The following is a 70,340-nucleotide window of genomic DNA, read 5'->3' on the forward strand; positions in this document are numbered from 1 at the left end:
AATGGGGGTATACGGGCCTCATATGGTCCCAGTTCGGCCCATGTCTCCAAAGTCCCAAACTGAAGGCGACTCAGCAAGGCATGAACGTTTTAAGTTTCCATAAATTTAATTGTATTATCAACTATAATATGATCAAGGGTATCTTCATGACAATGTGACAAAAGCATCGCATTCAATGGATATTGCATTAGAAGCAGCCCTACTGTCCTGTCACATTTTTGGAATGCCTCATGTACTAAAGTGGCTGTCATCATTGTATTGTTCTCACTAAATGACACATATTTAACATGCCTACTCCATATGGAAGATTGTCCATTTCATCAAATAATTGTTATAGCGTTCAAGCATTACTGTAACATTTAAAGGTATTGCATACCAAAGTCAATGCTATCCTCTAGTGGCAGAGCGTGTGTAGGCCCACTCGACAACTGAATGGGAACAGACAGACATGATGTGTGTATGAAATATCACATTTTAAACTGTCTTGAACTGGGTATCATATCTTATGAGGATATTCTTTTGACTAAATAAATGTACATTCAAAATATGCATGATTGTTTGAAAACTATAGTTACAACAGTGTATTGTGGAGGTTTTAGGTGTGTAAAATGTCAGGCTATACTATTTGGTATAGACTGTGAGTAAATCAATTATTTTAAATTGCGGCACAATAATGCAAAATCTAAATTGCGCAATATAGACCTACTTGTTGGGTAATGATTTTGGTAAATCCTGCAACCTCCTTCGGCTGTCACCATCCCATAACAGTGCTATTAGGAATGAGCATCATCTTCCACTTGCAACTCAAACAAAAAAAGCAGTCCCTTAAATAGGCCTACCGAATAGTCTGAGTTGCCTAGCCACCACCGACCTCATCCGCACCCCTTTGGTGACGCGAATGCCTCTCCGCGGCTTCGCCACTCGCGGTCCATCCCGGCGGAGGGAAGTGTGCGTGTGCACGTGGTGGTGAGGTGCTGGTAACAGATGGTTGGTAAGAAACGCGCGGTTTGATCTGCCATAGAAGAGGCTTTAACAAGTGCGCGGGGGAACGGATTATCCCCCACGTGCGACGCATGCATTGCACGGGCCACTGCCCTTTGTCTGTGTACCAGTCAGAAGAAAAGTGATGGTTTGTCTCTACAACTCAATAACTCCCAAATTCATCTAGCCTGCCTTGACAATGACCATGGAGTAGGCCTATCATAAACCTTTGGATTTAATATAATGCCATAGGCCTATTGCAAACCCATAGGCTATGGATATCGATTGACTACGTTATTAATCAGTAATTAATTAGATTCCAATTCCCTCCTCATTCCATAACTGGACAATAGTGGCTTGATGACTCGGCCCTGGCCATTCAAAGTCGTTTTTGCTTATTAACAAAGGCCGCGAGGGATCCCACTTTGAGCCAATGAGCAGTTATTCTGACTGCAAAATAACAGTCTTATAAATATATTTCATATACTATTGCAAAAATAATCATTTGGTTGTGTGTTTTGAAGGCTTGGGTAACATTAGAATATGTTACCCAATAAAACAAATCAAAGATAATTTTCATTGGTTTATTTTAGTGTAGGATATCTGTGTTGCACATGAAATAGTTATTCTTGGAAAAGGTGATATTTTGAAATAGAGCTCATCTCTTCAATTTTTAGAGTTATTCGGCAAAGTTAAGCGCTTTGGAAACCTCAGAATCGACTCTTTCTGATGCTATATAGAAGTCAGAAGGTTTACCTGCATACAACTCTGTAGGAGCCTCAGAGGATTTGAAAAAGTCATTTTCTGGTGCTCTGTTTCCCTGCCTCTGTGTCAATTCCAACTGAACTGCATAAACTGCACTGTTTCTTCATATTCAATTTGACAATTGACAATATGTTTACCCATCAGACTATTGTCAATTTAATATTGTTTAGGCTAAATCTGTTATTGTATTTGTGAAATTATTTTCAATATAGTTTAGGTGTAGTTTAGATGGGCCATCATCACCTAAGCAGGCTGACTGCTGGTGAATGACTGGCGGTGAATGGCTGGCGGAATAAAGAAATGTCCTTTTAAAACTGGATATAACACAAATTCTGTTTCTGAAATCGAAATTCTAAACACAAATGTATGCGATAACAATACTTATTTAGGCATTAGTTTAAAAATGGAAGAAACATTTAAATGTAATTAATATGAAGTCAAAATGACTGCCTCAAGGCTAAGTGTTAAAGCCACTATTGTTATCTCTCATCATGTGTAGGACACATCATCTGACTGCTGTATTATAGATAATTCATATAACAAAGGTCGTCCATTTAGATTAAATTATAGGCTAAACTCTATACATGTGATTAGAACGTGGTAACTGTTAAAAAGCATTTCAAATGGCGCTCGGGACATTGATGGCCCCCTACTGCGGAGACCGGAGCGCGTGACCGCAATTAACAAAAGGAACAAAGACCGCCTGCGTTCGCAGAGATCCAAGGAATTCAACAGCAGGAGGTGACGTCAGAATCCCGTATTTTGCAGTTGATATGGAGTAGAACATTTAACCATGTTCCCGACTTTTGTTTTCGCATTTTCGGTGGCTTTCCCCCCCGCAAAATACTTTTGTTTTAACTTTGCGAGAGAGGCATTGAGCAGTGATGGCATGACAAATTCGTTTTGTTTTTCTTGAGATTGGAAGGCTCCTAGATCTCTCCTCGCAAACAACAGGGGAAGTGCCCCCTGTCCTTTGTCTGCTTCGGGTGTTTTTAAAGTATTCGACATGGACATTTACGGATACAATGGTGTTTTTCTGGTCAAAAGACCGTTTAATAATGCAGTTTTTGAGATTTCGAATATGTCAGACATTACGAAGGCGAACCCTCAGGGATGCGATAACGGGGCTTTGACAAACAGATTCGGAGTCTTGATTCAAGGGTTGCTGGCCATAGTTGCCTTCAGCACATTGATGGGTGAGTATCTTTCAGAAGAGAACGTAACAATGTTTCAAGGGCTGAGCAGTATAATTGTATAGGATAACTTATTGTTTCGAAATAGCAGATCATGTTTAAAATAAAATACGTAGAAATCACCTTTAAAGGGAAAATCAAGGGTCTACTCAGCCAAGCACTGCTCTGGTATCCACTGCAGAGCTCCTCTCCATCTGTGAGCACGTGGCAGTTTGTTTGTTTATGCTATTTGACGTTTCATTCCGATAGGCTGCTGTTGCACTTTATACGGCTGATAATAAATATATAATTATATTATAATGCCATTTAAATAGTATATTATAAGAATGTTTCCCCTATCCTTTTATGTGCTAAGTTTTAAATATTCAGCGCCACGCGTAGCCATATGTCATCCGTGGCCCATCAACACAAATGTAAACGATCTCGAATGTATCCTATAACTATTAGACTATTGTATATTTATAAACTTTCCCTAAACGATAAACTACTGGTTAACGATCTATAAACCCATTTAATTTATATTATTCTTATTATTGAAAATCCTCTTCAAGACCGGGGTGAACGTTTATGGTCTATGATGGCGCAAACTACTTTGAGAGGGTGGTCATAATATCCTACAGAATACATAAATGCCTTTTTGAATATAAGAGAAGAGGCTCTGTCTGTATCTCTATCTACAGTGAGAGGACATTTTGTAGTCATGTACTTTACAACAGTGATTTATGACAGAAAGGGGTCAGACTCTAAAGGTGAGTGGAGGATCAAATAGCTTTGACCTTCTCACAGTTACTTATTAGTAAGAATATCAATATTTAGCTGTGTGTGTGTGTGTGTGTGTACTGCCTCAGCCAGAGTACCCAAGTATGTTAATATACTGCTGAAAATCAAGGGTCTACTCAGCCAAGCGCTGCACTGGTATGCACGGCAGAGCTACCCTGTCCATCTCAATGCCTCTCCTCCTCCTGCCAAGATGCAGCCATCTTTGTTTAGAGTCCTCTTCCTCTTGGCTATTTTGGTGACTTCCTCCCATTGACAGACCACTGGCCCCACCTTTTGCGTGTCAGAGTTCTTAGATACAGTTGCTATCATTTTATGCCAGGCACCAATTCTGGCTTTGCATTCTAACCTTCAGATAGTTTTTGGGTGATAATGAGTCAAACTGCAGCCACAACATGATGATTGGTATGTGAACAGTCACACACTCAGACCTTGTGTTAGATGGGGAGAGAGGAACAGTGGGTTCCAGTTAGACACGTGGCCCTGAGCTACCAGTGTCCTGATGGGGATGGGTGGACTGAGGGAGCATGTGGTTCTGACTTGTTCCATTCTTTATCCATCCCTCCTGGACCCACAGAGGACATGTACACTCACAGAGATAGCCATAGAAGAGTGAAAAATTCCTGTCTCTCTCTGTCTCTCTGTCTCTCTGTCTCTCTGTCTATAGTGAAGAGGTTCCGTGAACCCGTAGGGATCAGAAGACCGTGGCGGATCTGGTGAGAGACCAGTGTTTTTTTTATCAGAGTCTGTATCAAACCCCAAGGGAAGAACAGGAGACTGTCGGTTGATCACATGGCTGAGGGTCAAAGATTCTATTAGATTTAGAGATGTTAATGTTTGTTGCTTGACTTATATATTTGGCTATTACAAGTCACCATGGTGATGACCATCCTACATTTCACCCCATCTCTACAGGTTTTACGACATGTCCAAGCAGGCCATTGGCGCTCTCTTCATCCACTTTGCCAATGTGTTCCTCTCCAACCTCACAAAAATGGACCCCTGTTCCCTGTGAGTCCATAGCTGTGATTGGACAGGTTTGCAGAAACCACCTTCCAATCTAAAGCCTCAACCAATCATTATGATAAATAAATAAGATGTTCTATTTTGACATGCAGCAGACAGGGGCAGTGAAATGTGTTGTTTTACATGGTTAACCATAGTAGTTTGGTAGCCCTAGTGCAAATTAGGTGATAAGTCCCTTGCACAAGGACACATTGACAGATTCTGCACCTTGTCTGCTTGTGTATTCCAACCACTGGCCTTTCAGTTACTGGCCCAACACTCTAACCGCTAGGCTACCTGCTGCCCACGTCAAATCACCGACTCACTTCCTGGTGGCTTTCCACAGGTATTTGATCAATTTCCTGCTCGATGCCACGCTAGGCATGCTGGTCATCTGGGCGGGGGTCAAGGTTGTCTCCAGGATCGTGGAGTACAAGCAGTTCACACTGCTCACCTTTGGAGAATACGGTGAGTCTCCTAGACATCTGTTTATGCTGTGTCAAATGTTTGGAGGTTGACCAAAGTTCAGACATCTACTGTTCTGTGTCGTTGGAGAGGGTTGTGCCAGTTAATTTTCAGAATATTTCAGGGAGGTTGACACTTCTTCCTTTCACCACTGGAGGCCGCTGTAGGCTCATGAGAATATTGCATGAAAAACAACCTCCGATGGGCGACGATGACTTGTGGGATTAAGTTCTAGCCAATTGCTGCACTCGCTCTGTCCATAAGTCTTAATGGGGGAAAAAAATAACCAAAATAAGATTTCAAATGTCAGTCTGTTAATCTACTGTATTCCACAAAGTCATATTCTACTGTATCTGCGCTTGGTTCTGTTTCATGTATTTTTCCCCATTGATTATTATGATCCACCGGATTGTAAATGCAGCTGTGCCATGACAACTGACCAAATGTTTTAATGGGCTTTAGTTTCCATCCAATCTGTATCACTCTCTGTGTGGGGACCTTTCCCCCAAAAGCCTGCTCCAAATACTGTCCCTCTGTCATAACTATTGGTCCTGAAAACTAAACAAATAGTAAAACTTTTAGCCGTTTGTGTAGAGTTAGTTGTCAATCCTCTCTGTCCCTCTTAAAGAGCTGAACAACAACATGCAGTTTCTCTCTTATACCTTTCTCTCCGCTGTTTCACTTCTCTCTATGTCTCTGTCTCTCGTCTGTCTCTCTCTTGTCTTTCTCTCTGCTGTGTTTCCAGGTGCAGAGTGTTCGTTAATGACAGAGACATGTCTGTGTACACTGAGATGACCGAGAGATGCAAATAGTATTTAGACGTGTTTAGACCAGCGCACTGAGTTTGTGGGTGCTTGTCTGTGTGTATGAATGCCTCTATGGGGTCAATGTGCAGTCTGCTGTCGTCCTCTCTATGGCTGATCTTCCATAGGTGACGATCTGAGTCCGTTGGTCAGTGCATGTGGTTTCAGTGTGGTCACTGTGTGGTCATTAAGTAATGGTCTGTTCTGTCTGACCAGGTGACCCTCCCCAGGCCGCAGCGTGGCTCGGTCAGTGTGGTGTCTACCTTCTCATCATGGTCCTGGAGAAGAGTGTAGTCAGCTTGGTGCTGCTCATTCCAGGATGGACCAATGTGAGTAGGCCTACAGTACCCACAACCACCTGCTCCAGGGACATGGGCTAACCCAGATCCTGAGAGACTCTACCCACGAGAGAGAGCGAGAGCGGAAGTGTCAATCATGTTCTTTCTTCTCGGTTGTGTGTTTGAAATCTCTGGTGACAATTTAAAGTCAACAGAAAGTCAAGGCTAAAAAAGAAAGGGAGGATGAAAGGTTTTGGAGAGAACAAAGAGAAAGCGTTGTCCTTTGAACAGAATGGGAACATTGACCTTCAGCCAAATTAATGTCATCTGGCCCCAGGGACTAGTGTCTTTAGACAATCTGTTTGGTTGGTTATTTGACTGAGGCTGTGGATCTCCTGCTCAAACCTTCTTTGTGTTTTAGGGTCGTTGTTGCTCTGTTCACTGCTCCTCTCTTGAAGAGGGTCATTTAGTTTTTTTCAGTACACATTGCTTTGGGACACTGTGGCTTTTTCTCAGGGAGAAGGGGGAGCAAACTGTCATTAACATACCGTAGCTCATTCCAGACAAACCGAATACTTTGAGATTTTTTCTCTCTCTCTGGTGAATACCACATAATCATCACATTAGCTCCAATCTTCAATCATGTTCCACAGCAGAGAGCCAAAGAGATACTCGCTCTATTATAGTGCAAAATATTGACGATCTAAATGTCATTGGATGACAGTCTTTTGTGTAACGCGCCTGTTATTCTGACCTGCCCAAATTGAAAGTGTGTGTTGTGACGTTGAGTTTCTCTGCACGCTACTGTTCCAGCTGCAGTCTGTGTTGCTGGACTACATCCCTGACCCTCAGGTGGACCTTGTGTTGGTCATGCTCATCGTGCCCGTCATTGTCAATGTGAGTCTCAACCAGCTTGCAATAACACTCTACATAATGTTGTATATATGTCAGAGGAGGCCGCTGAGGGGAGGATGGCTCATAATAATGGCTGGAATGGAAACCATGTGTTTGAGTCTGATACTGTCCTATTCATTCCATTCCAGCCATTACTATGAGCCGTCCTCCCCAATTAAGGTACCACCAACCTCCTGTGGTATATGTAAACTCAGCAAAAAAAGAAACGTCCTCTCACTGCCAACTGTGTTTATTTTCAGCAAACTTAACATGTGTAAATATTTGTATAAATGTAATTTTCAACAACTGAGACATAAACTGAACAAGTTCCACAGACATATGACCAACATAAATGGAATAATGTGTCCCTGAACAAAGGGGGGTCAAAATCAAAACTAACAGTCAGTATCTGGTGTGGCCACCAGCTGCATTAAGTACTGCAGTGCATCTCCTCCTCATGGACTGCACCAGATTTGCCAGTTCTTGCTGTGAGATGTTACCCCACTCTTCCACCAAGTCACCTGCATGTTCTCGGACATTTCTGGGGGCAATGGCCCTAGTCCTCACCCTCTGATCCAACAGGTTCCAGACATACTCAATGGGATTGAGATCCGGGCTCTTTGGTGGCCATGGCAGAACACTGACATTCCTGTCTTGCAGGAAATCATGCACAGAACGAGCAGTATGGCTGGTGGCATTGTCATGCTGGAGGGCCATGTCAGGATGAGCCTGCAGGAAGGGTACCACATGAGGTAGGAGGATGTCTTCCCTGTAACGCACAGCGTTGAGACTGCCTGCAATGACAACAAGCTCAGTCCGATGATGCTGTGACACACCGCCCCAGACCATGACAGACCCGCCACCTCCAAAGCGATCCCGCTCGAGAGTACAGGCCTCGGTGTAACTCTCATTACTTTAACGATAAACGCAAATACAACCATCACCCCTGGTGAGACAAAACCGCGACTCGTCAGTGAAGAGCACTTTTTGCCAGTCTTGTCTGGTCCAGCTGTTGCCGGTGATGTCTGGTGAGGACCTGCCTTACAACAGGCCTACAAGCCCTCAATCCAGCCTCTCTCAGCCTATTGCGGACAGTCTGAGCACTGATGGAGGGATTGTGCGTTCCTGGTGTAACTCGGGCAGTTGTTGTTGCCATCCTGTGCCTGTTCCGCAGGGGTGATGTTCGGATGTACCGACCCTGTGCAGGTGTTGTTACACGTGGTCTGCCACTGCGAGGACGATCAGCTGTCCGTCCTGTCTCCCTGTAGCGCTGTCTTAGGCGTCTCACAATACTGACATTGCAATTTATTGCCCTGGCCACATCTGCGGTCCTCATGCTTCCTTGCAGCATGCCTAAGGCATGTTCACGCAGATGAGCAGGAACCCTGGGCATCTTTCTTTTGGTGTTTTTCAGTCAGTAGAAAGGCCTTTTTTAGTTAGTTTTTAGTAAGTTTTCATAACTGTGACCTTAATTGCCTACCGTCTGCAAGCTGTTGGTGTCTTAACGGCCGTTCTACAGGTTGCATGTTCATGAATTGTTTAAGGTTCATTGAACAAGCATGGGAAACAGTGTTTAAACCCTTTACAATGATCTGTGTTTTTTTTTTACAAATGATCTTTGAAAGACCGTTTTCTTTTTTTGCTGAGTTTTGTATCCCAGACAGTGCATTACGCTTGTATTTTTGGATAGAAAACGTGCATGAAGTTTACAGAATGTAGGCTTACTAGGCTACACTGATTGTACATTACATGGCCATTATGCACCACTGTGCACCAGTTGTACTGACGGAGTTTGTTTTCTGTGGGACCCTCTGTAGTCCATCATGTTCTGGGTGGTGGACAGTCTGATGATGAGGAAGTACAAGAGCCTGGACGACTCCTGTGACCCCTCGACCAAGGTCGTCTCCACGGTGCCGTGGGTTACTGGCGACGAGTCACAGGTGAGTGTCGATAAACTAGAGATGTCCCTGACAAAAAAACGAAAGGCGTCTGTTCTTTCGACCAATCATTGGTCAAATTTAATATATATATGATGCTTTAAGCTCACCATTTGATGAAATAAGGCACAAATGACTGAAGAGGGAGACAGAGATCAAGATAACCAGAAGAAAAACTTCACCTCCTCCCGCTCCTAATGGTTTTTCCAGATTCTGCCGTTACTCTCCTGAAGTTGCCGGTAATAGGTTACACAAGGAATCGGCAACATTTCACATGTGGAATGACCATTTATCTTACCATTTCTACCGATCTGCGTGCCAGTTATAGTTTTCATATGCACATTTTTGTGGAACAGTTTCATTTATAATAACATCTTCGTACCTCAATCATTGTCATGTGGTTAATCAAAATTCTATTAAAATCTAAATGAAAATAATACAAACCTAAAAAGTAACTTTTTTAATTGCCATTTCCAACTATAGAAAAATAGCCTATAAAGCCAACAAATAAAAACATTGCTGCCTGCAGGTAGAAAATGTCCTGATAAAAGTAAAAGTATATCTAATAAAACACATTGGCTACGCATGGCCTGCCTGCAGCGAACGTTGAAACATTGTATCAACTATTTACTTGGGTCTGGCCTGAATCTCCTTGCAACATTGTATAAAATATCTTGGGCCCTCAAAGTTGTCCATGCTAATGAGCTCGGGACAAACACAGCTGTAGGCTATTTGCTTAAGGGATAAGAAGTAATCAGTTTGGCCTATTTTATGTTTCCATTGGATCAGAGCATACCATTTTTCCCTTTCACGCTGAGTAGTTATTGAAAGGGAGAGAGCTGGAAAGATTTTTTTTTTTAAATACATTGAGGAATTGTCATTTTCAATGGATGTGAAAACCTACTTTGTTTGAGGTGAACAAAACATTACTTTGAGAAGCTCTACAGCTCATTAGTGATCGTGCATTAAGCCAATCAGAAATACTACAATTTCCCCAAATGGGCACATTTATATGCCTACATTTGCACTCAGGCCAGATAGCCTATAGATCTACTTCTATGCATAATCAGGTGCATGTCCTTACTCAACATCGACAGGAACTCTCCAAACAAAAGACAGGCTAAATGAACAAAACTCATAAATGGAATGAAATAAACCAAAACTTGTTTAGCATAGGTGTAGCATATGTTATGCGCTCTGCAACAACGTGTCCACTCCAACAATAAGAACGGTAAAAATCTGAAATAATATATTTAATGCATTAAAAGACATTACCGTAACCAACCAAACTTTTGTAGATGAGATATTATCGTAATGAACTGTAAATGTACTACTGGTGATAAACGTCTGTAATGGGAAATTGATATAAACTAACAGTCAAATGCAAACAATTCACACAATGAATTTATGAAACAATGAATGTACACAAATTGGCGGGAAGGAGCCCATTCTGGAGGGAGACGTGCAGCCACACTCCTCTTCTTGGACTGTGCCACCCCCACGGCCTCCGCAATGGATTAGTCTCGGCCTCCGCAATGGATTAGTTCACTGAGATGGGCGCAAATAAGATGGGTGTCTCGTGTGCGATTAAAAAAAAAAAAAAAAAAACATATACAAAAGTATGTGGACACCCCTTCAAATTAGTGGAGTTGGCTATTTCGGCCACACCTGTTGCTGACCATTGTATAAAATCGAGCACACAGCCATGCAATCTTCATAGACAAACATTGGCAGTAGAATGGCCCATATCGTAAAGCTCAGTGACTTTCAACGTGGCGCCGTCATAGGATGCCACCTTTCCAACAAGTCAGTTTGTAAAATTTCTGCCCCTGCTAGAACTGCCCTGGTCAACTCTAAGTGCTGTTATTGTGAAGTGGAAACGTCTAGGAGCCACAACAGCTCAGCTGCAAAGTGGTAGGCCACCCAAGCTCACAACGCGGACCGCCAAGTGCAGAAGTGCATAGCACATAAAAATCATCTGTCCTCTGTTGCAACACTCACTACCAAGTTCAAAACAGCCTTTGGAAGCAGAAATCTACCTGCCCCAATGCATAGTGCCAAATGTAAAGTTTGGAGGAGGAATAATGGTCTGGGGCTGTTTTTCATGGTTCAGACTAGGCTCCTTAGTTCCAGTGAAGGGAAATCTTAGCGCTACAACATACAATGATATTCTAGACGATTCTGTGCTTCCAACTTTCCAACAATTCTGTGCTTCCAACAAAGTGAGGTCCATACAGAAATGGTTTATCGAGATCGGTGTGGAAGAACTTGACTGGCCTGCACAGAGCGCTGGCCTCAACTACCTTTGGGATGATTTGGAACGCTGGCTGCGAGCCAGGCCTAATCGCCCAACATCAGTGCCCGACCTCACTAATGCTCTTTTGGCTGAATGGAAGCAAGTCCCCGCAGCAATGTTCCAACAGCTAGTGGAAAGCCTTCCCAGAAGAGTGGAGGCTGTTATAGCAGCTACTGCTCTGTGGCATCATGAAGGGACATCGTTTGATGATACAACATTAAGGCCCATGGGTACAAAGAGACTTTCCCACCAAACATCACCGTGACACCACATATCCCAGTAGGACACTGGCTAAAGACGTGTGTTTGAGAAAGACAAGAAACGAGATGGCTGTGAGAGTTATGATAGATGTTTGTCACAGTGATTTAGCCTGTCTGCACCTGTTTTATGTGGGCTCCCCCCCCCCCCCCACCTACACACACACCTACACACACACTGCTCTCTGGGTTGGTCTAAAGGGCAACTGGCCCACAGTTACTGTCAAGGAAAGACTTAAGTCAGGGAAAATCCCCCTTTCTCTCCATTTTTGTTTCTCTCTCTGTTTTCGCCTGTCCAATTTGTCGTGTTGTTTCTCTGTGGGTCAGATTGATTCAATTCCACACGGCACAATGTCTTACTTGTCCCGGCTGTTCTGGAAAATATGAGTGTCATAGCAATGTTATTGACATTCCTTGTTTGGTAAGACACGAGTGATGGATGGATGGCGCTAGATCGGCCTGCCAGTTGTCAAGTGTCTTCTGTGTTTCATGTTGTAGAGTTGCTCCTAATCTGTTGAGATTGTAGTCCACCGTAAATGTGTGATCACCTTGTTTCAATGGATCCATTGTGAGAATTGTATTTGGTGAGAGAACAGCATGTGGTGAATAGTGATGTCATTATGATATTAGTTAACTGTCTCCAGTGGGTGTATAGTGTTGGTCTATTTGAGTGGGGAATCATGTACGGTATATTGGAGTAGTGAGACTGTCGACAGAAGCTTCCTGTGTTGGGGAATCGGAGAGAATTGACCTCCTACACAGCAGTCAATGTGTTACTGTACACTCTCCTCTCTCTCACTCTCCTCTCTCTCTGGAGTCACAATGATTATGACAGACTGGCAGTGTTGCTCTCTCTCCCTCTCTCCCTCCTCGTCCCTGGTACTCTGCCAAGCAGCAACAAATCATCCCTTCATCCTGGGAATAAGTGACATTTGGAATTAATTTCCATTCAGTGATGTTATGGAAAGTGGAGTGGAGGAGGAGAGAAAAGAGGGAGAGAACTATGTCCATGGGAGAGAGGAGGGCATTGATTAGGGAGAGCTGTTGGAGTTTGGTTGGTCAATAGTCTGTGTGCAATGAGTTTGAGTTCAGTCTGTAGGATAGTGTTGGGGAATGGTTTCACCCATGGTCAGCTGTGGCCATATGGTGTTCAGAGAAGGCTGTTTACCTTTATCATAAACAGCCAAACATTTAGTTATTCTAGAGCTGTTAGTTATGACCTTTCTGGTGTATGCTGTCAAACGGACTAGTTAAATGCCCTAACATCTCCAACCTGTTTCCTTATGGGATGAAACACAGACATAACATCGATAGACATCTTGGTCTGAGTGTACAGTATCTGAATGAAGATTATTTGTTTGGGATTGGCCTCATATCGGTGAGAGAGGAAGGCTGAGAAAGCCCCATTTCTGCTTCTTTCACGACAATAATCTCATCCAAGATGTCTGCATTGCGTGCATGCACACACTACCATACTCTCATCCAAGATGTCTGCATTGCGTGCATGCACACACTACCATAATCTCATCCAAGATGTCTGCATTGCGTGCATGCACACACTACCATAATCTCACCCAAGATGTCTGCATTGCGTGCATGCACACACTACCATAATCTCATCCAAGATGTCTGCATTGCGTGCATGCACACACTACCATAATCTCACCCAAGATGTCTGCATTGCGTGCATGCACACACTACCATAATCTCATCCAAGATGTCTGCATTGCGTGCATGCACACACTACCATAATCTCATCCAAGATGTCTGCATTGCGTGCATGCACACACTACCATAATCTCATCCAAGATGTCTGCATTGCGTGCATGCACACACTACCATAATCTCACCCAAGATGTCTGCATTGCGTGCATGCACACACTACCATAATCTCACCCAAGATGTCTGCATTGCGTGCATGCACACACTACCATAATCTCACCCAAGATGTCTGCATTGCGTGCATGCACACACTACCATAATCTCACCCAAGATGTCTGCATTGCGTGCATGCACACACTACCATAATCTCACCCAAGATGTCTGCATTGCGTGCATGCACACACTACCATAATCTCATCCAAGATGTCTGCATTGCGTGCATGCACACACTACCATAATCTCATCCAAGATGTCTGCATTGCGTGCATGCACACACTACCATAATCTCATCCAAGATGTCTGCATTGCGTGCATGCACACACTACCATAATCTCATCCAAGATGTCTGCATTGCGTGCATGCACACACTACCATAATCTCACACAAGATGTCCGAAAAGTTTTTGGATAGGTTGACTTTTTCCACATTTTGTTAAATGACAGCCTTATTCTAAAATTGATGATGCAATTTTTTAAAATCAATCTACACACAATACCCCATAATGACAAAGCAAAGAAGTTTAGAATTTTTTGCAAATGTATTAAAAATAAAATAACAGAAATATTCAGACTCTTTACTCTGTACTTTTTTGTTGAAGCACCTTTGTTGAGATTACAGCCTCAAGTCTTCTTGTGTATGATGCTACAAGCATGGCAAACCTTTATTTAGGAAGTTTCTCCCATTTCTCCTCCACAGATCCTCTCAAGCTCTGTCAGGTTGAATGAGGAGCATGGATGAGGATCCTTTCATCAAGGATCTCTCTGTACTTTGCTCCGTTCATCTTTCCCTCCATCCTGGCTAGTCTCTCAATCCCTGCTGCTGAAAAACATCCCACAGCATGATGCTGCCACCACCATGCTTCACCGTAGGGATGGTGCCAGGTTTCCTCCAGACGTGACGCTTGGCATTCAGGCCAAAGAGTTCAATCTTGGATTTATCAGAGAATCTTGTTTCTCATGGTCTGAGAGTCCTTTAGTGGCCTTTTGGCAAACTCCAAGCTGGTTGTCGTGCCTTTTACTGAGGAGTGGTTTCCGTCTGGCCACTCTACCATAAAGGCCTGATTAGTGGAGTGCTGCAGAGATGGTTGTCCTTTTGGAAGGTTCTCCTACCTCAACAGAGGAACTATGGAGCTATGTCAGAGTGACCATCGGGTTCTTGGTCACCTCCCTGACCGAGGCCCTTCTCCCCCGATTGCTCAGTTTGGCCGAGCGGCCAGCTCTAGGAATAGTCTTGGTGGTTCCAAACTACTTACATTTTTAAGAATGACAGCGGCAACCCTGTTCTTGGGGACCTTCAATGCTGCAGACATTTTTTGGTATTGTGTGTAGATTGATTTGGTATTTCTTAAATTGAATCCATTTTTAGAACAAGGCTGTAACATAACAAAATGTGTAAAAAGTCAAGGGGTCTGAATACTTTCTGAATGTAATATGGTGGTTTATTATGCCATAAAAGGCTTTCCATAAAGCGTGTGAGGTTCTGGAATTCCGCTATGTTGTGATTTACAACAATATTCCAGACTGGGAATAAAGTGGAACTTTTATAGCCTTGGGTTGGAAATAACAGCACACCAGACCTGGACACATCACCTCATCCTGGCCGACAGCTGCTCACGTATCTGTGTGACGATGTCTGTATGTTTGTGTATCTGTTCCTTGACGTGTTTCTACCTCATCCAGGTCCTGTTGCCTGTCGACACAGACGCTGAGGAGGAGGAGGATAGTTCAACAATGGATCCGAGGAGGGTCCCACTCTAGCCTCCCAGTAGTGGGCATACTACCTAGCTGGGTGGAGGTGTAGCTCTGGTATCCATCTCTAAAAGACCCTGACACACACGCTGACCCGCACCACACACAAACAAATCACACACATTAGCTTTTTTTCATTGTACACATCCCAATGATGTCTTTGATGACTTGGCTGTTAGAGGATGTTGAATGTTATATTAACTATGCTTTATGATGGAGGGGGCTATACGCTTGGTGGGGGCTATAAAGTGTCTCGTAATGGAGATGATTAGAGAGCACAGTGATGATGAGAGTAAATCTGTCCTCTCACGGGGGGATTTTGTGAAAAGGGTGTTTGTTGATCTCCAAAGAGCTCTTTGACATACCGTATCAATTTCTAAAGAGTAGCGGTAAGGAGTCAGTACAATCTCCTCTGTTTTCCTTCATCATACAGACAACTGCTGAGTTCACTCATGTCAGTTGTCAGACTATTGTAACTCAGCCCGAGAAGTTGGACCTTAAAGTTGGAAATGTTTTATCTGAGTTGGACTGTAGTGGTCTGGTCTGGAACAGTTCTTCACACTTCTCCAGAGGATGTTTAACAAGGTGGAAAATGGACCAGATCATTTTATATTCCTCATGGATGTCCATTTGGGATTGATTTGGATTTATCCAAATATTTGAATGTTTCTGATATGAAGTAAAGAGCTTTGTGATTTTGAATGTTCTAATGTATTTTCTTACTACTTTTGTCTATTTGACTGTATTCATATTAATTGTGGTTAAACCCGAGATACAATTGTAAACGGAACACTATTTTGGTATGTTCATTCTTATCGATAACAGCTCAATGATTGAGAAATGTGAACTCTAACATGAAAATACAGTACTGCCATTTTTGTTTTCATTGAATTATGTTCCTGGAACCATTTTAATGTCTTAGTGATATGAAAGATTCTGATTGTGAGACTCATTTCACATGACCTCAAATGTTTGGAACAGGTACTGTGAGGCCTGCGCCACTACACTGTTTGCATTTATGCTAATTATTCACTGTTTAAAAAATCTATATATTTTTTATTTAGCGTTGCTCCAGTCCATGTATGTGTTTGTGGAAACATCATTTTTAATTGTGACTGAAATAGTTTGAATGTTTAATGGATTTCCACTTGAAAGTGCCATGTTGCCATAATATATTCATATATGATACGAGAAAAATGTCTGTTATTTGTCTTAACTGTTGTCACTGTTTGTATTATAATAATTTAAAGTGAAGTTGTATAATAACAAACACGGGTGTTGAATTCCTTTGGTGGCTTAGGTCAGCCCGGTGGCTTAGGTCAGCCCGGTGGCCCCTGAGCTCGATGACAGACACCTGAGCGGGACGTGGAGTAATACACCTCTGTGACCCCCAAACTGATGACAGGTGGGATGAGGGGGGTGGGTTAGTTAGGGGGTGTCTGGTGTGATCCTAAGCAGTGTCTCCACATGATCGGGTTCACCTGTTTGCTTTCCCAGTTAGCACCTAAACCTAAACCTAGCATGTAAAGAGCCTGCCTTCCTGCATTGACTAAGGCCTGGATTCAGTCCTAATACGAGTTGTAGACAATGCGGCTGTTAAACGCAATTTCCGATTGAGCAGCGTTTTACTGTGAATGTGAGCCCTGTGAACATGAGGACATTGTCTTTAAAGCCCTTGATGGGATTGACTCGGTAGGATGGAGCGCAGTACTAGTTTTGGGTGTGATTCCTGCTTGGGTCGCATACAGCACATACTTTATACTGAATGTTTGTTAACTGTTAGTTACTTTCATAGAACTGTTTACATTGTTAGTATTATGTTTCAAGTGTTCTTACAATCTAGAGCTGTTCAGAGAAAAGTTGATCTTTACCAATAAATCTTGTTTTTACACACAGTTAATCAGGTTCAATAAGGGTTATATTTACAAGTACAAAATGACAGCATAAAATGATACAAGTCAAACAATGTCCTTATTACATTTATATTAAAAATAGTAAAAAAATATATTGAAGAATATGATGGTTGGTTATTCAGAGCAGGTGCACCTGAGGAAAAAACTGAAGAACAACAGGAAGCAGGCAATACGAAGTGGGTTGAAAGAAATGGTTGGAGGGGAATGGGTGGCTGGGGTAGTAGCATAGAGAATGATAGAGGCCTCTAGTGGCCAAAAGGCTGTATTAGCATGGGCTGTGTTATTGAGGGCTTCAACCATTTTAATGTAGTCAACTGGGTGGGACTTCCAACTGGTGATCCAGTTGGAATCATGTCTTACTAGGTCATCAGGATGAGGGATCAGCCAGTTGTGAAGAAGAAAATGGACTACTTTAAAATGGAGATAACCTCAATGACACTGCCCACAATGTCACAGACGCTATATGGCACAGATACAAAGATGAGTCCTCTAACTCTATGGGTAGTAGAGTAGTGTTTGGAGTGTGAGTATGTGGGGCAAAAAGAAAGATGATTTAGAGGTTTAGTGTCAGAGGATATGAGAAGAGCCTGTTGGCTACTATAGCTGTACCTGGGTTATTGTTCCAGTGTGGGTGGGACATGTACATTGCTGGCTCCTGTTTCAGGCTCCGTTACTTCCGTGGGGCCAATCGCCCGTGTCGAACAGGTGAGACACCACATAGTCCTCATACTGTCCGTCGATCAGCTTGGCTGCGTTGTTCCTGGCGAACCAGCAGTCCACGCTCTGACGTCCGCTGTAGATGCGTCGGGTCTTCTGGACCACCGGCACTGAACGCCCTTTGACCTTCAGGATGGGTGACCGTGAAGACGTGCTGTGGTCTCCTGTTGCTGTAGCATTGCCAGAAAGCTCTGCGAGTCCCACTTCCTCATACAGGAACTGACCTGGAAGTAGAATCAGAGAGGGTCAGAATAGAACAGAACCACAGAGCTATAGGCGAAACAATGGTAATCCTCACTAGGGCCTAATTCCATTTCGGCTCAAGCCCCCTTCCCTGACATCCCACTAGTAGTTTCTGATACCTACCCAGTAGTCCATGACAGTCATGTGACAGCCCTTTGCTGTTGGAGATGTAAAATCCCAGGTGGTTTCTCTGATAGGGAGCAGGGTTCTTGTACTGATGCACCAGTATGACGAAACGAATGGTTCCTCCTATGGTTACGGTCACGGTGGACTTTCCCACTATCGTCACCGCAAGCCCGCCACTCTCCACGGAGACTGTGGTGTCGCAGGGCAGGACCAGGCGGTCACGTCCATCCAGAATGACCTTCTTGGGGGTGACCTCGATGTAGGAACGTTTGGGTCGGTTCACCACGATGGTAATGGTGCTGAAGTATGTCCTGTGCTGTTTGTGGCTGCCCGCTGGTGCCGGGGCGCCTATCAGCTTACCATTTACTGTCACACCTAGACTCACATACACACACACGATCACACGCACAAATAGACCACACAAATCATATGAAAACACATAACCAAACATCAAACATAAAGTCAGAATCTCTTGAGAGGACAGTCTTACCAGAGTGCTTGTGGTCAGATACCATTCTGAGAATGTGTCCTGGCTCTCCGTTGATGTTGAAACACACAGTCAGTTTACTGAGGGGGAACTCAACCACAAAGTGGGGATCGCCGTCCGCTGTGGCAAGGGGGTTGGTGTGAGAGAGACGGGATAGGGAGACACTGGTGTTGAATATGAGGGAATAGTACATCTATGCATACCTGGATTCAAATACATGTGTATTGAAGTATTTGTTTTTGAAATACTTTTTTCTGTGTATTTGAGTATTTTCAAATACACAGCCAAAACAAGTACTTTTATTTGAGTATCTGAATAGTTATTAAAACCAAATAGTCGACCAAATTGTATTTGAAAGTTATTTTTTATTATTTAAAATACTGATTTAAATGCTATTTTGAAATACCTGGGTTAAATGCATGGGAGTATATTTGAGTCAGTGTATTTGAGTATCTGAATACTTGTTTGGAAATGTATTGAAAAGTATATGAAATACATGAAATAGTATTTGAACCCAGGTCTGTTAAATACAAGTTTCTGTATATTTCTGTGAATGTGAAGCACAAACGACTACACTGTATGTATCTATAATCAGATATCACCAGATACCAGTGTCGGCATTTAGTTGTAAGCAGTTAGTTATCGGCAGTTCGCTGTCGGCAGTTAGCTGTCGGCGGTCTGGACAAGAGGAATACCTATGTAAGAATGCTGTTCATCGATTACAGCTCAGCATTTAACACCATAGTACCCTCATTAAGCTCGAGTCCCTGGGTCTCGACCCCGCCCTGTGCAACTGGGTCCTGGACTTTCTGACGGGCCGTCCCCAGGTGGTGAGGGTAAGAAACAACATCTCCACCCCGCTGATCCTCAACACTGGGGCCCCACAAGGGTGTGTTCTGAGCCCTCTCCTGTACTCCCTGTTCACCCATAACTGCGTGGCCATGTACGCCTCCAACTCAATCATCAATTTTGTAGACGATACAATAGTGGTAGGCTTGTTTACCAACAACGATCAGACGGCCTACAGGGAGGAGGTGAGGGCCCTCGGAGTGTGGTGTCAGGACAACAACCTCACACTCAACATCAACAAAACAAAGGAGATGATCGTGGACTTCAAGAAACAGCAGAGGGAACACCGACACATCGACAGGACAGTAGTGGAGAAGGTGGAAAGTTAAGTTCCTCGGCGTACACATCACTGACAAACTGAAACAGTCCACCCACACAGACAGCGTGGTGAAGAAGGCGCAACAGCGCCTCTTCAACCTCAGGAGGCTGAAGACATTTTGCTTGTCACCAAAAACACTCAAACTTTTACAGATGTACAATCGAGAGAATCCTGTCGGGCTGTATCACCGCCTCGTACGGCAACTGCTCCACCCACAACCGTAAGGCTCTCCAGAGGGTAGTGAGGTCTGCACAACGCATCACCGGGGGCAATCTTCCTTCCCCTCTGGGACACCTACACCACCCGATGTCACAGGAAGCCCAAAAAGATCATCAAGGACAACAACCACCCGAGCCACTGCCTGTTCACCCTGCTATCATCCAGAAGGCGAGGTCAGTACAAGTGCATCAAAGCTGAGACCGAGAGACAGAAAATCAGCTTCAATCTCAAGGCCATCAGACTGTTAAACAGCCATCACTAACATTGAGGGGTTGCTGCAAACATACTGACTCAACTCCAGCCACTTTAATAATTAAAAATTGGATGTAATAAATTTATCACTAGTCACTTTAAACAATGCCACTTCATATAATGCTTACATACCCTACATTACTCATCTCATATGTATATACCGTACTCTATACCATCTATTGTATCTTGCCTATGCCGTTCGGCCATCGCTCATCCATATATTTATATGTACATATTCCTATTAATTCCTTTACATTTGTGTGTATAAGGTAGTTGTTGTGAAATTGTTAGATTACTTGTTAGATATTACTGCATGGTTGGAACTAGAAGCACACGCATTTAGCTACACTCGCATTAACATCTGTTAACCATGTATATGTGACCAATAAAATTTGAATTGATTTGAGTTAGTTGTAGGCAGTTAGTTATTGCCAGTTAGTTATCGCAGGTAGTTGTTTCCTGCTTTGAGTGGGCATGTGAGAGCTGAGCTAAGTAAAGATTCAGGAGATGAGAAAGCAGCAGCAATGACAGGTTCATTGATGTCATCTTATGTTTCTTCTTTAGTCTACTGACCTCTCTCTCATTCTCAGTGTGTGTGTGTGTGTGTGTGTGTGTGTGTCTACGTGTGTGTGTCTACATGTGTGTGTCTACGTGTGTGTGTCTACGTGTGTGTGTCTACGTGTCTACAGTACCGTACTCCAGTCCCCGTCCCTCTAACAGAGCCTCAGAACCACTAACCTGATGTTTTGGAGATGGTTATAGATTTTTGGACTGGCCTCTTCACAACTTTACCTATAGACAAAACAGACTTCGATTTATACAGGTTTTCAGTAGTCCAATACTTCCACTCAGTTTCTATTTGTTGGCGTTGGCATCGATAACAGGAAGCATTTGATCAAACGGATTAAGTCAGAAACAACAGCCTCAATCAAGCCTGCTAACCCGTTGTCTTGGTAATTCTGGAACTCTGTCCACCCGGCTGGTCTTTCTTCAAGTGCAGGCTCTGGGCCGTGTCTTCCTCCCCTTCCGTCTCATCCGACAGCTCATTGGCTGAAGCAGCCTTCTTATTTGTCTCTGTGGTTGTGGGGGTGGGTGTGTCCTCGGCCATGGTTCCGTCGGCCAGCACCTGAGGTTTTTCCACCACGAGGGAAGTGAGGGGCGTGAGGAAGTGATAGGTCAGGGAGAGGTTAGTCGCCTGCTGGGTATGTCCCTCTCTCTCCCTGCTGGTCTGGCTCTTCAGCCTGGACCTCAGCCCCTCCTTCACACTCAGGAAACCCCATACGCGCTCCACGAAATCATCCGCCACTGACCCTGTCGTGCCCGCCCCTGTGTCCCCTGACCCCACCCCGGCCGCCGCCTCCTTCACGTGCCTCTCCGTCTCCACCTCCCTTTGCCGTAACGCCACGTCTGTCTCCAGGATGATGCTCTTGTCGCTGTTGCTGGCGGTGACCTGGACGTGCAGGGAGTCTGCACTTTGATTGGTCAATTTGCCTGCGATGACGATCTCTGAGCCGTTGAAATAGTTGGTGAAGAGGTGCTGGGTGACGTACTGGACCGAGTCCTCTGTGTAATTCACCCTGACGTCAGAGAGCAGTGGAGTGCCTATCTCATCGTAAAACCTAGAGGAAGAGAGAGGGAGGGAGAGACGTGGAGGGAGGGAGAGAGATATGAAAGAGGGAAAGGGTTACCATGTTATAACATGTTTTTAATCTAGCACCCAGTAGAGGTCTATACCTCAGATACTTCACTGTATCATGGACACAAGAATCAAGACATTGTGTGTACTACTCTCTGATACGCTCTAGGGGCCTCAAATGTCTGCGTGACTGTGTATACACACTCACCCCCCCAGAGATCCGGTTAGGGACAGTGATGTATTGAGGAGAGCATGCCTGTGTCCCAAATGTCACCCTGTGGTTCCTGGTCAAACAGAGTGCACTATGTAGGGATTAGGGAATGGGGTGCCATTTTGGACACAACCTGTGTGTGTTTGTAATGTGCTGGTTTTCCAGCCAGTCCTTGAACCGTAGCACAGTCAACCTCCTCACCTCTTTAACTGTGTGCTGAGTCAGCTAGGTCTCTCCTCTGTTATTATCTCAGGAGGCTATCAATTAAGCCCTCAGACATACCCAGACTGCCCTTTCACAACACACAGTCACACACATTCCTCCCCTCACTCCTAAACTAACACTTCAGAAAAGTGGCCGGTAAGACTGTCGCCGAATGTGTGTGTGTTTGGTTTGGTTTGAAAGATTGCAGTTCAAGGCTCTGAAGAGCCTTCTCTCAGTATGTGTATGATTTGTTATTATTTCACTAGTTCCTATTCCTTTATCTCACCTCCTGACCTTCTCTATACCATTGGATTATAATGGATTATAAGGAATCAATTCTAACCACTTCTGCTTTCTCCTCTGCACTAGCTGTCCACTGAACATTAGGAACAACTCTCTCTCTCTCTCTCTATTTCCCTCTCGCTCCCTTTCTCTCTCTCTCTGTCACACACACATTCCTATATCTCACCCCCTGACGTTCTCTATACCATTTGATTATAATTAATTATAATGAATAAAGTCTAACCACTTCTGCCTTATCCTCTGTACTAGCTGTCTACTGAACACTTCTCACACACACGCACACACACACACACACACACACACATGCACACGCACACACACACCCTTTGAGCATGGTGCTGGCATCTGAATCCTCATTTATCCTCCTCATCATCCCACAGTTTTCCAGGGCCATGCGTTCCAGAAGCCTGTAGTCCACATCGTTCCCCATCCCGATGGTGAACACGCAGAACTGCTCCTTCACCGCCGTCCGCGCGTTGCTGAGGATGCTGGGAGACTGCAGCTCGCCCACCGTGGGCCGCCCGTCTGTCAGGAAGATGATGAGAGACACACTGTGGTGGTTGGCGTCCGGATCTGCGTTCAGATAGCCGCTTAGCAATGAGGAGCCCGTCTGTATGCCACCGTTGATGTCGGTGCCTGGTAGAGGAGGGATGGAGAGTGAGATTGATCTTGGGAAATAGTGATTAGTAACAAATATATATGTAAATATGCCTTTGAGCAAGGCATTTAATGGTGACCCTGACCGTGACCCCACTCCCTAGGGCTGTCACAGGGGGAGTTGGAAACGCAAGAAACACATTTCCATTACACCCTTGTAGAAGTGTGTAAAAAGGACAAATATAAGCACCCTTAAATGATTCTGATTAGGCCTATCAGTGAAATAACTCATCTTCCTCTATCCCAGAATGCACTGCTGTGTTTCTATCTCTCTCACCTCCAGTGGGTTGGAGCATATAGATGAACTTCTTGGCGTCTCGGACGTTGAGAGGCGTGACGGGGACCAGGCGGTTGGGCTGCCACACCTTGATACGGTTGGAGAAGCTGACAAAGTTAAACCGGTCGCCGGGACGCAGGTCCCTCAGGATAGTGAACAGGGCATCCTTAGTCTGAGAGAGAGGGAGGGAGAGGGGCGAGAGAGAGAGAGAGGGAGGGAGAGGGGCGAGAGACAGAGAGAGGGAGGGAGAGGGGCGAGAGACAGAGAGAGGGAGGGAGGGACAGGGGGGAGGGAGAGGGGCGAGAGACAGAGAGGGGAGGGAGAGGGGCGAGAGACAGGAGAGGGAGGGAGAGGGGCGAGAGACAGAGAGAGGGAGGGAGAGGGGGGGCGAGAGACAGAGAGAGGGAGGGAGAGGGGGGAGAGAGAGAGAGGGAGGGAGGGGGCGAGAGACAGAGAGAGGGAGGGAGAGGGGCGAGAGAGAGAGAGGGAGGGAGAGGGGCGAGAGAGAGAGAGAGGGAGGGAGAGGGGCGAGAGACAGAGAGAGGGAGGGAGAGGGGCGAGAGACAGAGAGAGGGAGGGAGGGGGGGGCGAGGGAGGGAGAGAGAGAGGGAGGGAGGGAGAGGGGGCGAGAGACAGAGAGAGGGAGGGAGAGGGGGGGCAGAGAGAGAGGGAGAGGGGCGAGAGAGGAGAGGGAGGGAGAGGGGCGAGAGACAGAGAGAGGGAGGGAGAGGGGCGAGAGACAGAGAGAGGGAGGGAGAGGGGGCGAGAGACAGAGAGAGAGAGACAGAGAGAGGGAGGGAGAGGGGCGAGAGACAGAGAGAGGGAGGGAGAGGGGGGCGAGAGAGAGAGAGGGAGGGAGGGAGGGGCGAGAGACAGAGAGAGGGAGGGAGAGGGGCGAGAGACAGAGAGAGGGAGGGAGAGGGGCGAGAGAGAGAGAGGGAGGGAGAGGGGCGAGAGAGAGAGAGAGAGAGGGAGGGAGAGGGGCGAGAGACAGAGAGAGGGAGGGAGAGGGGCAAGAGACAGAGAGAGGGAGGGAGAGGGGCGAGAGACAGAGAGGGAGGGAGAGGGGCGAGAGGGAGGGAGAGGGGCGAGAGAAAGAGAGAGGGAGGGAGAGGGGCGAGAGAAAGAGAGAGGGAGGGAGAGAGAGAGAGAGAGAGGGAGGGAGAGGGGCGAGAGACAGAGAGAGGGAGGGAGAGGGGCGAGAGACAGAGAGAGGGAGGGAGAGGGGCGAGAGACAGAGAGAGGGAGGGAGAGGGGCGAGAGACAGAGAGAGAGCATTTTGGTTTTGCTTTCATCAATGAATCAAATGATATCATTGTAATACCTTTGTCTTCGTGTAAAATCATTCTATTCAGTTGTGTTCACACGAGCGAACCAAACAGGCCTGGAAAACTTTGCCCAACGGGAAGAGACACCTTGTCACACAAAAGGCTATAATAACACCCATGGTCATGGTTTCTGTTAGCACCAATACTGTGGTAATCACCAAGATGTAATGTTTTAGTCATGGTTTTTGGGAGCAGTATTGTTGCCATGCTAACTCTGTAATGGTTGGACTTAACCTGACGCTGCCACTCAAAGACCCGGCCCTTTGGAACAGCTGTGAGATTCCATTTCCTTGGTCCAGAAAGTCTGTTTCTCTCACCCCCTCAAACACACACAAATACACATAAACACACACACCACAGCTATTTACAGTATCCATGCTACAGCTTGTTTCTCGACTACTGGGGTTTAGAAGTTGCACAGAACGAAAAGCCTACTAAATGAATATTGAATATGAAATCTGGAGTCAAGTGGGTATGACAGAGTTAGATGGGTTACCAGATGCCTATAGACTGTAGGGGGCAAGGGTCAGAGCCATAGACAGACTGAGTGCTCTATTGTAGGGAGAGATCAAAGCCCACTTGTTCACTACAGAGTGGTCCACTGGGGGGTGGAGGGGAACGGGGGAGGGATCAAGGGGTGATGATGCTGCCATCTGGAGTGTTTACATTGCGCCAGAGACAATGACGTCTCTCCTCCATAGCATTCAATTCAATACAACTGCAATAGTGAACGTTGAGCATGTTTCCAGCATTTCAGAGTATCACATCAATCAGTTTCTCTTTTCTGTTTTTGCCACTCTAAGTCTTTGGGTTTCTGGATCTGCAGTGGAGCAGCTGTTCAGATGAAGTATCAGATGATACCAGAGGGATTATAACGCAATCTCCCAGAAGGAAGGATCTGATTTTGATATTACCAGACCAGTGTGGGAGTATTGCGCCAGAGACCGGAGAGGGGGCGGACTGGGGGTAATATTCATCCTCCACTGCTACACTAACTCAGGATCTTAACGGCTTGATCCCAGAAATGTGAAGGACTAAAGTCAAACTAAAATGGACTCCACCTGGAATTTATTAAAACTCACAGATTCCCCATAAGCTATACAGTATATTTTTTTCATCGTTGTATTCAGAAGGAAACCATGTTTAATGACAACAACAACAAAAGGAGAACGAGAGAACAAGATGTCTTGAGCCTATCTAAGCATTGGACACTGGTGTGATGAGAAGGGTTTGACCGTAACCGGCTACCTGTCTGATCTTGGTGCCCAGCATAGAGGCGCTGGTGTCGATCACGAACACCACGTTCTTGGGCACCACCGGCAGATCCTTGGGGGCGAAGTAGTGCACAAAATGGCCGTTCAGAACCTGAGAGAGAATCAGAGAAAAGTTAGACAGTTCTCAGTAGCCATGAGCAGTTAAACAGAGCCCACCAACACAGTGTCCACAGGGCTGCTGGACTGACGGTGTGGTTGTAGAGTGACCCAGGAGGGGGTGGATATGGTGCTGGAAAATGAATGTGTTGACGGTGGATGAAGGCTATGGGACCCGGATGTGTGAGAGTGTGTGTGAGAATGAGAGAGATGTGTATTTGTCCTGTTGGATCCTTGATTAATGCATGCAGTTTTCATGTATACTGTGAAGTGGAGATATATAGTTTAACATGTTTATATCTACCAGGCCTGGTCACAGCATGACACATTTACACTAATCGCGGGAGCGTTGGATGTGTGTGTGTGTTTTTGGTGTGTGAAATCTGACCTGTATGTCTCCTATCCCCAGCTCTCTCTCCACGTCATAGTGCACCACAAACTCTCCCAGCATGCCGCTGGTGGTGATCTTAGCCTGCTGAACGATGTTGGGGCTGAAGGTGATCCTACAGAACGTCTTATTTTGTTTGATCACCGTGGAAACGGGAAGAGCAGGCTTGGCTGGTGGTAGGGAAACATTAAGTGTGTGTGAGAAAAAGCTGGGAAGTGTGTGTGTGTGTGTGTGTGTGTGTGTGTGTGTGTGTGTGTGTGTGCGCACATGTGCACACGTATGTGTGTGTGGGGAAGGGTGTGCTGAACTAGAGATGCTCAACATTGCTCATAGGAAGGTTAAATAGATTGGAATCTGTTGGAATCTGAAAATTTGAGCATTGGCCAGGCATTTTCAGAGGTGCCAATATCACTGCAGAACTATTTCTAATGTTAGATAAAGTGCATTCGGAAAGTATTCAGACCCCTTGACTTTTTCCACATTTTGTAACATTACAGCCTTATTCTAACATTTATTAAATTGTTTTTTCCCTCATCAATCTGCACACAATACCCCGCTCTTTCCAGGTCTCTCTAGAGATGTTTGATCGGGTTCAAGTCCGGGCCCTGGATGGGCCACTCAAGGACATTCAGAGACTTGTCCCAAAGCCACTCCTGTTTTGTATTGGCTGTGTGCTTAGGGTCATATATCTGTTGGAAGGTGAACCTTTGCCCCAGTCTGAGGTCCTGAGAGTTCTGGAGCAGGTTTTCATCAAGAATTCTCTGTACTTTGCTCCATTCATCTTCCCTCGATCCTGACTAGCCTCCCAGTCCCTGCCTCTGAAAACATATCACACCATGATGCTGCCACCACCATGCTTCACTGTAGGGATGGTGCCAGGTTTCCTCCAGACGTGACACTTTGCTTTCAGGCCAAAGAGTTCAATCTTGGATTCATCAAACCAGAAAATCTAGTTTCTCATGGTCTGAGAGTCCTTTAGGTGCCTTTTGGCAAAGTCCGTCGTGCTGCAGAGATGGTTGTGCTTTTTGAAGATTCTCCCATCTCCACAGAGGAACTCCTGAGCTCCTCTTGGTTTTTGCTCTGACATGTACTGTCAACTGTGGGACCTTATATAGACAGGTGTGTGCCTTTCCAAATCATGTCCAATCAATGGAATTCACCACATGTGGACTCCAATCGAGTTGTAGAAACATCTCAAGGATGATCAATGGAAACGGGATGTACCTGAGCTCCGCTTCATAGCAAACGGTCTGAATACATATGTAAATAAGGTATTTGTAAAAACCTGCAAACATTTTTAAAAACCCGTTTTTGCTTTGTCATTGTGGGGTATTGTGTGTAGATTGAGGAGGGAAAATATGTATTTAATACATTTTAGAATAAAGCTGTAACAAAATGTGGGGAAAACAAAGGGTTCTGAATACTTTTCGAATGCACTGTATATTACACACCTAGTATGGACAAAGCACAGACTCAACACATCCCACACTCAAACTGTACCAGGTGTCTTCGCTGCACTGGCACCACTGGCTACTGCCGTGTTGCTCTTGCCGTTGCGCAGTGGCAGCACCTCCAGGTGGGTGATGGTGGAGTGATCCACAATGGTGACGTCCACACTGAGACGGCTGACCAGCTGCAGGGGTCTCAGGCTGGTCACATGCTCATACCTCCCCAGCCTCCGCTGGAGCAGCTCCTCATAGGTCAGCATGAACATGGCCCGGTTACGACCTGGGATACTGGCCCCCATCCTGAACACCTCCACCTCTGGTTCGCTACTGAGGGAGAAGAGAGGAGGAGAGAGAGTTGGGGAGGGGAGAGGGAGGAATGGGGGAAGAAATAAGAAGAATATAGAGGGGGAAAAAAGGGAGAGAAATAGTTGGGGAAAGAGGAGGAGTAGGGAATGAGTCATTCCAAGTAGTGACATCATCAGTGTGGAAGGGCAGTGACTGCCAGGAGCACTCCTCACTGGACTCAGCACTGGACTAACCAATAAGCATTTCCATTCCTCTATCTATCTATCTCTCTCTCTCCTTCTTTATTGTCTCCCTCCCATTCTCCCTTATGCTTTCTATCACTCTCCTTCTCTCCCCTCTCTGTGAAAATGTAATACCCTCTATGTAAATCTGATTTCATTGTACAAGTGTGATTTTATGGACTGGCAAGTAGAAGCACGATGTAATTTCTTCCTGTCAGAGACAGGTCACAGATTTATATGACAATAGTTCTTCATATCCAGTCTCTGGAGCTATGATTGAGCCCGGCTGCTCAACTCCAGGCAGGTCAGAAACACATATTCTGTGGTCAGGTTGGTGCTTGAAGTCGCACTCCAGTCTCCTTTTCACCTCGTTTAACACCTGATTTACTTAACAAAAGGCACAGAAGCCTTTCCTCTTTTGGTTCTCCATTGCTCCTCTATTGTTCCCAAAAACAAGGTGGAGTCCAGAGGGCATCATCAGATCAACTCATTGAATGGCCTTACTCCATTAAGTTTTCACTTGTGACAAAAAAAAACAATATTTTCTTTTACCATAAGTGTGTGTAGATTACTGTATTTATATGTGGAGTTTTGTATTTCAACAATGAAAGCCGGGGTGCATCTTTAAAATAGGCTTTTATATGGGATATGAACCTGTTTCTACTGGCAGAGTAGTAGCTAGTGACTCCAGAGGACTCTAGAGGTTGTACTGGCAGACAAGGTTAGACACTGGTGATAGGCCACACACACACACACACAAGAACACACTCAAACACACAAGCACACACACTTTTACCTCTGTTCACCTTTCTCCTTGTTCTTGGGTATGGCCTCACCCCCCTTCCCCTGTTTGACCTTCTTCTCCTTGGGCCTGACCTCACTGGGGTAGACACGCCCCCCAATGATCCTGTGTTCAGGGTAGAGGTCAGGGGTTAAGAGTGGAGATGATGATAAGGATCACCCTAGTAAGTAAACGTTACAGTTCAAAACGCTGTCTAAGAATCATTGGGGAAATCCTAATTTCATTGTGTTAGGCCTATATTACTGTGATACATAAAAGTAAACAGGCAAGCCTTTCACAGGCTTCTTCCGAGGCTTCTGGACTATGTCTCTCATGGTCCAGTGAACAATCTAGTAAATGGAGATGAATGAAGGCTTGTGACCACAACATAGTAAATTACCTCTGCACCACTGAACAGTCACAGGCCCCACACTAACCTCTCCCATAGCAACAGAGCCCTCATAAACCCATACAATGATTGACTGGCCACAATGGCATGCCATGGGAAGAGGGAGAATATGGCAAAGAGGGGTAGTAATCACACATCAATAAAGTGAGAAAATAAATGAGAAATCGAAATAAATTGAGGGGAAAAGATTCATTGTAGTTCACTTGCAACAGGTGTACACAATCTGGACCATATTAGACTCAGACTGACATGATCTATTACCCAGAAGCATCTATCTAGGCTACAAGTAAAAAATAAATACAAATACAATTACGCATCTGTTGCGTTTTGGCGCTTACATGGTAAAGTTCGAGACATAGGCGTTCTTGGGAATCAGGAACTGGAAGACGCCCTCGGCGGCGGCGGAGTGCCGGTTGAGCATGGTGCACGAGACCGCCGTGAAGGCGTATCGGGAGATAATGGTGGTCTTCACCGACAGCTCCTGGATATGCGGTTTGGTCTCCTACGCGGTTGGACATCAACATGTTAGGTTCATTTTTATTGCTGATACCTTAGGTTTGATTGGTTAGTAATACATTTTGTTAATTTAAATCTGGCAGTGATTTATGTTTTTCAAGTATCGTCGATGGGACAGCACAGCACTGCGTTCACGCACACAAACATGCTGCGCACTGACCACTGTTCCATTCCGTTCATTTCCAGTGGCATATCGTTCCAAACTCCTTATCACCACGTTGGCGGGATATATTTTATATTTTTGATTGTATTTCTGGATAGGATGTCCAGCGATTTCCACGTATCTGCAGTACAGCCGCAGTACAGCCCGGTGCGCTTGGCAGGTCTCTGCGTGTCTCACCCAATGAGAGTTTTCGAGGATGACAAACTGCAGTGCTGAACTACCCACCCCTCTACTCTGCTTTCACGAAATACTTTTTGTGACATATTATTCAATTGTTATCAATGAACAACAGTATGCAACATGCAGATCTCTGATTATTAATGCTGGTTATATTTCGTCTACAGTAGCCTCGTCAACACACACAATGACACACAAGAGCGCAAAAGATGCATACGGGCAGAAATGTCAAGACATTCAACTTTGTAATCTTTACCTTAGTAAGCATGGATTTCATCTGGCGAGGCACTCTACGGGGAGACTGAAATGGGAAACAAAGTAGATTGGTTAAATCGGGTTCCAATGAAGCTCTCAAAATATATATATCAATGTTGCCAAATTAAATAGTTCAGAGTGTAAATGACACTCACAATATCCAATTCAAAGTCGGGAGAAAGATCCTCCTCAATATTAATATCCTCAAACAGTCCAAAAACATACGGATTGTAACACATCAGTAACGTCAAAAACAGCATGTTTACGTCCATATCCATTTACAGTATTAACGAACAAGAGCCTGCGGGTCGTTCGGATCAGAGTGACCGAATTGTGAGACGATGGATGACTGAGGACACTTGACTCGCAGCGGCACGCCCACCCGCGGAGTCTTCGACCTCGACTGGATTTGTCGCGTCGGGGCTCGGGGGCCGGGGCTGAGAGAAAAAGCGCCTGACCCGAGTCACACACACAGGCACACAACTATTACAATGTGTAAGCCACTCCAAAGCCCATCAATTACCTCTATAGTCTTCATTCACTATTCGCCTTGTAGTTGACCCCACTTTCACTTCCACCCCAACAAATCATTTGGACTTCAAGGGCAATGTGGTTCATTTAGCCATGTGTCACTGTCACGTTTGAACTCTCAAGAAGGTTCATAGTGTGCTTATTAACTGCATTTATAAATACAAATGGCGTACACTTATGCAGTATGACACAAAGGCAAAATTATTTAACCTTAAAAGGGCAAACGGGTAAATTGAGCAAAACCTCATAATTTCGAAACCGTTTTGTTGTCCTACTGAAATTGTATGACTTTGTCAAGCAACTATTTACAGACAAAAAAACACAATTGACTATGATTTTGGTGTTAATATGGAGGAATGGAGGAATGTACAGTCGTGGCCAAAAGTTTTGAGAATGACACAAATATTAATTTTCACAACGTTTGCTGCTTCAGTGTCTTTAGATATTCTTGTCAGATGTTACTATGGAATACTGAAGTATAATTACAAGCATTTCATAAGTGTCAAAGGCTTTTATTCACAATTACATGAAGTTGATGCGAAGAGTCAATATTTGCAGTGTTGACCTTTCTTTTTCAAGATCTCTGCAATCCGCCCTGGCATGCTGTCAATTAACTTCTGGGCTGATGGCAGCCAATTCTTGCATAATCAATGCTTGGAGTTTGTCAGATTTTTTTTTGTCCACCTGCCTCTTGAGGATTGACCACAAGTCCCTCAATGGAATTAAGGTCTGGGGAGTTTCCTGGCCATGGACCCAAAATATCGATGTTTTGTTCCCCGAGCCACTGAGTCATCACTTTTGCCTTATGGCAAGGTGCTCCATCATGCTGGAAAAGGCATTGTTCGTCACCAAACTGTTCCTGGATGGTTGGGAAAAGAAGTACCATTCTTTATTCATGGCTGTGTTCTTAGGCAAAATTGTGAGTGAGCCCACTCCCTTGGCTGAGACGCAACCCCACACATGAATGGTCTCAGGATGCTTTACTGTTGACATGACACAGGACTGATGGTAACTCTCACCTTGTCTTCTTCGGATAAGCTTTTTTCCAGATGCCCTCAAACAATCGGAAAGGGGATTCATCAGAGAAAATGACTTTACCCCAGTCCCCAGCAGTCCAATCCCTGTACCTTTTGCAGAATATCAGTCTAACCTTGATGTTTTTCCTGGAGAGAAGTGGCTTCTTTGCTGCCCTTCTTGACACCAAGCCATCTTCCAAAAGTCTTCGCCTCACTGTGCATGCAGATGCATTCACACCTGCCTGCTGCCATTCCTGAGCAAGCTCTGTACTGGCGGTGCCCCGATCCTGCAGCTGAATCAACTTTAGGAGACGGTCCTGGCACTTGCTGGACTTTCTTGGGCGCCCTGAAGCCTTCTTCACAACAATTGAACAGCTCTCCTTGAAGTTCTTGATGATCTGATAAATGGTTGATTTAGGTGCAATCTTACTGGCAGCAATATCCTTGCCTGTGAAGCCCTTTTGTGCAAAGCAATGATGACGGCACGTGTTTCCTTGCAGGTAACCATGGTTGACAGAGGAAGAACAATGATTAAAAGCACCACCTTCCTTTTGAAGCTTACAGTCTGTTATTCGAACTCAATCAGCATGACAGAGTGATCTCCAGCCTTGTCCTCGTCAAAACACTCACATCTGTGTTAACGAGAGAATCACTGACATGATGTCAGCTGGTCCTTTTGTGGCAGGGCTGAAATGCAGTGGAAATGTTTTTGGGGGATTCAGTTAATTTGCATGGCGAAGAGGGACATTGCAATAAATTGCAATTCATCTGATCACTCTTCATAACATTCTGGAGTATATGCAAATTGCCATCACTGTATACTCGTGGTGTGGCTATGATGAAAATGTAGACTCAATTGGGCACTTTGTGATAGAAGCACCAAATTTGGCACATAGGTAAATTAATGTACCCTGGCAGATATAGATATGCAGCCGCCCCAGATTTTGCCCCTGGGGACCTGACAGCCACTAAAATAAAAAGTTACTCCAAAATATAGGCTAGTAGTCTACCCACAACAGTGCCGGTGCCAGAACGAATCAGTTGGAAAGGCATTTGATTTCTATAGGCGGGCCCATTTCTTTCACGGGTCTTCCTGTGTGCACACGCTTGTGCTTGCACAAATTTGACTAATGGGTGTTATAATAAAGACCATAGGCAGCTTGTGAGTTCAAAGTTTAGGGAAGATTACAGTTTCTCCAATTTATCCTACAATTTCTACGAATCTGTGTGCCAGATTTGATTATTTTAATATGCATATTTTCAAGGAACAGTTTAATTTCAATAATAATGTTTTTGTATTTTCAAAATGATTGTCATGTAGTTACTCTTAAAAATCTTAATTAAAATCATACAAATCTAAAAGATAAATTACATTCATGCAAGAGCACCAGAAGTTAGCACATGGAACTCAGAGATAGCCTATCGGCCAATGCAGTAGTAGGCCTGTAACTTCCATCATCAACTAAGTAAAATACATAGGCCTAAGGTCTATGGGTCGGCAGGTAGCCTAGTGGTTAGAGCGTTGGGCCAGTAACCGAAAGATTGCTAGATCAAATCCCTGAGCTGACAAGGTAAAAAATAATATGTTGTTCTGCCCCTGAAAATAAGAATTTGTTCTTAACTAACTTGCCTAGTTAAAAAAAGCAGACAAATAAAAACACAGAAAATATCCTGATTAAAATGTAGGTTTCAATCACATTAACCTCTCAAATCCTGTTCTATATGTCTTGACTTGAGCTATTGCTAGGGAAGTGCAACATTGTATCAACTCAGAAGGTTGGTGTGCTTAGGTCGCACACACTCCCTCAATGTTATTAGGATAGAGAAACAAAAAATGGACAAAACTCCTAGATGATTCAGATCAACTTTATTATCCCACCAGGGGGAAATTCATTTGGTCATGTGCTTAAAAAGACAGTACATAAAACATGAAAACACAGAAACGACACAATAGAATTCATTCAAAGTGCTAAAGCAACACATTGAAAGTGAAAGTGCAACATACTGTATACTTGACTGTCTATTATACAACCTAATGGCTGTTGGATTAAAAGAGTCCCCATATATATCTGTTTTCATTTGCTTTCCCCTTGTCCGGCTGCTGTTGTGATTGAATTTTGAGTGAAGGGGATGAGTACTGTCCTGTTATATGCTTTCAAGTTTTGTGTACAGGGTGGAAGCTGAATCTGGATCTACATTATACCAATTATTCTTCCTGCTGTCTTAATCAAGCGCTGAATCGATTCCAAACACGCATATCACACCAAATTACACCATACTCTGCAGGAGAGATTTATAGAACATTTGTAAGATATGGCGGTTTACATTAAAATGGTTCAGTTTGGGTAAAAAAAAAACATTCTCTGTTGGTTATTTTTATTTGTATTTATTTAACTAGGCAAGTCAGTTAAGAACAAATTCCTATTTGCAATGACAGCCTAAACCTAACCCAGAAGCTGGGCCAATTGTGCACCGCCCTATGAGACTCCCAATCACAGCTGGTTGTGATACAGCTTGGAATCGAACCAGGGTCAGTAGCACTGAGCTGTAGTGGCTTAGACCGCTGTGTTTCTCACAAGTGTAGCAGGTTGTGAATTTTGCTAACAACATTCCACTCTGAGAATGAGAACCATAAATGACTGTAATGCATGCATTAAGAGTAGTAAATGTAACCAAATGCCGGGGATTAAGGCTACATTTACTAGGTCTACTGGTTACCTATATAATGGGGAATTGATCAAAATAACCAATCAAAGGGAAAATAATTCACAAAATGAAACAATGAACATGCAAGAATTGGCGGTAGACAGCAGAGCACATTCTGGAGAGCAGAGTGCAGGCATTCAAAGCCTGGTTCCTCTCTAGGTTTCTTCCTATGTTCCTGCCTGTCTAGGGAGTTTTTCCTAGCCACCGTGCTTCTACATCTGCATTGCTTGCTGTTTGGGGTTTTAGGCTGGGTTTCTGTGTAGCACTTTGTAACATCGGCTGATGAAAAAAGGGCTTTATATACACATTTGATAGAGTGATTGATATCTTCACAACACAACCCTCCCCTTCTTCTTGCCTCAACAATTGATATAATACTCAAAACACATATTTTAGAAGCTTTTCACTGACAGTCACAACTCAAAAATCAGCTAGGCCTATTGCCATACGCGCTGCCCAAAGTGCTGGCTTCCCAAATAGGCCCATGCACTTGTGAGTTGAAACAATCCACAGCTATTTTTTAAAGGAAGCTAATGGTAATCTGTGGCTAAGTCAACCTCTTTGGTAAAGCAGTTTCAATTATTTAATTTAGACAGGAGTAATTGTATAATTTTGACAAAACATCAATTTACTTTAGGGGAAGCCAGCATCTGAACAGTGCACTGTGCACCCGCCAACTTCCCTTCTAATTTGCAAGAGGCTGAAATCAGAGATCTGTCTCCATCCTATCAATGCGAGTCATTGTCCCAAAGGCTCGATTGCAGGTGACAAGCTTAGGTCTACATATTATTAGCCCTCTCACTTCGCCTCATCCTCTCTGCTGAAACTAGCTCACAGAACTGTGTTCCTGTGTCTTAACATACGTAGCCCATGTATCTGATGCTGTCTGGTCAGAAAAGTATGAGTAGTCATCTCAGCACCACACTCCCTCAAAAACTAAACCCAGTTGCATGATTCCCCCAGAGAGCTTGCGAGAAACTCCCTATGATTGGTCAATGAATAATTCAGGAACAGTGTTTCCAATTTAAAGGAATAATCCACTCAAAAACTATTTTTAAAAATGCATTAGTCTGCTATTGATACAGTCCCAAAGAGTTTTCCATGTCAGCAGTCAAGTAATCAAGGGATTTGCATTATCACGATGATGTGGCAAGTTACAATGTGCTTTTTGAAAGTCCCATATCTTGAAAACTTGATTGCTCACATGCAAAACAATTTGGGACTGTATCAACAGTGGACCACAAATACCAAAATATTGTTTTTTTGTGGATTATTCCTTTAATGCAGTGCACACCCAGCATGGTGCCAAAGGTCAATTTGTTCCCTCTATTTCTGTTTTTGTTCTATTGTTATTGCACAGCAAAAATGGAATTGACGTGACCTCACAGTGATTGCCATGCAAAATGGCCAAATATGGCACCAAATGGAATGTTTGAACCCTGTCTAAAGTCCAAATGTTTGCTCCACTGCACGTGGCCAACCCACAGGTATTATTATGATCACATAGAGAGAGGCAACTACTGCTACAGCATGCCAGTGTTTAAATCTGTACATACCAGCATTGGAAACCCAGTTCTGATTGTCTGGGCGTGTTGCAGACTTTAGGCCTACATAAATCAACGAGAAATCCAGCCGTAAACCGAACCTGTATGATCCCAAATATGCTGTGTTTACCCTCCTACACGGCAGGTCAAGTTTCAAAGTTTCCCTCTCCGGGTTACGTGAAACACAACAAATATTGACTGGGGCCAAGCGTCTATCAGCACTCGGTGGATTTTTAACCCTTATTTTTGGGATCTCTCTGCTGCCTCTTGGGTCCCGGCTGAAGGACTATATCTGGGAGTGTTAAACCTCAGGCAACACATACAGGCCTGGAACCATGAGACGCCTGGCTCTCCTCCTAGGCCTGCTGGCCCTACACCAGACCCACTGCTTTGAGTTTGTGGTCGAGGGCGAGTGGGAGACGGAAACGGTGAGTTCATATTTTTCAATATCAACTGTTATACGACAATGCGATTGTTTTATAGATGTGTCTTAATTGCCTTAATGCTGATGGTCCCCAGGAAGAGTAGCTGCAGCTAATGGGGAGCCTAAAAAATACAAATACAAATGTGTGTAGAAACAGCCTTCTCTCTGTCAAATGTGTTTTTGATAACGTTCCTTTAACAGAACGATATTTTATACGACGTTCATGTGACTGATTAATGCACAACTTTTATTCTCTGTTTTACAAACGGCTCTTTTGTTCTACCAGTCATTAGAGAAACAACATGGACGATTTAAGGTGAGATGAAACTCTTCTTTTCTTTTTTCCCAAACAATTTGCCTGAATTAATGTTATATAATGTCATAGTTTGCTATTCACAATCCTTAATAATCTTCTTATATTCAATATGGCATTGATTCAATAATGCAACATATTATGAGGGAACTGATCCTGTCTTGAGGTGGGTTTTTGGTTTTGCCCAGTTACAGAAATAGAATACCAACAACATGTAAAAGCAAGCAGTCTGCTTCATTGACCTCTGAACTATTGATAAAGGGGTTATGGAAAGGCCAATGGGTTGAACCCAATGACAGTCCTATGACCACCTACCTATAGTTACTGTTACATATGAAACTTTTCTTTCTGAGTGCAGTATGGGACAGTACAGATACTTCTGCATCTGCATTGCTTGCTATTTTGGGTTTTAGAATGGGTTTCTGTAAAGCACTTTGTGACAACTGCTGATGTAAAAAGAGATTTATAAAATACATTAGCTTGATTGATTGGTACAGAGCTGATTGTTTCTGTGTGTTTCCAGAGGGCGATATTGACCAGTGAGGAGCAGGAAGACTTTGAGGTAGGTTTCTCTCTCTGGTCTCTGCTTGATGTTCGACCCCTCTGTCCACTGTGACAGAGTTTAGTCCTCTTATCTACTAATCAATGGTCTTGTTTGAAGAGAATCCGCTGACAGACGGGTTATTGACTTCACTCTGCAGTTGCTACATCCATTTAACGTTTCTGTGGTAAAATGTGTCATTTTCTTTCTCAGAATTCTCAGCCTGTTATACACTGACTATACCAAACATTAGGAACACCTTCCTAATATTGAGGTTCCCTTTTGCCCTCAGAACAGACTCAATGCATCGGGGCATGGACTCTACAAGGTGTCGAAAGCGTTCCACAGGGATGTTGGCCCATGTTGACTCCAATGGTTCCCACAGTTGTGTCAATTTGCCTGGATGTCCTTTGGGTGGTGGACCATTCTTGATACACACAGGAAACTGTTGAGTTTTAAAAACCCAGCAGCGTTGCAGTTCTTGACACATACCGCTGCGCCTGGCATCTACTACCATACTCCGTTCAAAGGCACTTAAATATTTTGCTTTGTCCGTTCACCCTCTGAATGGCACACACACACAATCCATATCTCCATTGTCTCAAGGCTTAAAAATCCTTTGACCTGTCTCCTCCCCTTCATCTACACTGATTGTAATGTATTTAACAAGTGACATCAATAAGGATTTCACCTGGATTCACCTGGTCAGTCTGTGTCATGGAAAGAGCAGGTGTTCTTAAGGTTATTTATACTCAGTGTATAAGTAGATACTCCAAAGAAACATGTTTCCTATTCATTTTTCAGTCAGATATTCAGATTTGTAAATGGGAAAAAGAAGTGTCCCTAAACCACTTGTTTTATGTGGTTTAGATGTAAAGTTGTAGAGAGCTTGACTCACAATTCCTATGCAACGGCACTCGTCCCTAGTCGATGACATCACAGCCAGCCAGTCAGTCTCACGTTCTCCACCTCCATATGTAGGCCATCCGGGGTGATGACATCACGGTTAAGAGCTACAAGGTGGAGAGCCGCATCACGTCACGGTTCTGCCACACCACGGTCAAGAGCTCTGTGGTCAACTCTGGTCCAAATGCCCAGAGCATTGGCTTCAACGTCCAGATCCCCAAACGAGCCTTCATCACCAACTTCACCATGTGAGCAACCGTCTCAATCAGAATAAAAAGCACAATCTCAAATTTCAATCACAATTACACTGAAATACAATCCTCGACTTAATGGAAAGAGCTGTGGACTATGTTGTGTGCTGTTTTTAGGAATGTGAATGGGATCATGTTTGTGGGCTCAGTGAAGGAGAAGACTGTGGCTAGGAACCTCTACGCTCAGGCTAGAGCCAGAGGGAAGGCCGCAGGCCTCGTCAGGTACCGTACAACCCACAATGCACCATGGCTATGGTATTTAGTGTAGATGTACTGAAGAATGACATCTTGGACAATACAGGGAAATGGGTTCCCACCCATTTTTGGACCGTTATGAATCCTATGCCATTCATAATGGTCTATGCTGTGTGTAACAAACATTGTTGTTGCATAAGACCTTTCTAGTGTCCTGTGACTGACTTTAGAGCTGGTAATCCTACACCACAGGGCTAACTCCCAGGACATGGAGACCTTTAAGACGGAGGTCCACGTGCCTCCCGGCAGTAAGATAGAGTTTGAGTTGCACTACCAGGAAATGATGCAGAGGAAGCTGGGCTTCTATGAACACTCACTATACCTGCAGCCTGGACGCCTGGTGCCCCAGTTCCAGGTGAGAGAGCTGTGTGTGTGTGTGTGTGTGTGTGTGTGTGTGTGTGTGTGTGCGTGACCGTGTGTGGTATTTAACGACAGTATTTGATAGGTCAGTGCCTCTGTGTCAGCATATTTGGGCCTTCTCCCTGTCTCTCTGCAGGTGGATGTGTATATCTATGAGCCCAACGGCATCGCCTCTGTGGAGACACCGAACACCTTGGGAGAGCATTTCAGCGGCATGGCCAAACTCACCTCCTCGAAGGACAAGGCTCACGTGGTGTTCAAGCCCTCGCTCCAGCAGCAGAGGAAGTGCGAGAACTGCACCACCAGCGCTATCGATGGCATCTTTACCGTCAAATACGACGTCCTGAGAGACAGCAATGCCGGGGAACTACATGTGGGTACACACACTGACAGAAACACATGTAGTAACACAGTCTTTGTGTCACTTTACTTTGTAACATAAATGCAATACAGGAAGTATTGGTCACTGTTATCTCACTGTTTCTCCTAGGTTTCTGACGGGCATTTTGTGCATTTCTTCGCCCCGGCCAATCTCTCCCCCCTCCCGAAAAACATTGTGTTCGTCATTGACGTCAGTGGATCTATGTGGGGAGTCAAGATGAAGCAGGTGTGTGACGTAACCATAGAAAAACTCACAGGGGTCAATCTGTGCCCCATCAGGGTCGTACATCTCTCTTCTCTCACAACCGGCAGAGCCCTCCTGACAAATGCAACACCGCCCTCGTGTGGGTATTCTGTGAAACTGCACTGAAATGACTGTCCAATCTCATTTATGACTTTATCGCTCTCTCTCTTGCTCTATAACTTTCTCTCTCAGACTGTGGAGGCTATGCAGACCATATTGGATGACCTGACCATGGATGACTACTTCAGCATTGTTGACTTCAACCACAATGTGCGCTGCTGGAGTGAGGAGCTGGTTCCAGGCAGCACCATACAGGTGGCTGAGGCCAAGAAATACATCCAGAACATCAAACCCAACGGAGGTGAGAGAGAAGGGAGGGATGAAAGAAAGAGAGCGATAGAGAAAGAGAGAGATGTGGAGGATTATAAGGAAGTAGAAGGTTGCATGGATTTAAGTAATGGGGAGAGACAGAGGAAAGAGGACGAGAGGACAGAGTGGTGGATAACGAAAGGTTGTCTGGATGTGTATCTGATTAGCTCTCACTGCCCTTTGACCCGATCCAGGCACCAATATCAACGAGGCATTGATGAGGGCGGTGCAGATGCTGGTGAAGGCGTCCAATCAGGGCATGATCGACCCACGCTCCGTCTCCATGATCATGCTGGTGTCTGATGGAGACCCCACTGTCGGTGAGACATCACACCGCTGCTGATCCCAAAACTGACACTGACTGACTTTTCATCACCCACCTCATACCACTTCAGCCCCCTTCATTTCCCCCTCACGCTACTGTCATCCACCATCTCTCCCTCTCTCTGTAGGAGAGATCAAGCTCAGCGCCATCCAGAAGAATGTGAAGAAGGTCATGAGGGAGGAGTTCTCTCTCTTCTCATTGGGCATTGGCTTCGATGTTGACTACGACTTCCTGGAACGCATCGCCATGGAGAATAGGGGCGTGGCCCAGAGGATCTACACCAGCCACGACGCCTCAGATCAGATACGGGTACGACAGACCTCTGTCCCTAAAACTCCCATTCATCCTTCTCTCCCTAATCCTGCATATAGTTGCATCACTACTCCTCCTCCTTCCCTTCCCTCTGTTCATGCCCCTTTGACTCTCTCCTCTGAATTCTCCTCCTATTCTTGTATAAACACTCTATCTTCACTGCCTCTCTCACCACCATCTCTGACCTCCCCCCTCCGTTCTCCCCTCCAGCGGTTCTACAGCCAGGTCTCGTCTCCCCTCCTGAGGAAGATCACGGTTCAGTTCCCAGAGGACTCTGTCTCTGACGTCACCCAGAACCACTTTGATAAGTACTTCAGTGGCTCAGAGCTGGTGGTGGCTGGGAAGGTGCTGCCCTCTGAGTCCACTACTCTTAACAGCTTCACCACCGCATTCGCTGTGAGTCATACATACACATGCACGCATGCACACTCATACACACAGTGGTGGAAGATGTACCCAAAAGTCATACTCGTACTGAGCTAAAGGGTAGAGCTGCCGCTTTCAAGGTGCGGGGCTCTAACACGGAAGCTTACAAGAAATCCTGCTATGCCCTGCGACGAACCATCAAACAGGCAAAGCGTCAATACAGGACTAAGATTAAATCATACTACACCGACTCCGACGCTCGTCGGATGTGGCAGGGATTGCAAACTATTACAGACTACAAAGGGAAGCACAGCCAAGAGCTGCCCAGTGACACGAGCCTACCAGACGAGCTAAATCACTTCTATGTTCACTTCGAGGCAAGCAACAATGAGGCATGCATGAGAGCATCAGCTGTTCCCGGACGACTGTGTGATCACGCTCTCCGTAGCCAACGTGAGTAAGACCTTTAAACAGGTCAACATACACAAGGCTGCGGGGCCAGATGGATTACCAGGACGTGTGCTCCGGGCATGTGCTGACCAACTGGCAGGTGTCTTCAATTACATTTTCAACATGTCCCTGATTGAGTCTGTAATACCAACATGCTTCAAGCAGACCACCACAGTCCCTGTGCCCAAGAACACAAAGGCAACCTGCCTAAATGACAACAGACCCGTAGCACTCACGTCCGTAGCCATGAAGTGCTTTGAAAGGCTGGTAATGGCTCATATCAACACCATTATCTCAGAAACCCTAGACCCACTCCAATTTGCATACCGCCCAAACAGATCCATAGATGATGCAATCTCTATTGCACTCCACACTGCCCTTTCCCACCTGGACAAAAGGAACACATATGTGAGAATGCTGTTTATTGACTACAGCTCAGCGTTCAACACCATAGTACCCTCAAAGCTCATCACCCAGCTATGGATCCTGGGACTAAACACCTCCCTATGCAATTGGATCCTGGACTTCCTGACAGGCCGCCCCCAGGTGGTGAGGGTAGGTAGCAACACATCTGCCACGCTGATCCTCAACACTGGAGCTCCCCAGGGGTGCGTGCTCAGTCCCCTCCTGTACTCCCTGTTCACCCACGATTGCATGGCCAGGCACAACTCCAACGCCATCATTAAGTTTGCTGACGACACAACAGTGGTAGGCCTGATCACCGACAACGACGAGACAGCCTGTAGGGAGGAGGTCAGGGACCTGGCCAGGTGGTGCCAGAATAACAACCCCTCAATGTCACCAAAACAAAGGAGATGATTGTGGACTACAGGAAAAGGAGCACCAAGCTCGTCCCCGTTCTCATTGACGGGGCTGTAGTGGAGCAGGTTGAGAGCTTCAAATTCCTTGGTTTCCACATCAACAACAAACTAGAATGGTCCAAACACACCAAGACAGTCGTGAAGATGGCACAACAAAGCCTATTCCCCCTCAGGAAAGTAAAAGGATTTGGCAAGGGTTCTGAGATTTTCAAAAGGTTCTACAGCTGCAACATCGAGAGCATCCTGACCGGTTGCATCACTGCCTGGTACGGCAATTGCTCGGCCTCCGACCGCAAGGCACTTCAGAGGGTAGTGCGTATGGCCCAGTACATCACTGGGGCAAAGCTGCCTGCCATCCAGGACCTCTACACCAGGCGGTGTCAGAGGAAGGCCCTAAAAATTGTCAAAGACCCCAGCCACCCCAGTCATAGACTGTTCTCTCTACTACCGCATGGCAAGCGGTACCGGAGTGCCAAGTCTAGGACAAGAAGGCTTCTCAACAGTTTTTACCCCCAAGCCATAAGACTCCTGAACAGGTAACCAAATGGTTACCCGGACTATTTGCATTGTGTGCCACCACCCGATAACCCCTCTTTTTACGCTTCTACTACTCTCTGTTCATCGTATATGCATAGTCACTTTAACGATACCTACATGTACATACCACCTCAATAAGCCTGACTGACAGGTGTCTGTATATAGCCTTGCTACTCTTTTTTCAAATGTATTTTTATTGTTGTTTTATTTCTTTACTTTCCTACACACACACACACACACACACACACACACACACACACACACACACACACACACACACACACACACACACACACACACACACACACACACACACACACACACACACACACACACACACACACACACACACACACACATACCTTAGCCTGTAAGTAAGCGTTTCACTTTAAGGTCTACACCTGTTTTATGGGAGGGATGGCAGGGTAGCCTAGTAACCAGAAGGTTGGACTAGTAACCAGAAGGTTGCAAGTTCAAACCCCCAAGTTGACAAGGTACAAATCTGTTGTTCTGAACAGGCAGTTAACCCACCGTTCCTAGGCCGCCATTGAAAATAAGAATTTGGTCTTAACTGACTTGCCAGGTTAAATAAAGGTAAAAAATCAAGAAATACAGCGCATGGGACAAGCTTTGGTTTGATACCTTAATAGAAAATGATTCAAGGTAAAGTGAGTCACCCAGTAAAAGTATTTGGTTTTAAATATACTTAAGTATCAATAGTAAATGTAATTGCAAAAATATACTTTAGTATCAAAAGTAAAAGGAAATGTATAAATCATTTGAAATTGCTTATATAAACCAAACCAGATAGCCACACTCCAACAATCAGACATAATTAACAAACAAAACATTTTTGTTTAGTGAGTCCTCCAGATTAGACGCAGTAGGGATGACCAGGGATATTCTCTTGATAAGTGGGGGAATTTTACATTTTCCTGTCCTGCAAAGCATTCAAAATGTAAAAAGTACTTTTTGGTGTCAGGGAAAATGTATGGAGTAAAAAGTACATACTTTTATTTAGGAACATAGTGAAGTTGTTAAAAATGGTTAAAAATGGTTAAAAATATAAATAGTAAAGTAAAGTACAGATACCGCAAAAAACCTACTTAAGTAGTACTTTCAAAAAGTTTTACTAAAGTACTTTACACCACTGCATACACACACACATACACAGGTACACACACTCACCTGTGTCCTACCCTCTCTCTGTCCCCCTCTTCTTCCCAGGATCGTCTGGACCTGTCCCTACAGACGGAAGCAGACTACCTGGAGCTAGACGCTGCGCTGGCCCAGCAGCAGCATGCCTTCACTGGCTTCGCCAGACAGATGTGGGCCTACATCACTGTCAACCAGCTACTGGCCGAGAGGTGAGAGAGAGGGACAAAGGGAGAGAGAGAGTTAAACACATCGTTATTTTCAATCTAAGGAGTGAATAAAAAGATTGTGCTGTAAATAGCCAGCACTTTGATACAGACTATAGAGCATGAATAAACATACGGAGTAACGTTTTGTGAATGTTATATCCCTGTTCCCTGCAGGTCCCTGGCCCCCACTGCTGGTAAGAAGAGGAAGATCACCCAGAGGATCCTGACCCTGGCTGTGGAGCACCAGTTTGTCACGCCCCTCACTGCCCTACTGGTGGAGAGTGAGGAGGCCAAGGAGAGGCTGCTCGCTGACTCCCCTAGGGACCCCAAACAGGGCTGCTGTGCAGGTGCCTGATCAAAAAATCAGTCCCCCCTTCTTGGGGCTTGTAAATGTACATGAGTACAAGAGAGTGAATGAAACTATCCCAAACTTGCTGTGTGTGTGTGTGTGTGTGTGTGTGTGTGTGTGTGTGTGTGTGTGTGTGTGTGTGTGTGTGTGTGTGTGTGTGTGTGTGTGTGTGTGTGTGTGTGTGTGTGTGTGTGTGTGTGTGTGTGTGTGTAGGAGGATCTGGTATGGTTGGTCCCGGACAAAGGACTCCAGTGCAGGTGGTTCACAGCATCCCCCCCTGGGTCCAGATGACCACCCCTGCCCCCCCTAGCCACGCAGAGAGGCCTCTACCAGATCACATCACCATAGGTGACCATAACAACACACACACACCTCTATACACATCTGTGCTACAGTATAATACTTCTCTACCTCTCCATATCACCATACATAATAACACACACAGAGCTATACACTGTGTTTTAAAGGGGCAGCGTGGACAAAAACGTGAATATCCTGTGTTTTATATTTCCACACTATGAGGTTGGAATAATGCTGTCCAATTGTGAATATTATGATAATGCACTGTTAGTGAAAGAGCTGTTTGAAAAGTCTGCCTGAAATTTCAGCTTGTTTTGCTGGGTGGGGTTTTTGGACTGCCTGGTGACCTCACCAGGCGATATAAGTTAATATACCAATAACAAAGAGAGTTTGCACTCCTCTCTGCCTATAACAGCTAGTTTTCAGGTTACACATCCCTCCCATTAGGCTCCTCCAATTAGGCCCCTCTCTCAAACCACTCCCAGACAGTCCTAGCTAAATTCTTGCTTGAGAAATTGCATTTTGCTAAAAAGCATTTTCTTTAAACTTCAGTGTTGTGATGCAAAGATTCTAGAAAAGTGCATAGCACTTAGAATTTAAAAGTTATTTATGGACGATACATTGGAGATAATATAAGACAAGTACTGGAAACAATAAAACACTACGAAAAATCTGGGAAACCAGGCCCGATATTCATACCTGACTTTGAAAAGGCTTTTAACAAAGTACGAATGGAATTTATATATAAATGCCTGGAATATTTCAATTTTCAACCCTAGGTGTAAAATAGTAAATAATGTCTAATTCTCAGAAAGTTTTAAACTGTCAAGAGGAGTAAAACAATGGCCATCGAAATGTTAGATATTAAAATCAGATCCAACAATATTATCAAGGGCCTTGAAATCCAGGGTTTAAAAACAAAGGTGTCATTGTACACTGATGATTCATGTTTTCTTTTAAATCCACAGTTTGGATCCCTCCACAGCCACAAAGATGATCTAGATACTTGTTTTTAACCTCTCTGGATAACAACCAAATGATGATGTGTACCATATTATGCATTGGATAAAAAAAAATACAACTTTTACATTAGCGTGTAATTGACCAATAAAATGGTCTTTTGGTGAAGTGGACAAAAAAGCAATGATCTCGTTATAATGCATTTTAATAGAAAGTTAGCAAAATAGATAAGATCTTGATACTGTGGAACCTGTCTATTGTCTATTGTGGAAAAATCACCCTCATTAACTCTAGTCATATCCCAGTTTACCTATTTGCTTATGGCCTTGACTACTGTTTACATAGCAACTTGTTTTTAAAGTTATATGGACAAAGAATATTCCATTTTATTTGGAACGGCAAGCCAGACCAAATTAAATGGGCCTATTTATATAAATAATATGAATTATTGATTGATTAAATATTAGACCTCTCAAAAAAGGCTTCAGTCATTCAAAAGTTATACTTAAATCCAAACTGGTTCTCTATCAGATTAGTAAGGATGTCTTACCTCATGTTCAAGAATGGCCTTTTTCCCTTTACTCAGATTACAACCTCTCACTTTCAGTCATTTGGAAATTAAATAATCTCCAAAATATCGCTATTTTTAAAACAAGCAATAGAAAGTTGGTTGCAATTTCAGAAAAGACAGAACAAATATTACAGAAAACAATGCTGGATTCAAAACTTGAATTTTTCAATTTAAATAGAATGTTATACATATGGGGGATGCAACTATCCCAGTAGTGCAGATTTTGCTGCAAAGAGACAGAATCATTAGATATTTTGTTTTGGTGCTGCCCATATGTAACTATTTTTGTTTCTTTTTGACCATTTTAATTGAAAACAATCACAGTAAGTTACTTAATTGTTCCCAGAAATCATTTCAAATTGAGATAAAAACAGCTGCATTGGGCCATCAATATCGCCTACCTCCCTACTTGGCAGTTTTGCAGTGGGTAATACTCTCATGTCCATTGTGTCACCATAGTAACGGTTGCCTGTCTATGTGTTTTCTGTGTGACAGTGGAGAACGACCCTCACTTCATCGTCCACTTGCCTAAAAACAACATGGACGTCTGCTTCAACATCGACTCAGAGCCTGGACACATCCTCAATCTGGTGTCAGACCCCGGTGCAGGTATGTGTGTGTGTGGTTGCAAAAATGTGTGTGTCTGTGCTTGTGTCCTCTTAACTCTATCCTCCACCCTCGTTGTCCTCTAGGTGTGGTGGTGAATGGCCAGCTGGTTGGCTCTAAGAGGGTGGAGGAGAAGGAGAAGGTGAACACATACTTTGGCACCGTCTCAGTGTTCTACCAGCCTGACGGCATCAGGGTGTCAGTCACCACCGACCGTATCGACCTGACTGACGGCAGGAACAACCACTCCTTCACCTGGGGAGCCACGGCCGACATCACCCAGGACAGGTAGGAACACGCCCGCCCACATAGACACACACGAACTGCTGGTCAGGCACCATCAGCCTGTTTGGTAAAGTAAGAAAGTACATTTCAAAAGTACACGGTTTCCTGTTTGAACCACATGCTATGATCCCTGTGTGTTTCAGGGTGAAGGTTTCCATAGTGAAGGACTCCAAGGTGATGGTGACGGTGGATGACAAGATCACTGTGATGGTGCTGCTACATCGTGTGTGGAAGAAACACCCAACCCACGTGGACTTCCTGGGCCTCTATATCCCCAACAACAACCAGTACTCCTCTCAGGCCCACGGCCTTATAGGTAGGTCATCAAGAATACAATAATGCTATAAGCTAATTACACGAGTTGACATATAGTTGCAAGATACCCTACATCACCTACCCTTATAGTGAAATCCTGCAACAGTATCCCTATATTCAATTACAGCCTACTTCACTAGGTTTCACTGACGTGTGTGTGTGTGTATGTAGGTCAGTTTGGCCAGGAGCCAGAAGTGAGGGTGTTCAACCTGCACCAGGGAGCTGACCCTCTGAAGAAGGAGGCCACCATGGAGGTGAAGGGCAACAAGCTGGTCGTCACCAGGTAAGAACACACACTCTCTCTTTTGCACATCTTACACACACTATAGGAATAACATCAGCATGTCACACATACTCAAGTCAGTAAACTTCATCTCTGTTGATGCAATCCTTCCACCATATCAGTGGGACATAGTGCATGTGAGTGCTAACACGGTGAGGTTAGTAGACGAGGTTGTAACTATTCCACGTGTGTGACAGGGGCTGGCAGAAGGACTACAGGCGGGATAAGAAACGTGGATCTGACGTCTTCTGCTGGTTCATCCACAACAGTGGCAAAGGCTTCATCGACGGCCATTACACCAACTACATCGTCCCGCGACTCGACAGCTTCCTGCCACTCCCGCTCTGAGCGACCAATCGCAAGGCACACGGGGGTACCATGTAACCCAGGCAGCCAGAGACAGGGCGTAGTTATAATGGATATCCTAGTCCACAGGTACAGGAGACACACACATATGCAGCCAATCCGACTAGACACGTGTTATTACCGGTTTTCATATCACAGCTCTGTCTGACAACTCTCTCTCTTTACAACAGGTTATAAAAAAGCAGTATCAGTATGTATAGCTGTGTGAATGTTTCTTTATTTTCATGAAGACTACACTGTCGGCTTTGAACTTTATGTACACACACACACACAGACTTCTTAACCAGAACATTCCAATGACTGTTGTATTTCTCAGACCTCATCTTACATGGCAAAATACAAATGTTTTTCAATCAATACATAGGTCAATTGTGTTGTACTTCATTCAATAAGTAATATTACAACATTAAAATGTATTTGTAGAGAACCATTTAATAACAGTACAAAATAAAAATACAACCCCCCCTAATCATTACTCGGCTAACTCAGGAAGTGATACCTCCATAGAAAATGCATTCTGGGATATTTACAGAGGTGGACTCTGACACAGTAGAGTCTCTCAGCTGATGGGCCTCTCAGTGGAAGGGTAGGGGCTCTTGGGTTACGCTGTCATGTAACGGAAGTCATGATCGATCAGGCCATTTTGGAGAAATCCTCGTAGGCGATCCCGTCCACCCTCCTCCCTTTCATCCGACCCTGAGGAAGAAAAACACATCCTTGTATGAGAAAATAAGAACCATTCATATCATCCCAAAGCAGTTGCCACACCAAACATCTATTCCAACACCAAACGGTAGAAACTGATGCATGACAAGAGCCATTTTGTGCCTGGTCCTTACCGAGTCAAGTGTGAGGGTGGCACTGAACTTTCTCTCGTCTATGGAGTCCAGTAGGGCCTCTGTGTCTCTGTACACACCGTTCAGAACCAGGACCCGTTTACCTGTGGGACAGATGAGTTAGACTTGATTATTCGATTTGGTAAAATAACAGGCCAGATTACAGATATCAAGTCAAATGTACAGTTTGAAAATGATCAATTTCCTGTGGACATGTGTGTGTAACCATGGCGAGAACTAGGTTACCTGGTGCAGGGATGACCGTCTCCAGGTGACTCTGGTCTAGTTTCAGTTTGTCCCCTGAGTCAATCATCTTCACTACGGCCGTGTATTTATCTTGCACCTCCTACAACACACAACAACTGTTAGCCTAAATACATACAGTTGAAGTCAGAAGATTACATACACTTAGGTTGGAGTCATTAAAATTTGTTTTTCAACCACAGTTTTGGCAAGTTGGTTAGGACATCTACTTTGTGAATGACACAAGTCATTTTTCCAACAATTGTTTACAGACAGTTTATTTCACTGTATCACAATTCCAGTGGGTCAGAAGTTTACATACACTAAGTTGACACAAAGTGTGCCTTTAAAAAGCTTGGAAAATTCCAGAAAATGGTGGCATGGCTTTAGAAGCTTATTTTAGGCTAATTTACATCATTTCAGTCAATTGGAGGTTTACCTGTGGATGTATTTCAAGGCCTACCTTCAAAATCAGTGCCTATTTGCTTGACATCATGGGAAAATCAAAAGAAATCAGCCAAGACCTCAGAAAAAAAAATTGTAGGCCTCCACAAGTCTGATTCATCCGTGGGAGGAATTTCCAAATGCCTGAAGGTACCACGTTCATCTGTACAAACAATAGTACGCAACTATAAACACCATGGGACCACGCAGCCGTCATACCGCTCAGGAAGGAGACGCATTCTGTCTCCTAGACATGAACGTACTTTGGTGCAAAAAGTGCAAATCAATCCCAGAACAACAGCAAAGGACCTTGTGAAGATGCTGGAGGAAACCGGTACAAATGTATCTATATCCACAGTAAAACAAGTCCTATATCGACATCACCTGAAAGGCCACTCAGCAAGGAAGAAGCCACTACTCTAAAACCGCCATAAAAAAGCCAGACTACGGTTTGCAACTGTACATGGGGACAAAGATTGTACTTCTTGGAGAAATGTCCTCTGGTCTGATGAAACAAAAATAGAACTGTTTGGCCATAATGACCATCATTATGTTTGGAGGGAAAAGGGGGAGACTTGCAAGCCGTAGAACACCATCCCAACCATGAAGCACGGAGGTGGCATCATCATGTTGTGGGGGTGCTTTGCTGCAGGAGGAACTGGTGCACTTCACAAAATAGATGGCACCACGAGGAAATAAAATTATGTGGATATATTTAAGCAGCATCTCAAGACATCAGTCAGGAAGTTAAAGCTTGGACGCAAAAGGGTCTTCCAAATGGACTATGACCCCAAGCATACTTCCAAAGTTGGGGCAAAATGGCTTAAGGACAACAAAGTCAAGGTATTGGAGTGGCCATTACAAAGCCCTGACCTCAATCCCATAGAGAATTTGTGGGCAGAACTGAAAAAGCATGTGCGAGAAAGGAGGCCTATAAGCCTGACTCAGTTACACCAGCTCTTTCAGGAGGAATGGGCCATAATTCACCCAACTTATTGTGGGAAGCTTGTGGAAGGCTACGCGAAACGTTTGACCCAAGTAAAACAATTTAAAGGCAATGCCACCAAAACTAATAGAGTATATGTAAACTTCTGGCCCACTAGGAATGTGATGAAAGAAATAAAAGCTGAAATAAATCACTCTCTACCGTTATTCTGACATCTCACACTCTTAACTGACTGATCCTAACTGACCTAAAACAGGGATTTTTTACTAGGATTAAATGTCAGGAATTGTGAAAAACTGAGTTTAAATGTATTTGGCTAAGGTGTATGTAAACTTCCGACTTCAACTGTATGATATTCTTCTATTGACTATAAACCTCTTATAAGCTACTTAGAGCCCAATCACCCACCATGTGTGAAACTAATGTGTTACCTTGACGACTCCTTTCTTCTTGTGGTATTTCTCCCCCAGTCTCTTGGTAACAACTTTGATTACGATGCCGGGGTGCAGCCAGTGGTCCGCTCTCACAGACCTCTTCTTCTGCTCCTCCATCTCAACGTAACACAGTACACAAAGGGTTTACATGCACACGTGTTTAACACAGAGTTCACTTGACAGTGCATCAAGTCAGAGCTGAGAGGGAGAACTGGAAACCGTACCTCCATGATCTCATCCAGGGCAGACTTCTTCTTCTTCTCTTTGGCTTCTGAGGTAGAGGGCGCATCTTTCCTTTTCCCTGATCCTGCTGCCTTCAGGGCACTGGGACCCAGGGCCACACTAAGGGGAAGAGGTAGACACAGTGTTAATCAGAGTGAAATCCCCACAGTCATTTACTTTTGCTGTTTTGCATTGCTATTGATGACGGTGAGTCATCGTTACTGAGATCCAGGTTACTGTACCTGGCTTTAGATGGGCCATCCGCAGAGGAACAGGAGCCCTTGGCCAGATTGAAGGTAACTGAAAAATAATCAAACATATAACCAGTGAGAGAAGACATAATGGTGTAATCAGCATAATTCCTGACCAAACGCATCATGAGCTATCTATATAAAAAATAAAAATAAAATACTTTTCTCTTCTTCACTTTCTCGCTTCAACTCAGTGAAAACTGGTGCTTCCTGAAAAAAGAGGGACAGATTGTTATGATTCCATGACATGTCATAGATAAACAGCATCTTTGCTGAACAGCAGGGATGTGAATTCTGTCGGAGATGACATCTCTGAGCTGTGTGTGCGTGAGAATGATGTATGGTGTGTGTAGGCGCCTGAGCTGAGCCAGAGGGCAGACTGAGCATCTACCACTATCTGATTAGGAGAGGAATTTATGCTTTTTGCCCCCTGACTTTTGAAATCTCATTCACCTACTTATTAATTTGTCATTTTTTTGCTAGTAAAATGTCAATATTTATCTTTAGAAATTAGCTGAAATAGCAAATGAATATAACACAGCTTTGGATTTCACCCCCATCTCAAAATGGAATGGTTGTGAACATTTGGAACATTACACAGGTGAGCTGCTCTTCTCCCGCTCCGACCACAGGCCTACATTGCGACTTGCAAAATGTTTATGAAATTACAACTTTAACCTGTTCATGTAAAAATTACAAAAAGCACCGACCGCCAAAATGATTTCTTAAGGTGAACCTGGCAATCGAAAAGCCCCAATCAGAAGTTAGATGTGCAATCAGAAAGATGAGAGTTGTGTCCACTCCGGTAGCCGATACAACTCGAATAAAACAATTTCCTACAGTGGTAACAATGACTCAGCAAATTATATTGGTTGTCACCCAACTAATAAAGCCTAAGATTCAGAATTGCGAAAGCCATTTTACAAGCATTTGAATGCTGATTGTGCCGCACAGATATACGAATATTAGATCAGAGATAGGCTCTCGTTGGTGAGAGCTGCTCTGTGCACAGTTGTTTTTTTTAAACTAGGCAAGTCAGTTAAGAACACATTCTTATTTACAATGACGGCCTAGGAACAGTGTGTTAACTGCCTTGTTCAGGGGCAGAACGACAGATGTCAGCTTGGGGATTCGATTTAGCAACCTCTGGGTTACTGGCCCAACGCTCTAACCACTAGGCTACCTGCCACCCTGTTATCTGACTTGGAGATCAATGACTATCATATGAATTGACATGCTTAGTTAGATTGGCTACTGGAGGAAAGGACACATACATTCAGTCACAAAAGAGTAGAGGTCTTTTTGAAAAAACATCAGTGAACTGGGGGTTTGTATAATTTTAAAATTGATTTTATGATGCACTGGATCTTAAACATTTGTACCGGGTGCCGATGCGTATCAGTGAATCATTACATCCTTGGTAAACAGAACCCTTGGCCAGTCCCTGTTCAGCAGACACCCGAGTGTAATATGACCTCCTAGTCAGAGGAGGGCAGTAGTGGTACTCTCTCACCTCTGGCTCCCTGCCTCCTTGGCCCCGGCGGACCTGCTCCTCTATGAACTTGGCACTGCGCTCCTGGTCATCAAGGTCCTGCTTCTTCTTCTTCTCCAGCTCCTCCTGCCTCCGGATGGTCTCTGGGTCACGGTCGATGTACTGGATGTACCAGCCTTTGGGTGTCTCATCCACCTTACAGAAACCTGGGAGAAGTCATCAGACACAGCAATGTCAGGGATCAGACAGACACAGACAAACACACATAACTTCTGTTCTAAGGGGTATGAGTGTGACAGTACCCTCTTTCCCCAGCCACTTGGTGAATTCAGTGAGGGTCTCCCACTGGGTGGAGTTCATATGGACATGCTCTCGGTCATTGATGTACTCGTTATAGACAATGTTGTTTTGTACTCGCTTGGTTCCTGGAGGGGGGAGAGAGCGAGAGAGAGATTCAGTCAGGCTGAGGTTTGTCTTACAGTCTCTTCATAAGTAGCTAGTGTAATATTGCATGCACTTATAATATATAGTTTCAGAAGAAATCAAATATTACCAAAGCGTCTTCTGATCAGCTCAATAAAGTCATTCTTGAACTCCCTTGGTGAGAGGAAGAGTGGAGAGAGGAGAAAGCAAATAAGTCCACTGGTGGAACACCTGCGCTGACTCATCATCACACCATTATTGACATGTCATTTTAACATTTTTTGGGGAGACAGTGTTATAGAACACGACATACCAACAGCCAAACCTAAGTAAAAGCAGATGGACTCACTGTGAGAAGTTGTCCATGATCTTGTTGGGGTCCTCCGAGGCCAGCAGCAGCTGTCTCTGGTGGGACTCGGACATGCAGTGGCATTTGAAGCCATTCTATGGGCAGAAAGGGAAAGCAAGTTCAACCTAAACTGGCTATTGTCCCGGGCGTTACCGTTAGTGTGTAGAATCTAACTTCTGACATCCCTGATCGAGATCTAACGTTACTTTCCTGAGGACAATACAGTCTATCTAGCTCGCTAACTTACATGGTTAATTTACATTCTGTCCCACCGAGTTGGTCGTTTAGGGAACGCTTGCAACATTTGGCTTGCACCTACTAGCAAATATTCCAAACATTACGATACATGTCGTTAGATAGCTAACTTAGCTAGCCATCTTTCTTACCTCGTCTCGACATTGTTTCTGGCACATTTGACAATACCATCGCAATTTTTGAAGACCTTTTGCTTTGATCCTATTCCCGATCGCCTTTGGGCTTAGAAAACCCTCTTTCCCCATGTCAAATAATAATTGTCTACATATAAATTATTTAAATTCGAAATAAGCCTCGAGCACGTTCAAACGTTGTTATGCACTTCTCCTTCCTCCTAAAAATCTGCCGCTTCCGTGGGTATTTCGTCATCATTTTACGTGCACTTTGAAGTAACGCGAGGTTTGTTTTTCCGTCCACATCCTGCCATTTACTTGCGCTTGCGCAGTCCTGCGAGTCTGACCTTCATCGAAGTAATTATGTTCGCCAGGACCAGCGCGTTGGTGTTCCTCCCACAATGGTAACGTTTTACTAGCAAAATTACGTATATTTCAAAACATGATTTTGAGCATTGTGCTATCGTACACATATATGACAAATATGTACGCCGTATGCGTTGACGAGCCATGTGAAACATTGCAAGGGCGCGCTAACCCGCAGGCCGCAGATGGTGTGTGGTGCAGAGTGAATGGTCAGGTTCAGCCGGTGCGGTGGCTGAACTGACATTAGCTTGCTAACCATGTCATTGAAGTGTGTGACAACGAACTAACGTTGATTTAATGGTCCTTTTAGTAATTCGTACGATGCCAGATGTTTTCAGAACAGCGTTCAGTTCTTGTCAAATTCACTGTCCCTCCCACTAACTAAGTTAGCATGCATTCTCTGGATAAACCTAACATGATAACTATTACCTGGTGACATGGAATCTAGTTTAACGTTAACTAACTGATTGCTAGTATAGTTGTACAAACATTCATTCGCTTATAGGTAGCTAGCTATTTGTATTGGTTTGACAAACCCCGAATTGAGGATGTCCACGTTATGTCGCGAACTTTCAATGATAATGTTCTAACTTACCTAGCTAATTCTGTTTGTTTTATAGTGGGCAGGTCAGGAACATGGCTACCTTGAAAGACAGTAAGTGTTTACCTTGCCATCTCTTTAACGACTCTGTGTTACATAACATTCACCCTTGAGCTTCCTCTTTTTAAGTCTTATGCACAAGTGACAACTTTTGAATCATGATGATATTGTAGTTGTACGTCTCAATGTTATTGAATCTCAAATGTTTAGTCAGTCCGTGGCATCCATCTTTCCCATTCTAGTCACCATCCGTTTGAAGTCCATCAAGAACATCCAAAAGATCACCAAGTCCATGAAGATGGTGGCCGCTGCTAAGTATGCCCGCGCTGAGAGGCAGCTGAAGCCCGCCCGCGTCTATGGAAATGGTGCTGTGGGTATGTCATTGCTAACTCTGCATGCTCTCTCTCTCTCATATATATCAGATATATATATATATATATCACACACACACTAAAGTCTAAGGGAATGGATGGTTTCTATGTGAAGTTCATCACTGTTTGTTATTATGGTCCTCTATTAGGACCATAGTGAGAAGCCAGGGGTAGGTCAGGGCCTGTATTCATAGTCTCAGAGTAGGGGTGCTGATCTAGGATCAGTTTAGCCTTTTATATCATAATGAATAAGATTACATGGACAGAGGGGACCTGATCCTAAATTAGCCCCGGTACTGAGGCGCTTCTTGAATACCATCCCTGTACTGTCACGGTCGTTTCACACACATTTATTGGAAATGTTTTTCTGGTGTTTGCCAATGGCATTCAACAAACCTGTTGACAGTCCCTCTTCTCTTGCCTGTGTGTCGTCCAGCCCTGTACGAGAAGGCTGAGATCAAGGCCCCGGAGGGAGTGGCCAACAAGCACCTCCTGATCGGTGTGTCTTCTGACCGTGGTCTCTGTGGCGCCGTCCATTCCAATGTGGCCAAGGCCATCAAGGCCAAGATTGCAAACCTCACCGGCGAGGGCAAGGAGGTGATGGTAGTCAATGTGGGGGACAAGCTGAGGAACATCCTGCAGAGGTACAGAATGATAATAAAGAAAAACAGCCACTTTACTGTATGATGCCCACAGCAACAGGTCCAGTCTAGTGGTTTCCTTTGGAATTTAGTTTATTACCATGACAAGTGTTTCCTCCCTCCCTCCTCGCAACCCAGGACACATGGCAATTACCTGCTGCTCAGCTGCAAAGAGGTGGGCCGCAAGCCCCCCACCTTTACCGACGCTTCCATCGTCGCCACAGAGCTGCTCAACATGGGCTACGAGTTTGACCAGGGTGCTGTAATCTACAACAGATTCAGGTATGGATGGACTCCTTCCACAGCCACATTTCAGTGTCTTGTCTCCTCCAAATGGTTTCTTAATTGAGCCACTATAAGGAGATAGCTGTTTGAAGGGGAAGATTCACGTCAAGTCTAGTCCCATCCTTATCCTTCAAACTACATAGCCAATTATCAGAACAAGTCTTGAATGGATGTTATTTTCTCCCCTCATTCAGGTCTGTGATCTCCTACAAGACTGACGAGAAGCCCATCTTCTCCATTGATACTGTTGCTAATTCAGGTACAACACTATTAGTTTGAAGGTCGCTTTAATTCTTTAATCTAAGTTGTTGGGGGGGGGATATATACAAATAATATAGATTTTGGCCTTGATTATTAACACCCATGGAAATGCATTGAATAACACATTCATACATGGAAAAAAGGACAGTCCAAAAATAAATCATAAGCGACAAGGTTTTGAAGTAGGAAATATAAACAAAAAAAACGTGTAGTTTTTTTGGGGGGGGGGGGTAGGCACAACTACCTCTTGTACTTCCATTTGTTTTTTAAAACTAGTACCGGTTACCTTCAGATGAATCCCATGACACTTGTGGGGGTCATAGAGGAAAACGGGTTCGTGAGAATATCCTTTCAGCAGTGGGGGTCCTATTAGTTTGTTGCCCAATCAGTTCAGACGCTACCAAACAGAAGTTGGCACATCGACAGTACTGACTTCATGTGAGTCTCCAGACATTTGTTGAGGAAAAGGAAGACACTTGTGTTTGTGAGAGTCCCCTTTCCAGAGTGCTCATAATAGTTTTGTAGGCCAAACCGTTTGGACGCTACAGTCGTTTTCGCGAGAATAACACTTTCCGGGATGTCTCGTGTTCTGCCACCTTTCACTGCAAATGTGGAAGTGCTTACATCGGTGGATTGAGACGCATCCAATGCAACAAAAAAACATGTCTCTTAAACTGACAGATTTTGATGGGGATGTTTTGGGTAAATTAGGTTGACGCACCAGTGCATCAATCGATTAGGGGGATAAAAAAATTGACCGACTGCTTTAAGATGTATGCCCCACAAAATGGCCGATTGATAATCATACATCTTCTTTTTCCACTTCTGCAACAGAGAACATGGGCATCTATGATGACATTGATGCTGACGTGCTGAGGAACTACCAGGAGTTTGCCCTGGTCAACATCATCTACTTTGGTCTGAAGGAGTCCACAACCAGCGAGCAGAGTGCCAGGATGACCGCTATGGACAGCGCCAGCAAGAACGCCTGTGAGCATCTTCCTCCTCCCCAGCCTCTATAACAACTGGCTTATTGCTCATCTTCCTCACTTGTCTTTTAAATCAAATCAAATGTATTTATATAGCCCTTCTTACATCAGCTGATCTCAAAGTGCTGTACAGAAACCCAGCCTAAAACCCCAAACAGCAAGCAATGCAGGTGAAGAAGCACGGTGGCTAGGAAAAACTCCCTAGAAAGGCAAAATTCTAGGAAGAAACCTAGAGGGGAACCAGGCTGAGGGGTGGCCAGTCCTCTTCTGGTTGTGCCGGGTGGAGATTATAACAGAACATGGCCAAGATGTTCAAATGTTCATAAAGGACCAGCATGGTCAAATAATAATAATCACAATAGTTGTCGGGGGTGCAACAAGTCAGCACCTCAGGAGTAAATGTCAGTTGGCTTTTCATAGCCGATCATTAAGAGTATCTCTTCTGCTCCTGTTGTCTCTAGAGAGTTGAAAACAGCAGGTCTGGGACAGGTAGCACGTCCGGTGAACAGGTCAGGGTTCCATAGCCGCAGGCAGAACAGTTGAAACTGGAGCAGCAGCACGGCCAGGTGGACTGGGGACAGCAAGGAGTCATCATGCCAGGTAGTCCTGAGGCATGGTCCTAGGGCTCAGGTCCTCTGAGAGAAAGAGAAAGAAAGAGAGAATTAGAGAGAGCATACTTAAATTCACACAGGACACCGGATAAGACGGGAGAAGTACTCCAGATATAACAAACTGACCCAAGCCCCCAGGAAGGATATAACCCCACCCACTTTGCCAAAGCACAGCCCCCACACCACTAGAGGGATATCTTCAACCACCAATTTACCATCCTGAGACAAGGCCGAGTATAGCCCACAAAGAGCTCCGCCACGGCACAACCCAAGGGGGACAGATCAAGTCGTAGTCTTCCTGTCTGCCACATAGCACACAAAGTAGCTGTAGTCCTTTGTGATTATCTTCCTCAGTCTCCCTCTACTGCTTGATTGACCTAGTGTAATGCTTCTAGGGTTGCCATTGATATTACAATATCAGCTAATCTGTTTGCCAGGTCTGTGTGTCTGCACTTTGATGGCTTTGTTCTCTGATACATATCAACCCTGGCTCTGTTTTCTCCCCTCCAGCTGAAATGATTGATAAGCTGACCCTCACCTTCAACCGTACTAGGCAGGCTGTCATCACCAAGGAGCTCATTGAGATCATCTCTGGAGCTGCTGCCCTGTGAGTACTGTTCACGATGTCAGCTTCTTTCTGCCCATCTCGCTCTCTCTGTTTCACTTTGTCCCTCTCTGTTTCACTCTCTCCCTTGGTGTTTGATCTGTCCCTCAGTAATGTTTTTTCCCCACACACAAAACAACCCCACTCATTCTTAACCTTGATAAGCTACCTACGTCTTTGAAAACATCCCCAATTTGACTCCTTGCATGAGCCCACCCATTCTTTGTCATTAAACATTGAGTTATTTTTAAGTTTGTTCACTAACCATTATTTTGTCACCCTTATTACTCCACTCCAACCCCTCATGTTGGTATCAGGACCTAAATCATGTGATCGTAGGTAAAAGTCTCTAGGATACACTCACTGGACACAGAAAGGAAGAAAAACGTGCTATTCGGAAAACCATCCCACTGTAGTCTAAGATAGAATAGCTCCCTCTAGGGCCTAGTGTGTTGGATCATGTATCCTGTGTTTTGTTGAAAGCCTGTTATTCCCTCAGATTTACTGTGATATTTTGGTTGGGTATTTTGATTTCATCCCGTTTATCTGAATGCGTGTTCTCTGTGGTTTCAGATAAATGGACGAGGTCCTCCTGCCATCCATCGCCAGTGGTTCTGGATTACATGCTTCTAAATATTTCAAACGGCTGTCGTCGAGAGTTTATGAACATTTGTGCTTCTATTTGTAAAATATATGGGGGAAAAATGTACCTCTTACAGAGAAACATGTTCCCTTCAGATGTCCTCCTAGTTCCACTCACAATAAATCCTACTTGTGACCATGAAAAAGATGTGTTGAGATGTTTGAACATAAACCTAGGCTACAATTTTACATTGCTGTTTTGTTTTCCTTCTGCCTGAACAATGGAAATGCACTTCCAAATATAGGCTATAGTCTATGGCAGGTATTCCCGAACTGGGGTAGCCAAATAAAAACATTTTACCATTTTTTTCCCCCTCATTTCAAATTTATACATTTGGGAGATTTTTTTTCTTCCCTCGCCTGAGTAGTCTCGTTTCACTGCCAAAAATAAAATTAATTAAACCATCTAGTCTTCAGTGAAATAACACCATGTCAAACAATTAACATCCAATTACATTAACCGTTACTCTCGCAGGAATTTCACTAACGGTCCGTATGTTGCCAAACGTAGCTGTTGCTCTTTCCATTTGCTCGAAAATTGATAAAGTAAGGTCCGCGTCCAGAAGAGACAGATACCAGCTCTATTGGTTGTACTGCCACTACTAGCAGTACTACACCTGCACCTGTCGACGACGCAAGTTGTTCTGCTTCCACGAACATCGAAGAGGCGCAAATATAACTACATTGATTTGTGGTTCACTTATATTGGGAGTAGTGCCTTTCCTCAACCACAGTGTGTTATATGTTATGTGCAAAAGTACTATCTCACAACTCAATGAAACCTTCACACTTGCGCAGACATTTAGAAACAAAACATGCCAATTTGAAAAATAAACCATGGGAGTTTTTCGAGTGAGATTTAAGACCCGTATAAAAGCAACATATACCATTAATAAAAATGGTCTAGAAGCGTCTATGGTGAGCTACCGAGTGGCTGGGACAGGTAAACCCCATACTATTCTGCTGCCGCGGATATAGCTGGGGGAAAGGCCCAAAACACTATACAGACAATGCCGTCATCAAACGACACTCTTTCACGATGCATCAGCGACATGGCAGGGGATGTTTTGAAACAATGAATGCTTTGCATACAAGCCAGTGAATTCTATGCATTACAGCTGTATGAGTCAACAGATGTGGCGGGCCTGGCACAGCTCCTGGTATATGTCCGCTACGTTTATGGGGGGGTCAATTAAGGAATACATCCTATTCTGCAAACCACTGGAAATCAGGACAACATGAGAGGATATTTTTAAAGTACTGGACAGCTTTGTGACATCAAATGGACTTTGGTGGTCAAGATATGTTGGTATCTGAACTAATGGCGCAAAAGCCATGACAGGAAGACATAGTGGAGTGGTAATGCGCGTGCAAGCAGTTGCTCCCGACGTCACTTCGGTACACTGCAGCATCCACTGAGAGGCTTTTGCTGCCAATTGGGTGCGCAATTACGCAGGTACTTTCCCGAAACGGATGACACAAACAACTGGATTCGTTATCCCTTTCATGCCCTGCCTCCAGTCCACTTACCGATATCTGAACAAGAGAGCCTCATCAAAATTGCAACAAGCGGTTCTGTGACAATATAATTTAATCAGAAGCCACTGCCAAATTTCTGGATTGGGTTGCGCTCAGAGTATCCTGCCTGGCAAATCTCGCTGTCAAGACACTGATGCCCTTTGCAACCACATACCTATATGAGAGTGGATTCTCAGCCCTCATTAGCATGAAAACTAAATACAGGCACAGACTGTGTGTGGAAAAAGACTGAGACTCACCAATACAACCCAACATTGCAGAGTTATGTGCATCCTTTCAAGCACACCCTTCTCATTAACCTGTGGTGAGTTATTCACAATTGTTGATGAATAAAGAGCCAAATTATTGATTATTATTATATTATTATTTGTGCGCTGGTCCTATAAGAGGAATTGTGTACAGGTCCTTGTGAAATGGTGCCATGCATTATCATGCTGAAACATGAGGTGATGGCAGAGGATGAATGGCATGACAATGGGTCTCAGGATCTCATCACGTATCGATGCATTCAAATTACCATCAATAAAATGCAATTGTATTTGTTGCCTGTAGCTTATGCCTGCCCATACCATAACCCCACCACCATCATGGGGAAATCTGTTCACAACGTTGACATCAGCAAACTCCTTTGTACAGTTGAAACCGGGATTAATCTGTGAAGAGCAATTTGGTCAACTACAAACAAGCAAGATTTCTGGCTCTCACAGACCTGTAACTTATTCGTTAAGAGGCTCCTCTGTCCTCCACTCGTTACCTGTATTAATGGCACCTGTTTGAACTTGTTATCAGTATAAAAGACACCTGTGCACAACCTCAAACAGTCACACTCCAAACTCCACTATGGCCAAGACCAAAGAGCTGTCAAAGGACACCAGAAACAAAATTGTAGACCTGCACCAGGCTGGGAAGACTGAATCTGCAATAGGTAAGCAGCTTGGTTTGAAGAAATCAACTGTGGGAGCAATTATTAGGAAATGGAAGACATACAAGACCACTGATAATCTCTCTCGATCTGGGGCTCCACGCAAGATCTCACCCCGTGGGGTCAAAATGATCACAAGAACGGTGAGAAAAAATCCCAGAACCACACTGGGGGACCTAGTGAATGACCTGCAGAGAGCTGGGACCAAAGTAACAAAGCCTACCATCAGTAACACACTACGCCACCAGGGACTCAAATCCTGCAGTGCCAGACGTGTCCCCCTGCCAGTACATGTCCAGGCCCGTCTTAAGTTTGCTAGAGAGCATTTGGATGATCCAGAAGAAGATTGGGAGAATGTCATATGGTCAGATGAAACCAAAATATAACTTTTTGGTAAAAACTCAACTCGTCGTGTTTGGAGGACAAAGAATGCTGAGTTGCATCCAAAGAACACCATACCTACTGTAAAGCATGGGGGTGGAAACATCATGCTTTGGGGCTGATTTTCTGCAAAGGGACCAGGACGACTGATCCGTGTAAAGGAATGAATGAATGGGGCCATGTATCGTGAGATTTTGAGTGAAAACCTCCTTCCATCAGCAAGGGCATTGAAGATGAAACGTGGCTGGGTCTTTCAGCATGACAATGATCCCAAACACACTGCCCGGGCAACGAGGGAGTGGCTTCGTAAGAAGCATTTTGTAACGGTTTTCTTGTGGTGAAGGAGAGGTGGACCAAAATGCAGCGTGGTGGTTATTCATGTTTTAATTTATGAAGGCACTATACATCCAACATAGAATGCCCACTCATATCACACCCTGACCAAACAAAACATAGAAACATACAAAGCAAACTATGGTCAGGGTGTGCCAGTACCCCCCCTCAAGGTGCGTACTCCGGCCGCAAAACCTGAACCTATTGGGGAGGGTCTGGGTGGGCATCTGTCCGCGGTGGCGGCTCTGGTGCTGGACGTGGCCCCACTTCACCATAGTCTTAGTCCGCCACCTTGTCCGCTTCCGAGGCCTCCTAACCACGGCGACCCTACTAAATGACCCCACTGTACTGAGGGGCAGCTCGGGACAGAGGGGAAGCTCGGGACAGAGGGGCAGCTCGGGACAGAGGGGCAGCTCGGGACAGAGGGGCCGAAGCTCTGGACAGAGGCGCGGAAGCTCTGGACAGAGGGGCGGAAGCTCTGGACAGAGGGGCGGAAGCTCTGGACAGAGGGGCGGAAGCTCTGGACAGAGGGGCGGAAGCTCTGGACAGAGGGGCGGAAGCTCTGGACAGAGGGGCTGAGGGGCTCTGGACAGAGGGGCTGAGGGGCTCTGGCGCCTCTGGGCTGAGGGGCTCTGGCGCCTCTGGGCTGAGGGGCTCTGGCGCCTCTGGGCTGAGGGGCTCTGGCGCCTCTGGGCTGAGGGGCTCTGGCGGCCCCTGGCTGACTGACGGCACTGATGGCGCTGGGCAGACGGGAAGCTCCGGCAACGCTGGAGAGGAAGGCTCTGGCAGCGCTGGACTGAGTAGCTCTGGCGCCTCTGGAATGAGGGGCTCTAGCGCCTCTGGACTGAGGAGCGGGAGCTCTAGCAGCGCCAAACAGGCGGGAGACTCCGGCTGCGCTGGAGAGGAGGAAGGCTCTGGCAGCGCTGGAGAGGCGGGCGACTCCGACAGCACTGGAGAGGAGGAAGGCTCCGGCAGCGCTGGACAGGCGGCAGCACCTGTAAGGATGAGCCGGAAAGACAGCCTGGTGCGGGGGGCTGCCACCGGAGGGCTGGTGCGTGGAGGTGGGGACGGATAGACCGGACCGTGCAGGCGCACTGGAGCTCTTGAGCACCGAGCCTGCCCAACCCTACCTGGTTGCATGCTCCCGGTCGCCCTGCCAGTGCGACGAGGTGGAATAGCCCGCACTGGGCTATGTAGGCGAACTGGGGACACCGTGCGCAAGGCTGGTGCCATGTAAGCTGGCCCAAGGAGACGCACTGGGGACCAGATGCGTAGAGCCGGCTTCATGGCACTTGGCTCGATGCCCACTCTAGCCCGATACGCGAAGCTGGAATGTACCACACCGAGCTATGCACCCGCACTGGGAACACCGTGCGCTTCACAGCATAACACGGTGCCTGCCCGGTCTCTCTAGCCCCCCGATAACCACAGGAAGTTGACGCAGGTCTCCTACCTGGCTTCGCCATACTTCCTGCGAGCCCTCCCAATACATTTTTGGGGCTGACTCTCGGGCTTCCATCCACGCCGCCGTGCTGCCTCCTCATACCAGCGCCTCTCCGCCTTCTCCGCCTCCAGCTCTTCTTTGGGGCGGCAATATTCTCCAGGCTGTGCCCAGGGTCCTTTTCCGTCCAACCCATCCTCCCATGTCCAGTCCTCCTCGCGCTGCTCCTGCTGCTGCCCGTTACCACGCCACTTGGTCCTGTTGTGGTGGGTGATTCTGTAACGGTTTTCTTGTGGTGAAGGAGAGGCGGACCAAAACGCAGCGTGGTGGTTATTCATGTTTTAATTTATAAAGGCACTATACATGAATAAACTAACAAAACAAGAAACTTGAAAACCTAAACCAGCCCTATCTGGTGCAAACACAGAGATAGGAACAATCACCCACAAAACCCAACACCAAACAGGCTACCTAAATATGGTTCCCAATCAGAGACAATGACTAACACCTGCCTCTGATTGAGAACCATATCAGGCCAGACATAGAAATAGACAAACAAGACATCCAACATAGAATGCCCACTCATATTACACCCTGACCAAACAAAACATAGAAACATACAAAGCAAACTATGGTCAGGGTGTGACACATTTCAAGGTCCTGGAGTGGCCTAGCCAGTCTCCAGATCTCAACCCCATAGAAAATGGGAGTTGAAAGTCCGTGTTGCCCAGCAACAGCCCCAAAACATCACTGCTCTAGAGGAGATCTGCATGGAGGAATGGGCCAAAATACCAGCAACAGTGTTTGAAAACCTTGTGAAGATTTCCAGAAAACGTTTGACCTCTGTCATTGCCAACAAAGGGTATATAACAAAGTATTGAGATAAACTTTTGTTATTGACCAAATACTTATTTTCCACCATAATTTGCAAATAAATTCATAAAAAATCCTACAATGTGATTTTCTGGATTTGTTTTTCTCATATTGTCTGTCATAGTTGAAGTGTACCTATGATGGAAATTACAGGCCTCTCTCATCTTTTTAAGTGGGAGAACATGCACAATTGGTGGCTGACTAAATACTTTTTTGCCCCACTGTACACACACACACACACGCACGCACGCACGCGCGCGCATGCATACATACATACATACATATATACATACATACATACATACTGTACATACATACGCTACTATGGGTTTCTTCACGGTACCCAAACCAAAAACAGATTTAATGCGTCGTTCAGTTATTTATAGAGCCATGTCATCGTGGAATGCACTGCCACCAGAAGTTATTCAGGCAAAAAGCAAGTTTAGCTTTAAAAGACAAATAAAGCAGCACTTCTCTTTCTAAAGTTCAAATCTAACTGCACTGCATATACGAATATGAATATGTATACAATGCCTTCACAAAGTATTCACACCACTTGACTTGTTCCACATTTTGTTGTGTTACAGCCTGAATTTAAAACGGATTAAAATGAGATTTGTGGGTCACTGAGCTACACACAATACACCATAATGTGAAAGTGGAGTTGTTTTTCCAAATGAATTAAAAATGAAAAGCTGAAATGTCTTGAGTCAGTAAGTATTCAACCCCTTTGTTATGGTACGGCTCAATAAGTGCAGGAGTAAACATTTGCTTAACAAATCACATAATAAGTTGCATGGATCATAGTGTTTTAACATGATTTTGGAATGACTACCTCACCTCTGTACCCCACACATACAATTATCTGTAAGGTCCCTCAGTCCAGCAGTGAATTTCAAACCGTTTCAACCACAAAGACCAGGGAGGTTTTCCAACGCATTGCAAAGAAGGGCACCTATTGTTAGATAGGTACAAATACAAACAAAGCAGACATTGAATATCCTTTTGAGCACGGTGAAGTTATTCATTGACACTTTGGACAGTGTATCAATACACCCAGTCACTACAAAGATACAGGCATCCTTCCAAACTCAGTTCTTGGAGAGTAATTGCTCAGGGTTTTCACCATGAGGCCAGTGGGTATTTTAAAACAGTTATAGAGTTTAATGGCTGTGACAGGAGAAACTGAGGATGGATCAACAACATTATAGTTACCCCACAATACTAACCTAATTGACAGAGTGAAAAGAAGGAGGCGTGTACAGAATAAAAATATTCCAAAACAAGCATCCTGTTTGCAACAATGCACTCAAGTAATAGTGCAAAAAAGTGGGCAAAGCAAATAACTTTTTGTCCTCAATACCAAATTATTTTTAGGGCAATAACAATACAACACATTACAGAGTACCACTCTCCATATTTGCAAGCATAGTGGTGACTGCATCATGTTATGGGTATGCTTGTAACTGTTAAGGCCTAGAGAGTTTTTCAGGATAAAAAAGAAATGGAATGGAGCTAAGCATAGGCTCATTCTTAGAGGAAAACCTGGTTCAGTCTGCTTTCCACCAGAAATGGAGAGAAAAATGAACCTTTCAGCAGGACAATAACCTAAAACACAATGCCAAATCTACAGTACATAGCAAGAAGACAGTGAAAGAGTAACAGTTTTGACTTAAATCTTCTTGAAAATCTATGGCAACACTTGAAAATGATCAACAAGCAATTGGACAGAGCTTGAAGAATTTTGAAAAGAAAATATGATCAAATGTTGCACAATCCATGTGTGGAAAGCTCTTAGAGACTCACCCAGAAAGACTCAAAGATGTAATCGCTGCCAAAGGTGCTTCTAAAAAGTATTGACTGAGGGGTGTGAATACTTATGTAAATGAGATGTATTTACATATTTCCGTATTCAACCCCATATTTCCTTTTTAATACGTTTGTACAAATTTCTAAAAACATGTTTTCGCTTTGTCATTATGGGGTATTGTGTGTAGATAGGTGAGAAAAACATATATTTTATCCATTTTGATTTGAATACATTCTGACGATACTATATATGAGTAGTGTGTAAACAGTATTTTTGTTGTCTCTTGATGTCTTTCCAATATGTAACTATTAAAAAAATGTAATATCTTATGTTGTTCTTGTCTACAACCGTTTTGCACTTTGTCATGTATTTGTAAGTTTTATGTGGACCCCAAGAAGAGTAGGTGCTTCAAGTAAGGTAGCTGACGGGGATCCTACTAAACTAAACTCCCCACGTCTCCGTAAGTAAAGAAAGTAAGCCTTGTCCGAGGTAGAATGACCCACATGTCCTTAGGGTGGACATTATAGCATGGTTGTGTGAAGTGTAGGAAGAGGATGTTTGTGTGGTCTTCTCAAGTTCTGATTTGCCAGGACGCCACACAGCAGGATAGAGAGGTGTGGTATTGGTGGTGGTGGGGGCCCAGTCCAAATGGACAGAAAGGTGTGTGTTATTTGTGTGATGTAAGGAGGGTGTGGTCCAGACTGGTAGGATGGCTGACAGTGAGAGTTAACTGGGCCTGGAGCCAGGACTCAGCTGGATGTCTCTCTCTACTCTACTCCACTTCCACTGCTCTCTGACTCAACCTCTTGCAGTTCAGACAATGTCCAGCGGCTGGCACTATTTGATAACAAATGCGTGCCTTCCATAAATGTATAGAAGCAAGTTAGCAGAGCTCTGATTCAACAAGGCTGTCGGTAGAACATTAGTATATCTCTGATTCAACAAGGCTGTCAGTAGAACATTAGTAGATCTCTGATTCAACAAGGCTGTCAGTAGAACATTAGTAGATCTCTGATTCAACAAGGCTCTCAGTAGAACATTAGTATATCTCTGATTCAACAAGGGTGTCAGTAGAACATTAGTAGATCTCTGATTCAACAAGGCTATCAGTAGAACATTAGTAGAGCTCTGATTCAACAAGGCTGTCAGTAGAACATTAGTAGATCTCTGATTCAACAAGGCTGTTGGTAGAACATTAGTATATCTCTGATTCAACAAGGCTGTCAGTAGAACATTAGTAGATCTCTGATTCAACAAGGCTGTCAGTAGAACATTAGTAGATCTCTGATTCAACAAGGCTGTCAGTAGAACATTAGTAGATCTCTGATTCAACAAGGCTGTCAGTAGAACATTAGTAGATCTCTGATTCAACAAGGCTGTCAGTAGAACATTAGTAGATCTCTGATTCAACAAGGCTGTCGGTAGAACATTAGTAGATCTCTGATTCAACAAGGCTATCAGTAGAACATTAGTAGATCTCTGATTCAACAAGGCTGTCGGTAGAACATTAGTAGATCTCTGATTCAACAAGGCTATCAGTAGAACATTAGTAGATCTCTGATTCAACAAGGCTGTCAGTAGAACATTAGTAGAGCTCTGATTCAACAAGGCTGTCAGTAGAACATTAGTAGATCTCTGATTCAACAAGGCTGTTTGTAGAACATTAGTATATCTCTGATTCAACAAGGCTGTCAGTAGAACATTAGTAGTTCTCTGATTCAACAAGGCTATCAGTAGAACATTAGTAGATCTCTGATTCAACAAGGCTATCGGTAGAACATTAGTAGATCTCTGATTCAACAAGGCTATCGGTAGAACATTAGTAGATCTCTGATTCAACAAGGCTGTCGGTAGAACATTAGTAGATCTCTGATTCAACAATAGAACATTAGTAGATCTCTGATTCAACAAGGCTGTCAGTAGAACATTAGTAGATCTCTGATTCAACAAGGCTATCAGTAGAACATTAGTAGATCTCTGATTCAACAAGGCTATCGGTAGAACATTAGTAGATCTCTGATTCAACAAGGCTGTCGGTAGAACATTAGTAGATCTCTGATTCAACAAGGCTGTCAGTAGAACATTAGTAGATCTCTGATTCAACAAGGCTGTTGGTAGAACATTAGTAGATCTCTGATTCAACAAGGCTGTTGGTAGAACATTAGTAGATCTCTGATTCAACAAGGCTATCAGTAGAACATTAGTAGATCTCTGATTCAACAAGGCTGTCAGTAGAACATTAGTAGATCTCTGATTCAACAAGGCTGTCAGTAGAACATTAGTAGATCTCTGATTCAACAAGGCTGTCAGTAGAACATTAGATCTCTGACAGTAGAACATTAGTAGATCTCTGATTCAACAAGGCTGTCAGTAGAACATTAGTAGATCTCTGATTCAACAAGGCTGTCAGTAGAACATTAGTAGATCTCTGATTCAACAAGGCTGTCAGTAGAACATTAGTAGATCTCTGATTCAACAAGGCTGTAGAACATCTCTGTCAACAAGAACATTAGTATATCTCTGATTCAACAAGGCTGTCAGTAGAACATTAGTAGA

The 70,340-nt window shown here is 44.5% G+C and overlaps 5 protein-coding genes across 7 annotated transcripts; 3 read left to right on the top strand and 2 right to left on the bottom strand.

Moving 5' to 3' along the window:
* Positions 1–2,465: 2,465 nt before the first annotated feature.
* Positions 2,466–17,175, top strand: LOC135514894 (store-operated calcium entry regulator STIMATE-like). Its single transcript, XM_064938582.1, has 8 exons — positions 2,466–2,942; positions 4,384–4,432; positions 4,632–4,727; positions 5,068–5,189; positions 6,206–6,318; positions 7,081–7,164; positions 8,979–9,101; positions 15,212–17,175. Exons 1-8 carry the CDS (start codon positions 2,753–2,755, stop codon positions 15,287–15,289), a joined length of 855 nt encoding a protein of 284 aa, XP_064794654.1. The 5' UTR covers positions 2,466–2,752; the 3' UTR covers positions 15,290–17,175.
* Positions 17,176–17,180: 5 nt separating this feature from the next.
* LOC135514893 (inter-alpha-trypsin inhibitor heavy chain H5-like) lies at positions 17,181–31,441 on the bottom strand. Of its 2 annotated transcripts, none has more exons than XM_064938581.1 (14): positions 31,211–31,441; positions 31,057–31,101; positions 30,283–30,446; positions 29,551–29,661; positions 28,280–28,551; positions 26,780–26,949; positions 26,270–26,386; positions 23,694–23,865; positions 23,083–23,395; positions 21,348–22,024; positions 21,144–21,197; positions 18,770–18,886; positions 18,277–18,654; positions 17,181–18,134 (listed from the first exon to the last, which is right to left on the bottom strand). In XM_064938581.1, the coding sequence occupies exons 1-14, from the start codon at positions 31,331–31,333 to the stop codon at positions 17,854–17,856; spliced, it is 2,994 nt and encodes a 997-aa protein (XP_064794653.1). In that variant the 5' UTR covers positions 31,334–31,441; the 3' UTR covers positions 17,181–17,853. The 2 variants fall into 2 exon arrangements, with proteins under 2 accessions (XP_064794653.1, XP_064794652.1); XM_064938580.1 differs by having other exon boundaries at positions 28,280–28,554.
* Positions 31,442–36,827: 5,386 nt separating this feature from the next.
* On the top strand, positions 36,828–49,303 carry LOC135514895 (inter-alpha-trypsin inhibitor heavy chain H2-like). The gene is made up of 20 exons (XM_064938583.1): positions 36,828–37,280; positions 37,563–37,592; positions 38,113–38,151; positions 39,112–39,284; positions 39,405–39,509; positions 39,735–39,897; positions 40,039–40,275; positions 40,393–40,509; positions 40,720–40,888; positions 41,091–41,216; positions 41,349–41,530; positions 41,744–41,929; positions 44,935–45,074; positions 45,246–45,418; positions 45,634–45,768; positions 47,747–47,860; positions 47,944–48,145; positions 48,286–48,458; positions 48,629–48,740; positions 48,938–49,303. The coding sequence occupies exons 1-20, from the start codon at positions 37,188–37,190 to the stop codon at positions 49,086–49,088; spliced, it is 2,820 nt and encodes a 939-aa protein (XP_064794655.1). The 5' UTR covers positions 36,828–37,187; the 3' UTR covers positions 49,089–49,303.
* LOC135514896 (DNA/RNA-binding protein KIN17-like) lies at positions 49,304–55,357 on the bottom strand. The gene is made up of 12 exons (XM_064938584.1): positions 55,133–55,357; positions 54,747–54,841; positions 54,528–54,571; positions 54,277–54,399; positions 53,996–54,180; positions 52,644–52,692; positions 52,474–52,531; positions 52,234–52,351; positions 52,007–52,126; positions 50,189–50,288; positions 49,946–50,046; positions 49,304–49,802 (listed from the first exon to the last, which is right to left on the bottom strand). The coding sequence occupies exons 1-12, from the start codon at positions 55,244–55,246 to the stop codon at positions 49,740–49,742; spliced, it is 1,170 nt and encodes a 389-aa protein (XP_064794656.1). The 5' UTR covers positions 55,247–55,357; the 3' UTR covers positions 49,304–49,739.
* A 57-nt stretch (positions 55,358–55,414) lies between these two features.
* LOC135514897 (ATP synthase subunit gamma, mitochondrial-like) lies at positions 55,415–60,674 on the top strand. Of its 2 annotated transcripts, XM_064938585.1 has the most exons (9): positions 55,415–55,518; positions 56,101–56,135; positions 56,324–56,455; positions 56,889–57,096; positions 57,232–57,375; positions 57,573–57,637; positions 58,474–58,629; positions 59,750–59,846; positions 60,417–60,674. In XM_064938585.1, exons 1-9 carry the CDS (start codon positions 55,478–55,480, stop codon positions 60,418–60,420), a joined length of 882 nt encoding a protein of 293 aa, XP_064794657.1. In that variant the 5' UTR covers positions 55,415–55,477; the 3' UTR covers positions 60,421–60,674. The 2 variants fall into 2 exon arrangements, with proteins under 2 accessions (XP_064794657.1, XP_064794659.1); XM_064938587.1 differs by lacking the exon at positions 60,417–60,674 and having other exon boundaries at positions 59,750–59,850.
* Positions 60,675–70,340: the final 9,666 nt, after the last annotated feature.

Source organism: Oncorhynchus masou, chromosome 26, assembly GCF_036934945.1.
Source record: "Oncorhynchus masou masou isolate Uvic2021 chromosome 26, UVic_Omas_1.1, whole genome shotgun sequence".
NCBI classification, from domain to species: domain Eukaryota; kingdom Metazoa; phylum Chordata; class Actinopteri; order Salmoniformes; family Salmonidae; genus Oncorhynchus; species Oncorhynchus masou.

Bases quoted from the DNA above. Each gene is read 5' to 3' on its own strand.
- LOC135514894 (XM_064938582.1), top strand. From the start codon at position 2,753: ATGGACATTTACGGATACAATGGTGTTTTTCTGGTCAAAAGACCGTTT. The intron at 4,728-5,067 runs GTGAGTCCATAG...GGCTTTCCACAG, and splicing joins AAAATGGACCCCTGTTCCCT to GTATTTGATCAATTTCCTGC. The intron at 6,319-7,080 runs GTGAGTAGGCCT...CTACTGTTCCAG, and splicing joins TCATTCCAGGATGGACCAAT to CTGCAGTCTGTGTTGCTGGA.
- LOC135514893 (XM_064938580.1), bottom strand. From the start codon at position 31,333: ATGGATATGGACGTAAACATGCTGTTTTTGACGTTACTGATGTGTTAC. The intron at 23,866-26,269 runs GTAGCCGGTTAC...CCTCTCTCTCAG, and splicing joins TGGGCACCAAGATCAGACAG to ACTAAGGATGCCCTGTTCAC. The intron at 18,887-21,143 runs GTTAGTGGTTCT...CCCTTGCCACAG, and splicing joins AACCATCTCCAAAACATCAG to CGGACGGCGATCCCCACTTT.
- LOC135514895 (XM_064938583.1), top strand. From the start codon at position 37,188: ATGAGACGCCTGGCTCTCCTCCTAGGCCTGCTGGCCCTACACCAGACC. The intron at 39,510-39,734 runs GTACCGTACAAC...CCTACACCACAG, and splicing joins AAGGCCGCAGGCCTCGTCAG to GGCTAACTCCCAGGACATGG. The intron at 45,419-45,633 runs GTGCCTGATCAA...GTGTGTGTGTAG, and splicing joins CAAACAGGGCTGCTGTGCAG to GAGGATCTGGTATGGTTGGT.
- LOC135514896 (XM_064938584.1), bottom strand. From the start codon at position 55,246: ATGGGGAAAGAGGGTTTTCTAAGCCCAAAGGCGATCGGGAATAGGATC. The intron at 52,532-52,643 runs GTATTTTATTTT...ATTATTTTTCAG, and splicing joins AGAAAGTGAAGAAGAGAAAA to TTACCTTCAATCTGGCCAAG. The intron at 49,803-49,945 runs GTAAGGACCAGG...TTTCTTCCTCAG, and splicing joins CCACCCTCACACTTGACTCG to GGTCGGATGAAAGGGAGGAG.
- LOC135514897 (XM_064938585.1), top strand. From the start codon at position 55,478: ATGTTCGCCAGGACCAGCGCGTTGGTGTTCCTCCCACAATG. The intron at 55,519-56,100 runs GTAACGTTTTAC...TTTGTTTTATAG, and splicing joins TTGGTGTTCCTCCCACAATG to TGGGCAGGTCAGGAACATGG. The intron at 57,638-58,473 runs GTACAACACTAT...CTTCTGCAACAG, and splicing joins TGATACTGTTGCTAATTCAG to AGAACATGGGCATCTATGAT.